Source organism: Lytechinus pictus, chromosome 8 (genome assembly GCF_037042905.1).
Source record: "Lytechinus pictus isolate F3 Inbred chromosome 8, Lp3.0, whole genome shotgun sequence".
Classification (NCBI taxonomy): domain Eukaryota; kingdom Metazoa; phylum Echinodermata; class Echinoidea; order Temnopleuroida; family Toxopneustidae; genus Lytechinus; species Lytechinus pictus.
In genome coordinates, this window is record NC_087252.1 from 24,108,824 (window position 1) to 24,180,912 (window position 72,089).

General features: G+C 36.5%; 2 protein-coding genes across 2 annotated transcripts; both read right to left on the bottom strand.

Annotated features, from left to right (window-relative positions):
- Positions 1 to 22,881: 22,881 nt before the first annotated feature.
- On the bottom strand, positions 22,882 to 40,315 carry LOC129266178 (dual specificity tyrosine-phosphorylation-regulated kinase 1A-like). Its single transcript, XM_054904024.2, has 7 exons — positions 38,462 to 40,315; positions 37,418 to 37,704; positions 36,502 to 36,648; positions 35,694 to 35,831; positions 33,761 to 33,891; positions 32,171 to 32,343; positions 22,882 to 30,666 (listed from the first exon to the last, which is right to left on the bottom strand). Exons 1-7 carry the CDS (start codon positions 38,643 to 38,645, stop codon positions 29,864 to 29,866), a joined length of 1,863 nt encoding a protein of 620 aa, XP_054759999.2. The 5' UTR covers positions 38,646 to 40,315; the 3' UTR covers positions 22,882 to 29,863.
- A 13,584-nt stretch (positions 40,316 to 53,899) lies between these two features.
- LOC135154898 (dual specificity tyrosine-phosphorylation-regulated kinase 1A-like) lies at positions 53,900 to 56,821 on the bottom strand. Its single transcript, XM_064103128.1, has 3 exons — positions 56,698 to 56,821; positions 55,384 to 55,554; positions 53,900 to 54,118 (listed from the first exon to the last, which is right to left on the bottom strand). The coding sequence occupies exons 1-3, from the start codon at positions 56,770 to 56,772 to the stop codon at positions 53,915 to 53,917; spliced, it is 450 nt and encodes a 149-aa protein (XP_063959198.1). The 5' UTR covers positions 56,773 to 56,821; the 3' UTR covers positions 53,900 to 53,914.
- Positions 56,822 to 72,089: the final 15,268 nt, after the last annotated feature.

Sequence of the window (72,089 nt, forward strand, 5' to 3'; positions counted from 1 at the left end):
TTCTTTGCAAACCTTTGTGTTACGGAGCCCAGGGGCCCGTTGCATAAAACTTTTTACCTGAGAAAACTCAGGTTGTTTTTACCGGAGTTTTTGCCCTGTATTAAAGTCAATGGCAGAAATCAGACTAACCTTAGTTTTCAGTTTTTACCAGAGTTTTCTCAGGTAAAAAGTTTTATGCAACAGGCCCCAGGTGTCCAAGTAATCCTTGAAAGAAATATAGTAATTGAATGAGTAATCTAGATAACAGTTCCCAAGGGGATTTTGCTCTGTTACAAATGACTCATTAAACATGTTTGAAAGTGATGAAAATATTGCACTATGCCAAAATGGCAAAACATAACGCACACCTGTTGATGCATACATGTATGAATAGCTGGTACTGTCAATCTCTCCTTATAATTTGAATCAGATAAGCATGCAAAAGACACAGACAAGTTATTTGGTTTCTGTAAACATAATTACAAGGAAATTTGGTTTACCCATTCAATTTACAAAATACTTCTAATAAACATTTGTAAGAATAAAATATCTATAATATTTATAACAATAAATATATCTTAAAGAAAAAGTGGTATTTCCAATTGCGACTTTCATAATAATTTCATTCAAAGTTATGTCACTATGTTTGCAAAGCCCTCCCCTGGAATTTTCTTTTTTTAATATGATAATAGCCAGTCGTCATCATTGACATCATTATCATTATTAAAGTCCACTTTCAAAAACCTCCACATGTTTAAAACAGCTCTATTTTAACCTCTATGTCTTTAGAGGTCTTCATGTTTATTTTCCCTCATACTAATCCTTATACTTGAAAAAGTATCAGGAATCTAGATTTGGCAGTAAATAAAAATCAGAAGATGGCCAAGTAGAAAAGTTTACTCCTCGGAAATTCCCTTCAGCTGGGGTTGTTTACGAATGAGAAAATAACAATCATGACATTTCTTTAGTTGCATTATTTACATTATTAAAACCAATTTAAGATTCATTTTTACATTATCATTTATGGTAGTATATGGGTTAACCTCTTCGGGTTCTGAAATACATATTTTCTCTCGGGAGGAAGTGGAGGTCTGCTTCGCTGACTATAACTTCCTTCATATCTTCAGTCATCCTGATATTAAGCGTATTTTCTGCTTTTATCTCACGTGAACTTAAAACAAATTTAGGCTATGTTGTATCTCTCTCTACCTTTATCTTTTAGTAATGATGTTTTGTTTTTGCTTCTATTACAATCCTTATTTTTCAGGGATTGCCTAACCATTTTGCTATCATGAACTGTATAATTTTTTTACTATTTATTAAGTTTGAACCAATTGAAATTGAATTGTTACTAACGTGGCATGGTCTTGTCGATAAATCATCAAGCTGGAAGGGTACATGGTTAAAAAAATCACAAGATAATTGGCATAAATTCAAGATATTTATTGTTTTGTAATGTTAGAGACTTCTAATAATGTCATTGTCATGCACGATATAAGCGAGTATGATTATTATTATTATTTAAGCCGAGCTCCAAGGTATGATTTTATAATTTCATAATTTGCCTTTAAAGGGGAAGTTCACCCTGACAAAAACTTTGTTGTAAAAATAGCAGAAGAAATAATAAAAAATATTTGTGAAGGTTTGAGGAAAATCCAATAAAGATCAAGAAAGTTATTAGAATTTCAAGTTTTTTATTTGTGACGTCAAAAAGGAGCAGCTGCCCCATGTGTTATGTCATACAAAATGCATTAATTTCATATTTTAATGGTTCGTGCTGACTTATTTTTTATTTCATTTTTAGGAGCGGGTGTGAAATAATTTGTGTATGAAGGTACAATAAAAACCATTGTCAATTTTCTGAGAAAACAACATTTCATTCAGTTTTTGCCATCCGATATGTAAGAAAGCTGCTCGCATATGACATCACAAATCAAATAATCAAAATTCTAATAACTTTTTTTTGATGGATTTTCTTCAAACCTTTGCCAATATTTTTCATTATTTTTTTTGCTATTTTTACAGTAAACTTATTATCAGGGTGAGCTTCCCCTTTAACTTGGGTCGTACATCATCAGTCATGGTTGAATGTTGACAGGGGGGGGTACCCCAGCCCCTTGCCAAGGGAGTCTAGGATGACATTCATACACCCCCCTGCCGTCACACAGGAAACACATGCCAGCATCTTATCAAGACTTTACCCCCATTTTCAAAGGGGATCGATCGTCTTCCATCCACAGTACGAACATGTACAAATACCACGCTGCTCTGGATGAGTTTGATCACATTAGGGCATATACTAACTTTAAGTAACTACGGCATTTTCGCAAATACTAACGCAAAGAATCTTTTGTCAAAAGCCCTTAATAACAAAGCAGACTTTGTCGAAAATCGGGTAAGTTGCTATGATAGCAACTCTGGTAGAAAAGCAACTTGTACTTGCTATGCTAGCAACTTTGCATTTCATAAAAGCACATTCACTGAGATGTCAGCTTGACTTTCCAGCGAATTATTTGACTTTCCAGCGAATCATTTGAATAGTCATGGACTCTGGACAAACAACATATTTGCAATTTTCCGTCTGGTCTGAATCTTAAGACAATGTGCTGTCCCAATCCACCAACTTTCGACAATGACCTCTAATCATTCCATTGTGATTTTAAGAGGAGCATTTTCAATAGGTTCTCAATGTTCCAGAAAGCATCTCCTATAAATGTCTAAAGCCATGACATGCATTGGACAATTCTGAAGTTATCAAATGAACTTATTTTAATGCACAAATGAGAGCCGCATGGTGTTTGTTACCTTATATAAGAAGGGATATCAGAAAGTGCAATGTCTAGTGGCACTGGCGGATCCAGGAGGGGGCACAGCTAGCCCGTGCCCCCCCCCCCCTTCCCCCCCCCCCCCTTGAGAAGCAAAATTAAAATTTGTAATGTTTAAAGACTTTTTTTTTGCTTGTCAAATTTTTCTTCGGAAAAATGTGCCCCCCTTTTGGAAAATCCTGGATCCGCCCCTGTCTGGTGGTGTTTGCTTTTAAAAAAGATATTTAAATTCAACTTTATCCAATGACAGGTACCTACCAGAATAATGGTATAATATCAAAATTCACTTTCTTTCTTCTTTTCTTTTTTGGATGGAGGTATAGTATGGCATTGATGGATGTATGTGGTATCTTTGGATAGAGTAGGTCCTACTGTACTTCATACATAACAAAACAATACTATTCTATGAACAGTAACATAATATTTTTCTTCAAGAATTGTACAAGGTTAGAGAAAGTTACAGAACACCTTCATGACTGCTCACTCCTGCATGCTCCACAAAATTTTGAAAAAAAAGTGTTGAGTTTGAAAAAAGGCTTGCGTAATCCCTATGTACATTCAACCTGCAATTCTGTACTACGGCATGGAAACATCAAAGTAAAGAATTTGGAGGAATATTCTGTGAACCTTTTTTTTTTCTTTGGAAGATGTCTAGAACAGGAAGCCGTAGGTCGTCAGATAGGAGCGTTCTAACCCCCTCCCTGTCACATCGCATCAGACTAGGGCCTCATTGATAGATACGCTATTTTATGTAAATGTAAACATGCCTTAAGGGGATACATCAAATAGGAATAATACAACAATTTCAATGAAATACATAGAGAAACCATCTAAAATATTGTTCTTTACATTGTGATCAATCATGTTTATGATTATAACATATTTACAATATGATATAATTACATAGATCTTCATTAAAAAATACATTACAAAAATTATGTTAAAGGTCATCTACAATAATTATGGTCTTGTTTAAAGTTCTAATAGGTTGTGTAAATTTTAAAAAGCTTTTCAATTGTCTAAGATAATCTAAACTCATGTCATATTACATCAATGGTTCTAAGATCATTATTATATTCAAATAAAAAGATATGTAGTAAAAACTGCCCCTCTCCATATAAACTTTTCCCAAAGTAAGTAATTTTTGTTTTCATTAAAATTCTCATGTTTCCCGCTACTTTTTCTATAATAAAGGCCTATTCATTATTTATTGTTCAATGAGTTTATGTTGGTTTTTTCATTGGGGTAAGGTGATGCTTACTTTTTTGCATTACAAGAAGTTGGAGGGTTAAAAAAAAAATCAAAATTTAGACCCCCCCCCCCCCTCAATCCACCCATCTTTCCAGTGTCTTCCCTTAAGCCCCCATCACATTTATTCCGAATCAAGCAGAATTGGCCTGAATGAAAGGACTATTGTTTGACCACCAGTTGGTCATTTAAATCTACTTCGAACACCGTTCGAAAATATCCCTCGAATGTTTTGAACATGACCAAAACCTTCGGGACGGCCAAAAGAAATGACAAAAATATTTTGAATGCACTCACAATGCAGTCAGGATATTTAGAATGCCCCTAGAATGTCAAAGAACGTAGCACGAATTATCAATCTGACTCCATTGCGGTTCATTTTGACTAGTGTATGATGATACACCTGGTCAATTTACTGAATTTCAACTCCAGTTTGGTGAATTCATAAGTTCCTCCCAAAAATTTCTAGATTTTTTGAATATTTTTTTCTTTCCAGCTTCTGCTTGATTCCTGCTGATTCCGAATAAGTGTGATGGGGGCTTTACAAACTTGTAAAAAAAAAGTATCCCAAACAGAAGCTTTAACACTTTTTTATTATTATGTCGCTGTCAAATAATTGTTTCCTAACTTGAATAATAGACAGGTATCGAAACAGGTGTACATTACATGACTCTTTGAGTAATCTTGACTCACATTCCCAGCCCCCATCAATTATCACATGCTGAACTCCAATGACACCTTCTGTCTGACATTCTACACTTCTGCTGCTTTCATTATGTAACATTCTATGCTCAAGAAATAAAAAGTACATGTTAATTAGACCTATTCATTCTCTCATTTCTTTCTCTCTCTCCCTTTTTATTGTTCTTTTCCCTTCTTCTCACTTTGCCTCTTCACTATTTTGACCTTCAAAGTCTTTCCACTATTTCTACCTCTGCAACTTGTAAGAACCACGTGTGGCAAAGTCAAGGTTAATATAATAACTTTCTTTCAGTCTTAATCATATTCAATTTCAATTCATTTGCTCATAAAAATCCATAAAATATACAACATAGGGACTATACAATGCATCATTATTCTAATAGCAATTAAGTACATATATTTGATGAGAGTGACAGCAAGAAAGAAACAAGCCTAATAATTCACTGAATCTGTATTGATAATAACCCCAAAAAATGAAATTACTAAACGACAATGTAAGGGGGTATGCCGATATAACACTCAAACAAACAAACTTGACATTTAATGGCTTGATTTTGACTTCAAAAGGTTTATTAAATGAAACAGGTTGTTTAAAATCTACAGTTAAGATGTTAGGTCCTTGGAATAAGAGTGTTTTAAATATATATTGTTATCTAGATGAATAACACCCAAAATATTATTTGAAAAAAATATATAATCAAGATGTTAAATATTCTGTTACTTTATAACCAGAAGTGAAAATCACAGTACATACTATAGGTCGTCTCTCGATGAGGACCACAGTGCTCGCCGAGGTCAAAGAGGGTTAAATGATGCTATAGAATTGATCAATTTATTTATTTGTATAAATGGACCACATAGAATTCTATGCCAAGAGGACGAGTGTTTTGAGGAAGCTGAAGTTTGAGATGTAGCCATGATTTTAGAAGCTTGCAACTTTGGAACTGCCTGAGCAAGCAGCATTTCTAACATTAATGATAAATTCTGCCAAATTGTGGGCCAGAGGTTTGATTTATAATAAATAGTGATTATAATATGTTGATTTATATAGTGCACTTACTGTATGCATATACTCAACTGCGCTTCAGTACTTGATATATTATATTATTACCCTGGCTGTAGCTGAGCCGCCATATGTGCTAAAGCATTCAAGGAATGATTCCTACCGGATAAATTCCTTGCCAAAGGAATTCACGCCATGGCTGGGATTCGAACCCACGACCCTCTGTTTGAAAGTCCAGAGACTAATCAACTGGGCCAATTATAGCAGTCCAATTTGCAACATTTCAAAATATTTAATCTGATGAAAATTACTAAAAGATGGTCCACAGGAATACCCTTCTCATGAAAATGTGGGAGATAACAGGAGCGCTACACCCCCCCCCTCCCCCATCACCAAATGATACGCCAGTAGAGCACCCCTGCAATATCATGAAGAAATTTGCTATAAAACGTGCAAACTGGCCCCGTTTTACAAAGAGTTACGATTGATCCAATCAATCGTAACTATGGAAATCCATCAGTGTCATAATTTTTCTACAGGAAATGTGCAAAATGTCCTTTGTAAACAAAGGAGAACACACCGAACTGTCAAGAAATCAATGAATTTATGGATATCCATGTACATTCATATCTAGAAAAGAAATTTGAGCAAACATGCATTGTATTGTACATGTTGACTTTGCTGGCTTTCCATAGTTGCGATTGATCGGATCAATCGCAACTCTTTGTAAGACGGGCCCATGTCTAAAATTGCTGAATATGAAAACCAGTGTAGTTCAAGTTTGATGCTGACCCACCAGGAAATGATCCGGCCAACCTACACTGCAAAAACTCCGGTGTTGATTTAACACCAGCCCGGAATCTATGTATGTCCACACCAGAGAAGTATTGAAACAACACCAGTTTGGAATCAAACCGATGCTGTTTTAATACTAATTGGTGTTGTATAAACATCTTTCTGGTGTTAGACCAAAACGAAACTGCTGTTGTTTAACACTTCTCTGGTGTGGACATATATAGATTCCGGGCTGGTGTTAAATCAACACCGGAGTTTTTGCAGTGTAAAGAGGAGACAGAATTTGGAGCTGAATACATACAGAGTCCTTGGACTGCGTTCAGAAGAATTCATAAGTATTTATAAGTGTGTACAATTGAACCAAGCTTCCAGAACAAGCCACTGAACAATTTCTTTATGAATTGAAAATTCTGTAGACTGAAAAGAAAGCAAACTCAATTTCAATCATTTTAACATCAAATACATTTTATATGCAGTGTCTGTCTGCCAAATGTGTGCCAATATCAAAATCTAACCAGTATGGACCTGGTTGTTCCAATATTGGTTCAGCTTTCTGTATTGGTTTCCATGATTTTAGCAAAGGGACATTGTTATGTTGTCACAAAAACAGCGATTGTTGTGAGAAAGACAGCTGGGTCGGATAGGAAAGGAAGTGACTTTCAGTGGCTTTTGAAGCACTTCAGCAAACACCTGAGTTGTTACTAAAGGGTATTAGCCAAGTGTACTTTAAAAAGTGATACATTTATGTATGAAGTTACGTTGTCAAAGGAGGTCTTTACAAGTCTTTAAAGAAATGAAGTATTCTACAACTGAAATTATATATTTTTCAAATTTTCAGTTGTGTGGGTTTTTTTTCCTGGGGAACCGGTTACCACGCTTTATATTATGCACATGTAGTAAAAATGCTGATTTTTATACAATATTGTTTACTAAATTAAATTCACAGTAGTTGTTTAAAAGTTACTTTTAAAAAGTGTTTAAAATCTTTTAAGTTTGATTCTAATATTCAATCATCAATAAATTAAGCATTGGTTGTTTAAATTTCCAAACACTTTTTCAAACTGTTGAATAACCACTGTAAGCAGTGTTATAATCAAGCTTTAAAAAGCATTTACTTTGTGTTGATACATTTCCATCGATCTGGCATTTTCGTCTGATAATGGATTCTATTTCATTAATGAGAATGAATTGATAATCTAGTATGCATATCTGTTGCTATGTCAAAAAAGCTTGAGCAATCATCACGTCATCTCAAACGGGTTTGAGTCACTGGTAATCATAAAATATTAATAGAATATAGAGCAATTAGATACTGTACGTTTGACATTACTGTTTTTTAAGTTTCTAATAACCTGAAAATTTGCCTGAGTCTTGTCTGACATAGCACCAAGAAAACTACTGTAAAGTTCAAGTAGTAAACAGTATTGCAAAAACAAGCATTATTAAACAGCACTATACTGTGTGTTGCATTGACCTGACATTTGGCTATTGGATTCCATTTCATTTTGAGAATGAACTGATATGTTGCTATGTCAAGCAAAGCTTGAGCAAGCAACAGGACAACCCAAAGAGGATTTAGTCAAAGTTAATGAAAAAAATGAATGAAATAACAGATAGAGCAATGTACTGTAAGTTAAACACATTAAAGTTGTAACTACAAGTATGATTGTTTTTTATAACCTGAGAGTTTGTCTGAGGATTGTCAGACATAGCATTAACAGTTTCATTCAACTAAGATCTACTTCCTCACTCCACATCCATGAAGAACAATCATTACAATTCAAATAGGCCTATATTCCTATAACTGCTAATTCTCAAGAAATTATACAGCCAATGCAGACAGAAATAAGAGTAACATATTTCATGCAGTTTACTGAGTTCCTGTGTAATCCCATTATGAAATGGATTAATTACATCAAGGAGCAGCTGCTTGCAATCCTAATCTCCTTGGATTAGCCATATTAAGCCATCAACCTAAAAGCCTAATTCCTTGACCTTAAGAGTGATTTCAAGACATTACTAGGCCGTGTTCAAGGAGTTATTTGCACGGACTGCCCTTGAGACAAACTTCACCTACTTGGAGGGCAGCTTCTGAACTCTCCCTTGACTTTACTTCATGTCAGTCAATATTAATATTTTGTATTTTTTGTTCCTGTTGCCATGGCAAACAAAGCTTTTCACATTGCCTCATATTGTATTATTTTCCTACACCTCTTTCCTTTCTGTTTTTCAGTCCACTATTTTTTTCTCGTTTCACATATTTAATGAAAATGTTACTAGTGCCATATTGTATAAACTCATAGGCCTGTATTCTAAAGTCAGGTTTAATTTAAACTCTGGTTTTAAGTTGTGGTTTAACTATGGAAGGCCAGTTGTTACATAAATCTCTAACAGTAGAGGTTCGATGTATCAGCTCATTTGACTCCCAAAACATTATTAACTGCCTGGGAAGGATAAGTATGACAACTGTCTTCACCATTAGATAATTAGTGAAGAGCACAGTTAACATTCATGAGAAGCATTCACTGTAAACAAAATATTGAAACGTTTGGCTTCCCATAATTCTAGCACAGATTTAGACCATGGTTTAAGTTAAACTCGACTTCAGAAAACAGGCCATGTTGTTTAGGTATTACACTCCTGACACATTATTTACCTAACTTTAGCCTAGCTGCCAATAAGGCACTAAAAGCATTTCAAGGAACAGTTCTTGCAAGATACCCATTTACCTCACCTGGGTCAAGTGTGGCAAATGTGGACTGACACACCATCATGGCTAAACCTATGTGACTTACAATCAATTTTGGTCCAATAACCATTTTGGTCCAATTATAACTGGTCTAATTGTCACTTAGTCTCATGGCTAGAGGGTCTGATTTCCATTGTGTCTACCCATTATTTACCACTTGGTCAAAAAAAATTGGAATTTTCATAAATTCCTTTCTTATCAATATCAATGGGTGTTAGACAAAATGAATACAGCCTAATAGGGAAAAAGAAATAAAAATGGAAATGGGCTAAATGGCAGGCCAAAATGGTGGTATAGGCCTATAAACTACAATCAGACCATTTTGGATCAGACTCAGACCACATGAAAATAACAGCTAGTAGCAATTTACCTAGAGCTCTTACTTGTCTGATGGTCATACAATCTACTCTTCTCCAACATCATTAATTCTAAAATTAAAGCCATGTGAACAACTCCAAAGTAACATGACCATTGGGATGAAAGCTATTAGAATGCCTGGGTAACGCTTAGACAGGAATAACCGTCGTTTCTGGGGATTTATTTAAGAATTTCTGACATTTTACTAAATTGTTGAGTGGAGCCAACGTAGTTCAGCAGAACAACCAAAATACAGAGACTGAAGCTTTTGGTCTAGGTAATGCTCAGTTATATGAGTCACTGCAAGCACGTCAATAGGCTGCTGTGAAAAGACAGGTAGACCAACCTCACACTGCAATATACTGGTGTTATTTAACACCAGCCAATTATATTTCAAAACAGAAGCGTAGAAACAGTATCAGTTTGGTTTGGGGCTAGCACCAGATATTTTATGTAAGTAACACCATTCAGAGTCAGTGTTGAAACATCATTTGATTCCAAACAAAACTGGTGTGGTGTCAATATGTCTTTGGTGTTATCTACACTGAAAGGGTTACGCTTTTAAAGCAACAATTAAATAAATTAATCATTTGAAGAAGTGGTTTACTCATTTACATGTGGCATATGAAAGTCAATCAAGATTTAAGTAGAAAAATAAAATAATACATCTAAAATGAAAGGATTTCAACAGAATAAATAAAAATTATGAAAACTACTCTAACATGCAGCTTATGTCATGTAAATACAATTCCACTGTTAAATTGACAGATAGAGTGTGATAGTCAGAATGTTAACCCAACAGAAAGATTGTCATAACAGCTAGAATAACTCTTGTCTAAGAGTGAGTGTTTAAAGGAAAGAGAGGAAGGAAGGACTCGTTTAAAGAAGGAAAGCTTAATCAGATAAGTATAGGTGAGAAGGTATGTTGGTTATGAAAGAAACGCAGGTGGTTGGGTGCTAACAAGAAAAGACAGTAGGTGATTAACACCATAGACACTCTGACCTGTATTCTTAACACATGTCTTCTTTTTTAATGCACACCGAGTTACCAAGAATGCATATAGCATTTCCATTTATTTGAATGCAGGATAAAAGAGCGATGTCTATTAAATGCCTTGCTCACGGGCATAGGTGCTGTGGCCGGGGATCGAACCCCAGACTTTCCACGTGCAGCCAGGCGCCCTTAGACCACTCGGCCACGGCACCTCCACACTCACTCTGCCACAGCACATCCACACTTAAAAACAGGCTTAACTAAAACTCTGATCTAAAGTTGTGGTTTACATATGGATAGCCAATTGTGGCGACAGTGTACTGGTTATCAAATTCCACTGACAAGTTAGCACAACTACTTGCTTCAGTAATGAGTCAAATGTTCATTTTGAAAAAAGACATAACAAGTGGAATGCCTCTGGCCGTCTCACCTGCATCACGCGATTCAATATAGCAGCAGTGCTGATTTTGAAAACTACTATAACTCGCACAAGATGTTCAGTGATACTTGGTTACTCTTATTTCCACGTTTTATGAACTAGACCAATACACTTATAGAGATATGATGGCAATTCAACTAATACCCCCAAAGTGGCCAAAGTTCTTTGACCTTACATGACCTTTGACCTTGATCATGTGACCTGAAACTCGCACAGGATGTTCAGTGATACTTGATTACTATTATGTCCAAGTTTTATGAACTAGACCAACACACTTTCAAATTTATGGCTGTAATTCAACAAATACCCCAATTTGGCCAAAGTTCATTGACCCTAAATGACCTTTGACCTTGATCATGTGACCTGAAACTAGCACAGGATGTTCAGTAATACTTGATAACTATTATGTCCAAGTTTCATGAATCAGATCCATAAACTTTCAAAGTTATGATGGTAATTCAACAGATACCCCCAATGCGGCCAAAGTTCATTGACCCTAAATGACCTTTGACCTTGGTCATGTGACGTGAAACTCATGCAGGATGTTCAGTGATACTTGATTAACCTTATGTATAAGTTTCATGAACTAGGTCCATATACTTTCTAAGTTATGATGACATTTCAAAAACTTAACCTTAGGTTAAGATTTTGATGTTGATTCCCCCAACATGGTCTAAGTTCATTGACCCTAAATGACCTTTGACCTTGGTCATGTGACATGAAACTCAGGCAGGATGTTCAGTAATACTTGATTAACCTTATGGCCAAGTTTCATGAACTAGGTCCATATACTTTCTAAGTTATGCTGTCATTTCAAAAACTTAACCTCAGGTTAAGATTTGGTGTTGACGCCGCCGCCGCCGTCGCCGCCGCCGTCGCCGTCGGAAAAGCGGCGCCTATAGTCTCACTCTGCTATGCAGGTGAGACAATAATAATAATAGTCAGTTATTGTATAGCGCGAATCACAATAAACAACATCTCTATGCACTTCCAAAGGACTTGGATAGTATTACCTCGGCTGTAGCTCAAGCAGCTAGCTTCCAGCGCTCAGCATTTCAAGAAATAAATTCCTGCCAGGTACCCATTCACCTCACCTGGGCTGAGTGCAGCACAATGTGGATGAATTTCTTGCTGAAGGAAACTACACTATGGCTGGGATTTGAACCCATGACCCTCTGTTTCAAAGTCCAGAGACTAATCTACTGGGCCACAATGCTCCACATACTGCATTTCTCTTTGGCAAATATTCTGAACAAGGGTTTCTATAAACTCTAGTCCAAAGTTGTGGTTTAACTATGGATACGGAAGTCAATTGTGGCACAATTAATCTTAACGGTGACTCCAGGTTCAATTTATCTGCTCCTTTGAAATTCAAAATAGGGGCTATTCATAAGTGTTAGGGACTTAATAATTAAAATAGCTTCCTTCAGCATCTAAGATTAAAGCAGATACGAACCAATAGTGCCATCTCGAGTCCTCAACTACTCATACCTGGCCAGTTTCGTGACCCATAATGCTAGTGTAGTCTAGTAATATAGACCCACTTGAATGATAGCATGCTTATTAACTACTCAATACATTTATACCGCAATAATTATGTTACCAAGTAGCAAAACAATTATTTTTCCTCTCAAAACATTTAAGTTCCTCTATACAAATACAATTATAGGTCAATTTATTCTCTGTAGTATTAGTAGATATCTGAAAACGTATATTTTAAGACTATGGCCCGTATTCTGAAGTCAGGTTTAACTCAGGTTTAAAGTTGTGGTTTAAGTATGGAAAGCCAATTGTTACATAAATCACTTACAGTAGAGGTATCATATTTCAGCTCATTTGGCTATCAAATCATTCATAATTGTCTAGGAAGTATAAAAAGATGATTGTCTTCACCATCGATGAATCAGGAAAGAGCACAGTAACATAAGAAACATACAACATAATACAAATTTTGATACTTTTGGCTTCCCATACTTAAACTACAACTTTAAACCTGAGTTTAAGTTAAACCCGACTTCAGAATACGGGCCTATGTATTTATAATGTCACACAATCAATGAGAGACAACATACAGTTCACTCCCTCTTTAAAGGTAAATGAAAATAATATCTTTGGTATCCCATGATATGATTTCATAACACAGACAGACCATGGCCTTTGGAAGTTAAACGGGGGCCTTGTGGTCTTGTGGTTATGACTTTTTGTCTTTCAATCCGAGGGTCATGGGTTCAATTCCTAGCCATGGCGTGTTTTCCTTCAGCAAGAAATTTACCCACATTGTGCTGCACTCAACCCAGGTGCTCAGGTAAATGGATACACCTGGGAGGAATTTATTCCCTCAACGCAGCTCGCGTAACACATGCTCTGCTAAAGCCAGGGCAATCATGCTGAATTACTGTAGAGCACTTTAATAGAGAGTTTAGAGACTTAGAACTGCTAAAAGTAAATGTTAATCATTGTATATAAGGGCAATTCCATATGTTGGTGGACATGAGCTCAATGTGTCTTTGTACTGTATAGCCCATCTGAACCGTAACCACTTTATCTGCACCCCTAGTAAAAACCATGTGTTCTTTATTTTCTTAATTATGTACAAATTTGTGTCCCTAATATACTTCTTTGAAATGGATATAATCAACTTTCATAAAAGCCTTGTATGAGGACACTTTTCACTTATGTCCACTTTTCATTTTATGCATGTCCAAATCATGTAACATGAGTAACGGACACATTTAAAAGATTTGCCAGGAGCATAATGAAATTTCCCAAGTTTTGTTTTTATACAAAGTATAGTCAGACTGCGTACCATGTTGTGATAAAGAGATGTTAAGTTCCTATCAATAATAATGGAGTTACAGCTCCAAGTATGAGTCAAGGTGTCTCCAAATGTAACGTGGGTAACCGTGCAATAGCCCATAAGTGTAATCATCATTAATATTAAACTGGAGATAATCTTATATCAATGATTGTAGCAGGAATCTAATTCCAACATGTTGTAAAAGTGATTTAAACTTTCAAACCAGTGAAATTGCATAAAAACACATGTGGTAGCCTATTTCTGTGGGTATTTAAAAACAGACTTGATTCTACGGCAAAACATAGGCTACTTCATGAGTGCACTTTCGTAGATCGATGTTCGGAATTTCCCATGCTTATCAGACTTTTCTTTAAATGAATTTAGCCATCATGAATCTGGGCCAATCTTAACCAAATGTCTTTCTATTTCCTTTCAATAACACAATAACCTTCCTCCTTCCTTTCTTCTGACCTTTCTCGAAACATTGCACTTGCAGAAATACACTCATATTTATTTCAGATCAAAGTATATGAAAATACCATCAGTTTCATAAAGAAGAGACAGATTGAGTGTCACATTCATGTTGTAAGTAAGTTTGTTTTTTGTTTTTTTCATTGGTGCTAGTTTCTTTCCGTAGGCATGGGACAATGGAGATAAAATAAAATTGGTAGCCAAGTTCCTCTAGACTCTGTTAAACAATATTACACAATATGTCACAAAATAATAATTGGCACATTCCTTGATTTGATCAGTTAATCGGTCGGTCGACTGATTGATTCATTCATTCATTCATTCATGTATTGATTTATTAAATGGTTGGGTGACTGATTGATTAGTAGGTAGGTTGGATGATCACTTGATTAATAATTAATTTACTTATCGACTGAATGACTGACTGATTGATTGATTGATTGATTGATTGATTGATTGATTGATTGATTGATTGATTGATTGATTGATTGATTGATTGATTGATTGATTGATTGATTGATTGATTGATTGATTGATTGATTGATTGATTGATTGATTGATTGATTGATTCATTCATTCATTCATTCATTCATTCATTCATTCATTCATATATTGATTTATTAAATGGTTGGGTGACTGATTGATTAGTAGGTAGGTTGGATGATCACTTGATTAATGATTAATTTACTTATCGACTGAATGACTGATTGATTGATTGATTGATTGATTGATTGATTGATTCATTCATTCATTCATTCATTCATTCATTCATTCATTCATTCATTCATATATTGATTTATTAAATGGTTGGGTGACTGATTGATTAGTAGGTAGGTTGGATGATCACTTGATTAATGATTAATTTACTTATCGACTGAATGACTGATTGATTGATTGATTGATTGATTGATTGATTGATTGATTGATTGATTGATTGATTGATTGATTGATTGATTGATTGATTGATTGATTGATTGATTCATTCATTCATTCATTCATTCATATATTGATTTATTAAATGGTTGGGTGACTGATTGATTAGTAGGTAGGTTGGATGATCACTTGATTAATGATTAATTTACTTATCGACTGAATGACTGATTGATTGATTGATTGATTGATTGATTGATTGATTGATTCATTCATTCATTCATTCATTCATTCATTCATTCATTCATTCATTCATATATTGATTTATTAAATGGTTGGGTGACTGATTGATTAGTAGGTAGGTTGGATGATCACTTGATTAATGATTAATTTACATATCGACTGACTGATTGATTGATTGATTGATTGATTGATTGATTGATTGATTGATTGATTGATTGATTGATTGATTGATTGATTGATTGATTGATTGATTGATTGATTGATTGATTGATTGATTATTTGATTCATTGATTGATTGATTGATTGATAAGTTGATTGATTGGTTGATTCATTAAATTATTGCCAATAATCTTTTTTGTAAACTCTTTGATGCCCGAGTGTTAGTTTTTCTAATTGATTTAAAAGTAGAATGATCCCCCTGTTCTTTCATCCAAGGGTCTCCCTCCCCCCCCCCCCCTCTCTTTCTCTCTCTCTACATCTTCATCTCCTTAAAATCCTTAGAGAACTTTTATTTCCTGATCATTTTCAGATTAGTTTTTCAGCAACAAAACATCCATTATGCTCTACTTGTTTGATCAATGACAAAGTGATTTTCTTAGACCTTATATACCAAACAATCTTAGTTCCAGTTCAGTTTCACCAAAACATAGGCAGTCTATTGTCAAACAAATTAATACAAATTTACAATATATTTTATCAAAGAGAGTACCAGAACTCTCGTCTTGAGAACTCTTGTCTTGATAACATTATATTTTCATTTTTTGTTGGTATTCTTTATAATAAACTTACCTCAAAGCAGTTGGGGAAACATATCTGCCATTCATAATTCCAGTCGTAGTTTGTCCATATAAGCGTTGGGCATTGGAAGTATAGAAGGGAATCGACACAAAAATACAGAAAATACCACCAAGAAAATAACTGAGGCACAGCATGCTGCTTCGAGCAGTCCTATCAAGGCCGCTGACCGCGGAACCCCGGGGTAGCAGCACCATCGTGGCACCGCTAAGGTGGTTTGATACTTTCAGAAAGTTTGGTCTCCGTTATAGATAAGAAGCAAAATTCGTTTTCCACTGATGTGGCTCAATATTTCACACTTTCGAATGATGTGAATCCTCTAATAATCATCCATAGAGTGGAAGGGGGTTTATCCCGATATTAAAATGTACTCCATTGTCGTCGCTCAATCCAAAAGCAAAGACTGATGGCAGGTTCCAGAAACTATGTCCAAACTTTCTCGACGTGCAGAATGCAACTGCAAAAGGAAAACAGCGGTGATCCGAGCACGAAAACTTGCACGGTATTTTATGCTTGCACACAGGTGCCGCTGCCTCAAGTGGTGGACAGTGGTGCGTGCATCCGCATCGTCGGGTATCAATCGTGAGGACTTTTCATCTCGGAACTCATTTTATTTTGGTAGGCCTATCCATGGATGGTAAAGGGATAGTATGAAATGGAGTTCAATTCCAAACCAAAACTTTTATACCATTTCTTAACTTGGCAACAGTGGGCCGGGCTACACCCAGAATCACCCCTGCCCAGTGTTTTTTTTTTCAGCTGGAGAAAAGGGGGAAGAAGGGGGGAGAAGAAAATGGAAATAGGGGGGGGAATAGATTTTAAAACAGGCGATTTGGAGCCTTATTTTGTGGAATAACTCATGTTTCCCCTACCATTGCTTCTGTCAATATAGCACGGAGCTGCACCTCCTAACTTTTAAAAATGAGGATTGCACCCTCCTGAACCTGTGGACCCTCGCCATAATTACTTCATAAAATAATGTTCACAACTCCCAAAGAAAGAGAGGTGTGAAGAATAGAGACCATATAGGGCAAAGTCGGATCCAAGGAACCGCAGCGGCCGCCCCCACCTCCCATGTATTGCCTGTGCAAAAAGGGGGAAAGAAGTTGTTTGTTTGTTTGTTTGTTTGTTTGTTTGTTTGTTTGCATTTCCATATAAAAATAAATAAAATATATACAAAAGTCATGATCAAATTTAACAAACAAAATACATTGAAGATGGATAAGAGGGAGAAAGAAGACGACAGAAAAGATAAAAAGGTGGGAAAAGGTGAATAAAAGAAGGAGGGGGGAATTTGAAAATAGAAAAACTTTTATTTCTCTACATAACAAAAATGATTCCGCATGCGTTTCGCGCTCCCATTGCCTGTTCACCGAGATACATAATTCTGTTCAACAGGATATAATGGCGCTTAAGAAATCCCGTTTTAAAATCCATGTAAAAAAAAATCTGCTCGCGCTTCGAGCATTCATTAATCATTGAGACTGTTATGATTACAAAACGTGAAATCTCTCTTTTTCATGTCTGAACATTAAAGGAGAATGAAACCCTTGAAACCAGCTGAATCCATATCAAAGAGAAACATCAAAGAAACATATTGTTGAAAGTTTGAGGAAGATTGAATGAATAATAAGAAAGTTATGAGCATTTGAATATTGAGATCACTAGTGCCATGTAAATCCTCCCATCGGCAATGCGACCAAGATCTGTGATATCACACACGTACAACTCCCTCATTACTTTAGTACTTATTTAACTTATATTCTCACTTTTATAGAGTCTATCACAAGGTGAGGTGTTCTCTTTATGAGATGACAAGTACAGAGGTTTCACAACATTATATCATTGATGAATCGTTTGTCATATGATGAGAATGAGCAAAAATTGATGTTTTGGGGTATATTTTCAGTGTCCAAATGGGAGAGTTGTACGTGTGTGACATTACAGATCTTGGTCGCATTGCCAATGGGAGGATCTCCATAGCATTAGTGATCTCGACATTCAAATGCTCATAACTCTTTTATTGCTAGTCCTATTTTACTAAAAGTTTCGTTGAACTTATTCTTTGATTTTTCTGCTTTCACAAAAGCTAACTTGCTCCAAGAGTTTCATTCTCCTTTAACAAATTTCAACTCGCGCTGCGAGCTCACATTATTTTATTAGTGAGATACGTATATCCTCTTGATTCCTGGTTCAAACTTTTTCCGTTTAATATAGGCCTATCATTAATTAAAACTCTCATTATTGCGCTCGCTAATTGGTTTGTCAAATACACATCCAGTTCAAGATTACCCAAACTGCTTAATACTCCGTTTTTAGATTTAAATGTAAAACAAAATCAGGTAAATTAATTGAGATACTAATCTTCGACTTGACAGATGTATCATAATTTATGTGAAACAGTGCTTAAAACGTTCCCTTTTCGGGTCAGTACATAGAAACATCAGCTCGCGCTTCGCGCTAAAATAAACAGGAGTTCCTGCGAAGACTCCTTAAAATAATTTTTCAGGTTAGTATATCAACTTGTGCTTCGTACTTGGATTGTTTGGTTAGTTACACATATGTATGAAGATTTCAAAACCTGCTTAGAATAATCGTTTTCAGGTCTGAATACATAAAAAAATTATAAAAATTTAACTCGCGCTTCTCATTTGCATTTATTGTCTAATGAAACACGCATTATTTCCTGTATAACAAATTTTAAAAAATAAAAAAAATGTTCCCCTCTTTAGGTCCTCTAAGACTTACAGATGTTGTTAATGATTTTAAAATTTTCTCAGATTGTTCGGTTTTTAGGTCTACTAGTAGATATAAAACAAAATAAAGCAAAATATTCAAGATACCTATGTCATCTTGTTTCTTCTCACTTCGGTATGATTTTATTTTATTTTCAGAATGTTCTATTTCCAGGTCTAGAAAGGTCCTATGTGAAATATCTAAAAATGTTATTATTTCTTTTAAAGTTTACACGATTGATATCAGAAAAAACCCAAACCATCAAGATATGACATGTTATTTCTTAACTAAACAAGTGGAACGCCTCTGGCAGTCTCGCCTGCATTACGCGATTTAATATAGCAGCAGTGCTAACTTTGAAAACTACTATTAAATAATCATTCACAAAAACACCATTCATATAATTATATAATACCACGTTCATTGACCATAAATGACATTTGAACGGTGACTTAAGACTTGTCAATTACACCCATGTCCACATTTCATTCACTCTATCCATAAACTTTCAAAGTTATGATGGCAATTCAACAATTACCCCAACATGGCCTAAGTTTATTGACCTTAACTGTCCTTTGACCATGGTTTTGTGACCTGAAACTCGTACAGGATGCTCAGTGATACTTGATTACTCTTATGTCCAAGTTTTATGAACTAGATCCATAAACTTTCAGAGCTAGGATGGTAATTTAACATATACCCCCAACACGGCCAAAGTTCATTGACCTTAAATGACCATTGACCATGGTCATGTGACCTGAAACTCGCACAGGATATTCAGTGGTACTTGATTAACCTAATGCCCAAGTTTCATGAACTAGATCCATAAATTTTCAAAGTTATGATGGTAATTCAACAAATACCCCCAACTTGGCCAAAGTTCATTGACCCTAAATGACCTTTGACCTCGGTCACGTGACCTGAAACTCAGGCAGGCTGTTCACTAATACTTGATTAACCTTATGCCCAAGTTTCATGAACTAGGTCTATATACTTTCTAAGTTATGATGTCATTTCAAAAACTTAACCTTCGGTTAAGATTTTGAAAATAATTCTCCCAACATGGTCTAAGTTCATTGACCCTAAATGACTTTTGACCTTGGTCATGTGACCTGAAACTCATGCACGATATTAAGTAATACTTGATTAAGCTTATGTCCAAGTTTCATCAACTAGGTCCATATACTTTCTAAGTTATGATGTAATTTCAAAAACTTAACCTTAGGGTAAGATTTGATGTTGACGCCGCCGCCGCCGTCGGAAAAGCGGCGCCTATAGTCTCGCTCTGCTATGCAGGCGATACAAAAAACCATTTGAAAATCGTTAAATGTTTATTAAAACATTATCACAAGGATTGACTTACATTTTTTAATCAATTCAGATATATTAAGAATATGAAAGAATTATCGAAGTTTGATATAAAATCAGAAAGTTACCGCATGTTTGAGTATGACAGTAATTTTGAAGCATGTAACTTTATGCAAATGTATATGACCGTGTCGATTTTGCCATAATTATTTAATTTTTGGTAAAAGACGAAATGCTTTTTTTTTCTTATTGAGATACTAGCTCAAGCTCAACTTTTAAACAACGAAATTCGACCATTAAACATGCGTTTGTTCCGAAGAGGCGCTGTATCAAATTGACTGTTGGATTGGATGTTTTATCGCATTTCGTTAATATCATCAGTGTTCACTAATATGAGTAATTTCTGGTAATTAGATTTAATAATAATAATAATTATAATCCGCATAAATGCGGATTAAATACGGGACATTTTAAGTACTTTTTGTAATCATGAATAGAAAAGTATATAACTTAACAATGCGAAAGCAAAAGCGCTGTCCTGGCGCTGGAAATATTTGATACAGGCCTACTGATCTGAATAGGGGTAATTTCCAAAACAGTAAATGGGAATTCAATGTTGAAGAGGATACGCATCTTGCTAGTAAAAAAATGCAAGAGCGAAGCGCGATCTAAAAAAAAATCACATTCACCAATGTTTCATCATAATGAAGAGGACGTCTATCTCGCTGAAACAAAATAATGATACTGGAATCTCAAGATGAATAATTTGTAAATGTTGACTTGAAAACGGAATATCTTAAGTCCCATGTTATCCTCTTGTGCAGATTATTATCTCACTCAAGGCGATGTTATTTTGTGAAATCTATTTATACATACAACTTATACATACAAGTTTAAACCCCTGGTAAAAATAATAATGAATGTACCTTAAAATTTTAAGGAAATGTTTTCTAAATTATTTACAACACACATTGTGAGAGAAAAAAAATTGTGTGTCACATGAGACAGTTAGGCTACCTTGATCGTAAATAAATGGACATCAAAATTTGCTGTAAAAATGAAATGGATAGATTGAGCCAAGCCCGGCTTCTTTTTTATTCAGTTTTATTATCATAAGTGCTCTTAAATTTCTGAAAACTTTACAAAGTAGGTAAATTGCGGCGTCACTCCAATAACTGCAGCTCTGGAGCAAATCTCCATATACTGCCCTCTTTTGTCAAATACATTATAGTTCCCCCCGGTACATTGGTTACATTCTGGTTTGGATCAGCTTTCTGGACGAAACTATTTTCCAGGTATTCGTGTTTACCTATATCAGCACCACCACTACCACCACCATCATCATCGTCATCATCATGCTCCTCATCCTCACCATCATCACTCATCATCACTATCTTCCTCCTCATCATCATCCTCATCACCACCAACATCATCACCAAAAACATTGCCATCTCCACCAATATACTCTCTTTTATCACCATCATTATAGCCATCATAATCACAATCATCCTCAACATTATCATCATCATCATCATCACCACCACCACCACCACCACTATCATCATCATCACCACCATAATCACCATCACAACTACCATCACCATTATCATCATCACCATCACTACCATCATCATCATCACCACCACCACCACCACCATCATCTTCAACACCACCACCACCATCATGATCTTCATCACCACCACCATCAACATCATCATCACCACCACTATCATCATCATCACCACCATAATCACCATCACAACTACCATCACCATTATCATCATCACTATCATCACCACCACCATCATCATCATCATCATCAAACATCATCACCGTCATCATCATCACCACCACCACCACCACCACCATCATCCTCCTCAGCATCATCATCACTATCATGAGACACCAATGAATGAAATAAATCCTGAAAATCGATTTTTTTTTTTTTTTTTTTGTTGATGGCAGAAATGGTTTAATTAATTGAGCACATTGATAATAGATGACTATTTACAAGACAAAAAGGTGTCCGTTATGGATGGAAAACTCCCAAAAATGCATTTTAAAACTTGTTGCCATTCCTATATCAATCCTCAAAGATTACATTCGCGATAATTTCATTAATTTCTAAAAAGAGACAAGGAAAATAAAAAGTAAAAGAACATATCTACAAGAGAGTCCATAAAAAAGGATAGTGAAAGGATTGCATCATATTCGTTTGCGGCACAAAAACTAGCTGCGTACAGTGTGGTGCACAACCCCACTTGCACTTATTATGAATGCACACAAATGTACACACCGGTGCAGTGGAAACAGGATGGGCTTACAAAGTTACATACAAAGAATCAAATTGTGTACACCTAAATTTTGTCAGTGGATACGATCTGCAGGAATCTAGGAAATGTGGGCCAATTCCTTGCTTTACAGAGTAACATTTCCAAATTATTTTCATAATCAAATAGGGATATTACAGATATCAAAAAGAAAAAAAATAGAAAAAAAATAGAACATTATATAACTGTGTATTATGAAGAGTGTGCAGTTTATATAATAACTGATTTTATAACTTACAGATAATTATTTTGACATTGCTGATGTTGAACAAGCCCTGTATAACATTATATGGGTCTCCATTCTAATAGGTCAAGTGTCTGGCAAAAGGCAGAAGGTGCCACTTTTCTTTTATAAATCAGACACATTTGGCATGTATCGGTCAGGGTCAAATCTGGGTCGTTGTCTGCAAACCTACTGATTTTTCACCTTACATATCACTTCTAGCATAATGCTCCTTGCTCGTTAAAAAATTCTCAAATATTTTATTTATACCGCACTAAAATTCATTGGAAATGTTCTACTGTAAGACCACAGGAAGTCAGTAATCCTTCTGAGATTGACACACATATAAAGCTGGCGGGGAGAGAAAAATATCACGATCGAGTAACTTTGTAAATTTTGTAGCTTGTCTTCTTAAAAAACATTTAAAAAGCTAATGCCCGGTCTGGTAAAAAGTCACAATGTTGATTGCAATCGGGGTACAGCTTTATACAATACTACTAGAGAGAAAAAGGTCACCGGTCCACCAGGCTAGCTTACAGACAGAGGCTACAAATACACTACTGTAGACGGTGTACTACAAGACAATTTATTGTGCAATGTGGGCTGAAATACACAAGTCCTCCTTTTCATTCACACCACAATCAATTCTTAAAACGACTAAATTACGTTTCAAATAACGTTTCATCAAGCAATGTCTGAACGCACCAACCTGGCTCTATGCTATATGATATGAAAAATGCAATTTGAAAAATGCAGCCCATGTTTTGGGGAAAAAAAATCTTGCACTTCCGAACATGACTTAATTGCAAAACAGATTGGTTTAAGATAATGTCTTTGAACTCACATTGACAAAGTGATACGTTCCTCTTAAAACGGTAGTGTGGTTTCGAAGTCTCCAGACAAGACTGACATTCAAAACTGGCTTCAATTATGGAACAATTATGACACAACAGTCATAACCACTGATTATCATACACAAATTTGACAATCCGGTACTGCTTTATAACAAATTGTATTAAAATGATTACCTGTTATACATATTACACAACCACATCCATGACATCCGTCAAAGAAACGTTATTCAAACCGTAAACTGGCTCACACCTGAACACATCAACGATACCCATTCATTATCGCATGGTTTCTTCAATGGTGTTCTTACATAAAAATGCAGAAAAGATAAAAACGTAAATAAATAATCCAGTGAGTTTACAATGCTATCGCTATGAAGTGGTGAACGTGTCGGTGTGTTTGTACATGCGTTGAAAACGGGCAGTGGTAAGTCGCAAAACAAAAGTTACCAGAAAAAATAAGCCATCTCAGAAAAGGATTTTAAGCATTTCTTGAAAAGTTTCAACAAACGATATGCTTCAGGATTTAATGTCTACAATCCAATCTCACTCATCATTTATCCAGAAAAATGACATTAAGTCATTGACATTTAACATTCTACATTTCCAATACGTTTTACAAAGAGAGCACCTAACATGTACATGCGACAGGTTAATGGGCAGTGTAAACCCCCGGCAATTTTTTCCCCATTTGACTAAACACAATTAGTTTTACTTCAGTTAGAAGCTTTTAAAAGTGGTGGAAAAATAATCTAAACTATCCTACTATCTACTCAGAAAGAGGAAGTCTCTCTCAAAATTGGAAGTCTTAAAAAGTAACTCTTTGTGCTCTATACTTAATTATTCAAATGTTTGAAGGTGTTGTATCTTACATTGCTTGGAATTCTATGAAATAATGATGATAAAGATATTCCCACAGTAATGATGACAATGAACATATCCCCCCCTCATAGATCTTAGTTTTTGGCATTTTATCATAGAGTGGAAGCATACACAGCAAAGTAGTTAAAATTATCTTGTATTTGATTTCTGTAAAAAAAAAAAGAATTATGCTCATTAAATTCTATGATTTGAACATTTTTGTATCACTATAAATCCTGAAGCATATGTGTAGGTTGGCGCCATTGAAAATGAAAAAAAAAAACAGATAAAAAGTGATCGCAAATTAAAACCCATGATGCATATCATCAGTTACAAATTATTTAAAAAAGAAAATAATCCATGCATAATTCTACAATATTAAAACCTCAAAAATCAAGAATAAAAAAACAAATTATCGTGCAAAATGGTCAATACAATGTGGGGGGGGGGGGGGGGACATATCTGACTAAAAAACAACAACTATTGACACAATAGCTGATAGATAATTTAAAACCAAGAGGAAATCTGAGCATAGAATAAAAGAGAAAATATTCAATATATCTGTTAAAAACCATGGAAACCATCTGCCATTCATAATATTCATAATAACATTTTCAACTTTTTTTTGTGTTTTGTCGTACCCGACCTCATAATTTACTATATACATGATTCAAAAAATAGGTACAACACGTATGCTGTTCTGTACAGTATCCTTTCCTTTCATCTACGTAAATCTCTCTTTTTAATCTTTACAGTTCTTTCATCTTTACAATGTACATAAGAGTTTGATACAAAGAAGGATAGATAGAACGATAAATAGATAGATAAGATAGAACAATAGATAGATAGAAGGATAGATAGATAGAACGATAAATAGATAGATAGAACAATAGATAGACAGAACGATAGATAGATAGATGGATGGATTAATAGGTGGAAAGAGAGATATGAGGTGAATTATACGAAGAGTGAAAGATAGAAAAATAGATAGATAGATAAAGGAAGGTAAGTATGTAGGATAGATTGAGGGGCGAGGACTGTGGAAAACAAACGGGAGAAAGAATAACAGGTGGAAATGCAGAAAGAACAAAGAGCTTGAAGCATGAAGAATAAAGGTAGAACAACAAGTATATGCACAAAGTCCACGAGTGTGTGAGAGAGATAGAAAAAGAGAATGAAAGAATAACAGATAGAAACGCAGAAAGAACAAAGAGCTTGAAGCATGAAGAATAAAGGTAGAACAACAAGTATATGCACAAAGTCCACGAGTGTGTGAGAGAGATAGAAAAAGAGAATGAAAGAATAACAGATAGAAACGCAGAAAGAACAAAGAGCTTAAAGCATGAAGAATAAAGACAAAACAAGTAATTGGAAATTAAAGTTCAAATAGACTTGGGAGAGAGATGAAACATGAAGAAAATTGGAAAAGAGGAAATAAATAGATACAAGATAACAAGGCAGGCAGCCAAATAAGAATGCAGTGACAAATGTATAAATAATGGTGGAGAACAGCGATTTGGAGAAGAGGAAAAGTGTACATCTCAAACTCGAGGTAATCTGATCAAAATCACATTAAAATTCACCTAAACCGTACAAACCTAACTATCTACATCTACTTTGAGATAGTGAGAGAGAGAGAGAGAGAGAGTATAGAGTTGCACCGGAACTGACTTGAGGAATTCCAACATATCATTAAAATTTACCATGTGTGACTCGTAAACAAAAAAATGGACACATCTTCCTTGGTTCCCGTGGGCAGGGGGGTAAAAAGTGATGGGGAAGGGGTAAGAGAACAATCCTGCCCCCCCCCCCTCATGCCACAAAATTAATAATCATGTTAAAGATGAAATATACACTGTACCACCGTTTAAAAAAACACAGAGACCTACCCATTTCTCGGTACAAACCCATGAAACGACTTTTGTGTCAGTATTTGCTGAAAATTGTTTATGCCCTTTCAGCATTAATAAAACATGGGACTAAGAAAGGGGTATTCGTCTCATTGTCTAAAATTTGTGGTGACATTAAGGTATAATTTATTAAAATGGAATCGTTCTGGTAATTACAATAAGAAACATTATAAGATAAAAAAGGAGCAGGATTGCGATAAACATCAGAGACGTAGACACTATTTCTGTGTATTATCATCAGAGAACACATACTTACGGAAAATTGAATATATGGGGCTATACGGAGGTAGATTATTTCATTTTCTCTTACTTTTATTTTACAACTCCAGTTTTGTTCACAGACACCATAAAAATAGAGCAAGTGATAAAAAAAAAATCATTCACTGGCAAGAATACCTATCTATCCTCCAGAACTGGAATAAACCATTAAAACCTGGATGTACAATTTCAAAAGTTTTTTAAATGCTGTATTTCAAAAACAAAGGGTGGAGTACAGTAACTCCTTGCTACGAGAACTCCCATATTTTCATTTTTCCATACTGTAGCTTTCGATTTCGCACCTGACAGTTCGTCTCTGGATTCACAACGTGATACACGTCGGGGGGCCCGTAACACAAAGCTTAGCAATGATCGTACCACATTCTTTTACGATTGATTGCATTGACTACAATGTACAATTAATCGTAAAAATGAATCATACGATTAATTGCTAACCTTTGTGTTGCGAGACCCATATTGTTAATCCATCAACAAATACGGGACCTTGCAATTTTTAAAAATTGTACAGCATCAGAACGGTTGTTCCGGGGAGAAGTAAATTTTTATCATTAAATCGCAACATGTTCCCCTTTACATGTAATTCCAATACAATTTTAGGACCTCAAACTCCCTGAATACTATAATATTAAAGCCCCAAATCCATAAGGTTAATACAATAGATTAAATTCAATTAAGGGGCAATTCAGAATATTCGATAATCCATTCAATACTGATTTTGAAGAAAATAGAGAAAAAGAGTGAAATAAAGAGAAATTCAGCTGCATTGCAATGGTTTTTATGATTAAAAGTTCAATCACATTGAAACAGACTTTCTTCATTCTTATCTTGTTCTGTTACTTTGAGGATTTAGAAGGAGCTTGATGTAACTTTCAAACTTCCAAGGTAAAAAAAAAAGAATACCAGGGGAGTGTTTCATAAAAAATCTTGTCCGTGATTTTCACTGATGAATTTGCTCTGAGCCAATCAGATGCAATGATTTAGGTAGCTTATAACAGTTTCATGAAATGCTCCCCTGGAGAGAGCATTTCATTTGTCCGACAACAAGTAAGATGTGACAACCTTCCTTGATTTTGATTGGCTGAGAAATTTAAGTAATAGACTGTTACTATGGTAACTGTCAGATAAAACAAGTCCTTGTCGGATAAATCATCATCCAAATCCTTTCATGAAAACCGTCCCTCATTAAACTTATTCTTGTCTACCTTTATTTTGAAAGCATGGTTAATATTTCTGAAATATTTTCCATTAAAAATCTTTAACGTTGGATGGAAGGCCGTGATCGTGTCATTATTTTGCTGAATACATTTAATTTCTTGAAATTTCCATACATCTGAGAAGCAGACGACGTTGAGTGGTTTCTCAATAAAAACTCATTTACTCATGAGTAGTAACAGAAACAGTCTCAAAGACTTTACATTTGTTAAAATCGAGGTAAGATGTTTTAAGAATATACAGAAAATAGTCCGTTTTGTAAATCCATTTTTTTTCTTCAAAACTACCGATTCAGCCAAACGATCTCCACATGTTTTCTTCTACATATGAGGTAAAAGTGAATCCTTGACGATGCAATATACATTTTCGATACGAGAAATAGTTGCAACTCCAATTAATCTGAACTCAAACCTCCAAGAACAATTAACAAAATATTCTCTGACCTTGTTCCGTGTGAGGTATATATCTGATGGTGCTATATAATTGAGTAGCAGGGTACGTGGGGTGTTCATACAAGCTGTGTAATACATCGTGATACAGGGGGGAATGTTCATACTTAAGCCTGGCAAGAGTTTCACAGAATGTCTTATCACTGACTTTCACTGACAATTTATGAATTAATTTGCCATTAGCCAATTAGATGCAAGATGCAAGGATTCGAGAAGCTTTTAAGTTTGTCTGTAAAAATTGATGATGAATCAAATTTGTGAAACATTCCCCCAGGAGATGGGTTTTACAGAATGTCTTGTCGGTGATTTATAATGGCAAATTTGATCTTAGCCAATCGGATGAAAGAACTTGAGTGGCTTTTAACAGTTTGTCTGTAGAAATTGACGTAAATCGATTTGTGAAACTCTCCCAAGGAAAGTTCACAGATTGTCTCGTCAGTCATTTTCACTGACAAATCTATTTTTGACCAATCAGATGTAGGGATTCGAGTAGCTTATAACAGCTTGACTGTGAAAATGACCGATGAATTGATCTGTGAAACACTCCCCAAGGTCTGGTAACAGACACGACCGTTCAGGGTTGGCACAATTAAAAATATTTTCTTACAAAAACACATTTTACATTGATTTAGAATATTTATAAAAAAGATGCCAAATGTATTAAAATGGCCACCACCCTGCTACTGACTGTGTAGGGTAATGGTAATGTAAGAGATCGGGTAGTGCTAAAAACCATGAACTTTAAGGATCTGATCTTGTGCAGCCTGGTGTTGCCAACTCAAAGAATTCAGACACTTTCAAAGATTAAATACATGGAACACCGACTTATAAATGTGCCTTTTGTGAGGCACAACATTCTGTGGATTATTAGAGTGGTAGAGTTCTTGGGAATTCCATGGTGCTCCATAGTTGATGATGTAGTGAGAACTGCGACAGGCTCCGGATCCGTTTCTAGGAAATATCCACAAGGATGAGGTTTTATGAGGTTTATGAAGAGGGGGGAAAGGTAGGAGACGGCTCCTGAGATGGGTTCCTCTCATCAATGGGGTACGTTGTAACCAGAGTTTGTAGCGATCACGACGACGATGCGAAATTCACTGTGATGATGCCTATTTGTATCATATTGCTACCTGAGCCCAGACTTTCCTACATGTACAGCCAAGACGTGATCCTATTGAGATTCTTCGCTATGTCTTTCAACTCTTTGGACGTTTCCTGTTGCTATGTTTCTACAGACACGGAGCTATGACTTCGTTGACTACATTTCCAAAAGCAATAGCAAGCTTGACGAGATATATAACCACCACCACTACAACAAGCCTGAGGGCGACATTTATTCGCGATACCGGTACAAGGGGGGATTCTCAGAAGTGTAAGCCGACTAACTACCAAAGGGTCCTAAAAAGTTGGTGAATGAGATCGAGTCCTCAGCAGATGTCAATGCGACGCTACCGGGCTCTGTTGAACACACACCCCTACCATCGGCGAATCGTCCGCTTGCCTCGTCGTTTGAGAGTTCACAAGCCCCGTACTCACGGCCGACTGCACCGGCAACGCGAACGCATACGGGACGCTGCTCGTCCCGCTCACATTACTCGTCAACGCGATACCCCCCGTCCCCGTCGTCGTCCCGTGTAAGTGGGGATTGTTTATAAGCGTCTGTTGCGTCGACGACGACGGGTGGTGGTGAGTCGGTATTGCATAAGCGCCCATAGGCATGTTTAACGAACCACTACTTAACGAGCTGCTCTGAGTATTCTCCAGCGAACTGTGCGAGGAATACACGTAACCCGGCGTCGTGACGATACCAGCCTGATGCACGTGCGGCATCCCCATTGTCACCGGTATCGTCGGGATACCCATCGTCACTATGGGAGCTTGAATCACAGTCTGAGATAAATTCACATTGCTGGCCGGAACAGCTGGCGACGGGAGGCTATGTCCATGCGACGAGTGATGATGATGGTGCTTGCGACTATGCGAGTGGGGATGGGGATACGTATGCGAGCTAGAGTGTCCACGAGCACTGCTCGACGATGACCCAAACACGACGTCCCCGCTCGACATCCCCGAGGTCAAGCTGGAGTGCGATGACATTGATTCATAGTCCATAGTTCCCGATGAGTTGCCAGCGTGCTGGTGTCCGAGGGCGTGGTTTGTAGTGCTATTCTGATGGGTGGGGTCAGACTGCGCCCTTCCACCGGACCCAGAGCCGTGGTTGGAGCCCCCTGTAGCCCCTCCTGAATGTGACAAAAATAAATTACACGTTTTCAGAATGCATTTAATTTCTATATACATCATATATTTTATTTATTTTCAAGATTTGTTTGTGTACCCAATGGCCCGTATTCTGAAGTCAGGTTTAACTTAGACCATGGTTTAACTCTGTGCTAAAATTATGGGAAGCCAAACATGTCAAAAATTTTATTAAGCTGTATGTTTCTTATGTTTACTGCGCTCTTTCCTGATTCATCGATGGTGACGACAATCATCTATTTATACTTCCTAGACTATTATGAATGATTTTAGAGCCAAATGAGCTGAAATGTGATTTCTCTTCCGTTAGTGATTTATGTAACAATTGGCTATCCATACTTAAACCACAACTTTAAACCTGAGTTTAAGTTAAACCCGACTTCAGAATACGGGCCAATGTGTTCAATTTGTGGTCTCCCAGTCTGATCAATGTTTGGACTAGTTGAGGTACTACTGGACCTATTCAATCAATAAATTCCTTGCTTTAATCAATCCAAACATATTGATATTCTTTCTCTTTTCAAGGTTCTGTTCTTCCATACCTGAGCTAGACCCCAACTGGTGCTCGGCATGACTCCCCAGCATGGTCTATAACAAAGGTACTATTGGACTGATCTGTCAATTTCTTGATCTTTGCAATCAATCCAAATCTAACAATATCCATTCATTTTTCAAAACTTTGTCTTGGCTATCTGGGGAGCGTTTCATGAAAGGACTTGTGGACATTTTATCCGACAAGTCCCATTTTATCCGACAGTTACCATAGTAACAGTGCTTTTCAGCCAATCAGAATCAAGGAAAGTTGTCAGATCTGACGACTTGTCAGACAAAAATGTTGATGAAACGCTCCCCTGAACTCAGTGGGCAGACTACCTGTACCGATCGCACAGAAACATTGTTAGCGCAAACAGAGGCTCTGTTACAAACGGTAATGTGTCAGCAATGCTCAATGTTACAAATAATAATAAATAATATAGGATTTGTATAGCGCACGTATCCATCTTGCTAGGTGCTCAAGGCGCTCCTATATTACCCCGGCTAAGCTAGTCTACCCATTCTGGTGCCCACAGCTTTTTGAGGAATTACTTCCTACCGGTACCCATTTACCTCACCTGGGTCGAGTGCAGCACAGTGTGGATAAATTTCTTGCTGAAGGAAAACACGCCTTGGCTAGGATTCGAACCCAAGACCCTCAGTTTGAAAGGTGAGAGTCAGAACCACTAGACCACAACGCGCCCACAACAGTGAATTACTTACATATTGAAATTTATTTTTGACTGCACAATCCGAAAATTGTGACTGGGTTTCCTGTTAGGCTAACAACGTTTCTGTGCGGCCGGCACAGGCGTATTGCTGAGCTAGCTGACATGCTAATGAATCGATCTATAAATCAATCAATCAATTTCTTAATCTATTTATTCAATCAATATCTATTATTTGAAAATATACATCCATTTATTTTTTCTTCAAGTTTCTATTCTTGCGTACCTGAGCTAGACCCAGACGAGTGCTCAGCGGGCGGACTACCAGCCTGGTCCATGGCTGGACTTGCCGACGTGCTATTGGACGTATTGGTGCTGCCGTCGGCCGTCCTCTTGAAGAAGGAGTGCTGGAGAGCATAGTAGGGCTTTATCCTGACGGCGGGATCATACTCCAACATCCTACATAAAAAAAGGAAGCATTAATTATTCGGGTTTTTTAATGAATTATAGGGTTTTATCCTGACGGCGGGATCGTACTCCAACATCCTACATAAAAAAAGGAAGCATTAATTATTCAGGTTTTTTAATTAATTAATTATAAGGTTTTATCCTGACAGCGGGATCATACTCCAACATCCTACATAAAAAAAAGGAAGCATAAAAGATCAAGTCCACCCCAGAAGAATGTTTATTTTAATAAATAGAGAAAAATCAAGCTAGCATAATGCTGAAAATTTCATCGAAATCGGATGTAAAATAAGAAAGTTATGACATTGTAAAGTTTCGCTTATTTTTCATAAAACAGTGATATGCACAACTCAGTGACATGCAAATGAGACAGTCGATGTCCATCACTCACTTTTTCTTTTGTTTTTTATTGTTTGAATTATACAATATTTCATTTTTTACAGATTTGACAATAAGGACCAACTTTACTAAACCACATAGTATTAAATAATGCTAATCCCACATGTACAGGGAGGAATTAATCATGGTTTTACTTGACAATAAGGAGAAAATTCGAATATTTCATATGATAAAATACAAAAGAAATGGTGAGTGGATGATGTTATCAGTCTCCTCATTTGCATACCGACCAGGATTTGCATGAAAATGTTTTGTAATATTAAGCGAAACTTTAAAATGTCATTACTTTCTTATTTTACATCCGATTTTAATGAAATTTTCAGTGTTATGCTTGTTGGATTTTCCTCTTTTTAATCAAATCAATTTTTTGTTGGGGTGGACTTGTCCTTTAATTATACTTGATTTTCATGGGGTCGTACTCCAACATCCTACATACAACATTTGAACGATGAAATGTATGTTAATTTCAAGGAATTGTACTATAACAGTCTACATAAGAAAATTGGATGGATGAAGTATAATAGAATTTAAAGGATTTGTACTTCAACATCCTACAAAAGAAAATTGGAAGGATAGAACATATTTTGATTTTCAAGGAATTGCACTCTTACATCCTGCATAAGTAAATTGAAAGGATAGAATACACATATGAATATTGACTCAAAATGACCTTTGAACTTGGTCTAGTGACCTACAATCACATTCATCTAATCGCGATCACTTATGTAATTTTTATGAATAGAGACATAGAGAGATAAGTTTTAGATTTTTTTTTAATAGAAAATATTTATTACAAAGAAAAACAAGCAGTAATTTGGTTGCAGCGCAATGGTTGGCAGCTGTGGTCCCCATTGCATAAGAGTTACTGTTGTTACTTTGTCTTCCGATGGTAATTACCATGGCAACAGCCAATCAAAATCAACGATTTCAGGGAAGTTACCATTGGATGGCAAAGTTACTAGAAGAGTAACTTAGGTGCATCAGGGTCATGAATATACTAAAATCCTACCTTAGAATGAGGTCCTTGAATTTGAGATAATCAGAGACAGTATGACCAGGTTCACCCGCTCTTCTACCGCCGGGACCTCCAAGCTCCACCCCTAAGATATCGTGGAGCTTCCGCGTTCCTGGACTCTTGTACTGGGCCACAAAAAAAGAAAAAGAAATTTTGATTACAAAACCGAGTTTCTGCCATAGTGGCCTTATGTTACAGAGATACAGTGGTACCGGTACTAAAAAGTGAGTGAACCCCACATATCTAAAAGTGTTCAAGTTCTGTCATGCTCAATATAGATATTTGATTGTGAAGTCAGGTGATGGCATGTTTGTTTCCTCAAGTTCACCCGACACTGTATTGTTGTCTACATTCAACACTCAGCAACTCTTTAGCACCACTGAAAGTTTGATGACAAAACTGAGTCCCTGCCATAATGGCCTTATGCTACAGAGAAATATCCAGTGTCCTGCATTAATTTCATATTCAAATGCATAATTGGTTAACTTATTGAATACTAAATACTGTAATTCCCATAGATTTTGTACAGGTGCCACCCGGTTCCAGCTGACAAAGGGCTGACATCCGTTTCCTGTTTTATCTGTGGTGTGGGGGATGTCAAATAGGAAGAGCTGAAAAGGCTGAAGTGTTGAAATTGGAAGAACTCCCATAATTTTAAACAGAGGAAAGCTAGAAATAAACTGAAATTTTGCTGAAAAATCAAAACCCCAAATCGCTGAAATCTGCTCAAATGCTGGAGTGTCACAGTTCCATGTTATTTTTAAGTCTTTTAATGGAAAATGGAAAATAATTGAATGAAAATGAGTGATACTAAGAAGAATTGTAGTTATTTGTGTATATGAATATAAAAATGACACAAGTCTATGATGTTTCAGTTCATTTTGTTTATATTTAATTGGGATTTTGTTTAGCATTTCATTCCTTACTGCCATTTCTGGGTGGACTTTCGGGACATGAACCACACACACGATGGACTCATGTATATGCAACAATTTCCAATGTGTATTTACTCAATTTCATGTAGCGAGATGGACTTGAGTTGTATTTATATTTGTGTACTTATTCACGGCAGGGGAAAAAAATTAAATGGAGGCTCGGGCGATCTTGCCCCCGAAATGTTCCAAAAGAGCCCCGGAAACTGGCAACCTTTTCTAGTTCAAGCTGTGTGTGGTTGAATACACTGAACTTTATATAAAGAGGGAAAAGAGGGGAACAAAGAAAAGGTTGTACAAAAAAAGCGAAAAGCTATTAACCGCACCTATTTCTGTTACAAAACGACGTGTAAGGTTTGACACATGAATTTTAAAAAGAGGTAGCGCTCACGTTTTGGATCCTCAAATTGGCAATAATGAAAAGCTTCATGCCTTCATTTCCATACAAATTGGCAATTAGCTTTTCGATAGCACCTGGCTGTAAGTAATCTGATCACGTGCATGGCTTACATGAAACAAAACATAGAACACATGCAGGAAATAACATCAGTGTTGCCAATTTGGATAGTACCAATTCGATTTGGAAACATGATTAATTTGTATCTTTCTTTTTCCATCCTGACTTTTTTTTTGTACCAAATTCTTCTCAATTCTGATAAAAATAGCAACACATGCCGAAATTAGAATCAGTGTTACCAATTAACCGAGCACCAAGTTGATGAAGAAACAATGATTCTCAACTTTGAAGTAATCAAACATAGCAATGGGTGCAGATATTACAATCAGTGCTGCCAATTTGCTGATGACCAATTTCCATAAAGAAACAATGATTGATTGCAAACTTATCTTCTTTCCGTTCCGACTCCTTTTGAGTACACAATTCTTCTCAATTTTTGAATAATCAAACATAGCAACGGGTGCAGAAATTAGTATCAGTGTTGCCAATTTGCCGAGCACCAATCAGATGAATAAACAATGACTGATTGTAAACTTACCTTCTTTCCATCCCGACTCCTTTTGAGTACCCAATTCTTTTCTGTCTTGATGAAGTATTTGTGAGCTTTCGGAGCCTGTTCGATGATATGGTTAGGCGGCATCCCTAACACTTCAATAATCTTGTTCATCTGGTCAACCTGAAAATTAAGTAAGTTAAAATAAAAGTTTAACCCCCAAAAGAAAGTCCTGGTTTTGAAATTGAATAATAGATGAGAGAGTGATTATGCCAGGTTGTTTGTAATGCACCAAGAGTGAGTGGTTGCAGAAAAGCAATGGCATCGCCAAAAGTACAATAAATCCATAGATCCATCATTAATCTATTCATTTAGTCATCTGTTTTGTATCATTATTTTCTATCCATTCTATCTATTTTCTATCTAATCCATCCATCAATCTATCTAATCTCTCTGTCTGTCTATCTATCTATCTATCTATCTATCTATCTATCTATCTATCTATCTATCTATCTATCTATCTATCTATCTATCAATCTATCAATCTATCAATCTATCAATCTATCAATCTATCAATCTATCAATCTATCAATCTATCAATCTATCAATCTATCAATCTATCAATCTATCAATCTATCAATCTATCGATCTATCTATCTATCTATCTATCCCATCCATCCATCATCCATCGTTAGTCTACTCATTTAGTCATCTTTTGTGTATCATTATCTATCTTCTATTCATTCTATCTATTTTCTATCTAATCCATCTATCTATATATTTTCTATCTAATCTAATCTATCTATCTATCCCCATCCATCCATCCACCCACCCATCCATCCACATTTCTTACCTCATTTGATCCACTGAAGAGTGGTTCACCCGTGTGCATTTCTACCAGTATACAGCCCAGACTCCACATATCAATAGCCATGTCGTATGATATACCTAATAACACCTCTGGCGACCGGTAGAACCGACTCTGGATATATTGGTATATCTGGATAAAAAGAAAATAAAAAATGAGTAAAGCAGATAAGTAACAAAATTTTGTGATATGTGAGCATTCCATCAACATTTTTTTCATGGGACAGGTTGTCAGATCTGATAACTTTCCTTCATTTTGATTGGCTGAGAAGCACTATTACTATGGTAACTGTCAGATAATATATTATACTAGTCCTATCATGAAACACTCCCCTGATATAAAAGAATGTGAAGTATATTCATTTTAGCTGCAATAGTGTAAAAAGATTACACTAAAGTATTGCCAATTTGACCGTATTCCTCCATAAGGATCCATGAAAAATATTAATTACTCTCTACAGGATATATCTCAATGTGAGGAAAATTTCAAATCTTCAAACAGGCCTTTAATTTTCAATATTTGCAGGGCAAAGCCACATTTTCAATTCGAAAAATTGGAAAGGGCACATGAACTATCAAAGTTTAATGAGAGGGGATTGAGGCACGTAGGTTGTCCAACGCAATGTGATGGCCTAAAAAGCTAACCTTGTTACATTTACAAGTTCTTTGAAAAAAAAATAAGAGTCAAACCAACCCCCCCCCCCCAAAAAAAAAAAAAAAAAAATCCCAAATCACAGTTGCCAATTGCAAGTTGTTCCTTTATAAGGATCATGCTGGAAATATATCAACTTGGGCCAACTTGAAAAATAGAGTCAAACCACCCAATCCCTCAAAAAAAATCCCACAGTATTGCCAATTTAGAGATTTGAGCCTTTATAAAGATCTTCTCTGTCAAATCTTACCCTCTGTCCGAGCTGACAGGAGCTACCAAAGTCAATGATCTTGATCGCGCTTCGCTTGGGATTGCACAGGAGGATATTCTCGGGCTTCAGGTCGCAGTGAATGATGTTAAGTTCGGGCGTGGCCAGAAACAGAAGCGCGGTGCACATCTGCTGGGCGAACTTGCGGGTGAGATTGAGAGACACGCCCCGGAAGTTGGTGTTCCGGAGGAGGTCGTAGAGGTTGTAGGAGAGAAGTTCGAAGACGAGACAGAGATGGTTTCGGAACATGAAGTGTCGCTTCAGTTTAACTGAAAAGGACGAGGGAATTGAATAGATGGTTAAGTGCATTACATACATGTATGCTGTCGAAAGATAGTGAATGAATTGAGGATTTGGTAGAACTGTAATAGACTGTAATTGACAAAATTGTAAAAAAAAAAAAGACTCTTGCATCAGAATATTTGATTAGAATGGTTTAAAAATGCTGCATGATCCAACTCAATACGTAAAAGATAATTGAGTTATGAAATAACAGTTTTAACAAATTTTTAGGATGTGTCCAAAAGTTTACAGCACCCTGTAAATGGTTTTACCATTGGAACTTGGAAGATGGAATTCATGATGCAACACATTGATTATTTATTCATGTATTCATTGGTTTGTACAATATTGAATGGAATTTAGTTTATTTGTGTCATGTTTATTCATAAACTATTCATACCTTTGTCACACAAAGTACTTGCTATCAGCATTATGTTTATTCATTAGCTCTGCTTATTCTTGGGAATGTTTATACAGAAAGCATGTTTATTCATGAGCATGTTAATACTTCATAAGCTCAACAGACCTACACAAAACTTGATGTCAGTATCATGTTTATTTATGAGCATGTTAAACAGGAAATATGTTTATACATGAGCTCAACATACATGTACCAATATACTTGCTGTCGGCATCATGTTTATTCATGAGCTCAACATACATGTACCAATATACTTGCAGTCAGCATCATATTTATTCATGAGCATGATCAGAAATCATGTTTATTCATGAGCTTTAACATACCTATATAATACTTGCTGTCAGCATCATGTTTATTCATGAGCTCTAGAAGTCGGACCTCAATCTGTGCTTGGTTGAGGAAAGGCTTCTTGTTCTTGATGATCTTTATTGCAACATATTCCTGCTCTTGGTGGTCGAATGCTTTCGCAACCTGAAATATAAAGCGAAAAGATAGAGAATGGGACATTAATCAACTGATTCTTGAAATCTTTAATATGCATAGGTTTAAATCAGAGGCCACAAGGCCTCCATGGCCTTAGACTTGAATTCACATTAAAGTTAAATTGATATGCGTAGTTTGAATCCTAAATAAAGGGAGAGCTAACCAAAATGGAAGAAAGAAAGAAATCAGTTGAGAAAAATAAAGAAAAGTCCGACAAGTGGTGGAGAGAGGTGAAAGTTTAATTATTAATATGGAGACTTCAAGAAGAATTTTACTTATGTGGAATGCCTACGTTGCGGTTTCAAATTTCGCACAAAACATGTCACCCCCCCGAGAGTGTTCCCATGGCAACAAGACCGCTTTACGTGAAGTGGGAAACCACTTTCGGGTGTTCAAACGATCTTCCAACTGGTTTCCAGTAAACCAGCTTTAGCACGTATAATGAGAACGGTGTCTAAGAGATCTGTAGCTTGAACACTGTCCCACATGTATTGACATTAGACCTACATTCCGCGTCATACCTAATTAGGCGGTTTCAAACCGCCTCGATCACAAGAATCCCCGTTAAATTACGAGAACATTTTTAGGCTAAAAAATACCCATTAATTATTCCTGCATTCACACCGCCCCGAAACATACCCTTCGGGATAAATTCCTGAAGTTAAGAGCATGCGCAGTATATGGTCTAATAAGCAGGCAAGGCGCGAGATTCAAAACCACTAGCCCAGCAGCCACCCACGGCGCCCGCGCCCAACGACACGCTGGGCTAAAAGTTCCCGTAAATTGCTTTCACATTGCCAAAATACCTGCGACCTTGGAAAAATCCCCGCGAAAGTTCTCGTAATTTCGCCAAGTACCTACTATTTAGCGGGTATTTTCTTTCGGGGAAATTACGCATCGTTTGCTTTCACATTACCAAAATACCTGGTATTTTCTGATTGGGGTAAATTTCCCGATCAGAGAATACCTGGAACTGACGAACTTCGAGGCGGTCTGAAACCACCTAGTGATAAGCCATGTTTAGATCATGGGCCATGATTAGGATTCATCGGTTCATGTCATGATGATCCTTGAATGGCTTTGCAGGGAATAATTTTCCTGGTATCATATCGCAATTTGCTTCACATATTTGAAAGACTGCTATGCATAAAGTCTTTTGTATAGCATATTTTTACATTGGACTGTACATTACTTAGTTGAGAGCTTTTCTCTTTTGACAAAAAATGCCATTCAAAATTTGTAAAGCAAAATTATTCCGCTTTGATGACCCAGCTCTATCATAAATAAGCTTAATCATAACCTCAATCAATAGATTAATTTTTCTTATAGTCTCAAAATATGTGGACCGGTCCGATACATAAGATATGAACAAACAATTCCCACTATCCATTGATAATTCAATGCTTAGTCATAACTGTACAAATGTTTAGTAGTCTGCAAGCTCAGACTCATATTTGACACTTTAACCGATAACAGGTCTAGAGTTAAGACTAGGTGTAAAAGGCTCTGCCTGTGTCAAAAACCCGCCATAGTACATAGTGAATCTAGTCTCACTACTTCAGACTCTACATTATGCACTTTGCGAATTGTGAAAACCAGGAGTCTGCGCCTGCAGACTAAATGTTTGTCACATACATATCTTCACATTTTCTCCACTCTATTAAACTCTTCCAATAAATTCACAAATTGTTATTTTTGCCATTCTCAAACAGTTTTGTGTCTAGCAATGGCATTCTACAGATTTTTACGAAATTTGGTTGTTGGCCATTACATGCACATGAAAATTAAACCACCAAAGAATTGTCAACTGGTACAGTAAATGACTTCTCTCAAAATACATTGAAGGAAATAAAACCAACATTTTTTTTTTCATTTTTGAGGGCAACTTTTCACAACGAATGGGGATTTTTAGGGGCTCATTTTTTTTTTTTTTTAAGTTTCTAGTGCTCTTTAGAACAATCAGGGGGCAAATTCGCCAAGCCCTCGTGTAGTTTTTCCCCGCTGGTATATAGATATGTATTTCATATTTTAAATGAATAACAAATACAGCCCCTACCTCCCCTCCCACTACCAATATAATTTTCATTCTACCAAAGGTTAGCTACTGGGCATTCCATAAAATATGTACCTCCGACCCCCTATATGTGGGACCTTCATGAAATTTTCTGTCTCTGATTTCTTGTTCTATTGAAGTTCTTATAAAGTGAAGTAAGACTTGAAAAAATGGGGGTCAGACATACAAAAGGGGTATTTTATGGAATTGCCCTTCTTTGGAGTTTTCCACACCAAGGTGTAACCCTGAGTGTACATGAAGGAAGCCAGGCAGATGGGTAGAATATCATTATGATCTAAATCCTACCATGCCATCTGTTATGATAGCAAATTAAATGATTTGATGGGTGTATGCTCCAATTGCACTTCCACCAATAAGGTCACAATATGATGTTCTCAATGAATGTCATTCATGAGTGCCATTCAAGCATACCATAGGCAAGAGATTATGGTAGCTTCCAATGGTATTATTGAAACAATTGATTCTCATTAATGCTGGTTTGTAAAAAAAAAAAAAGTATGAAGAAAAATAGACAGCGATATCGGCTTAATCAATAGGATCAACCACTCGGGACCCTTTCATAAAGACCACTGAAATATCAAGAAAGTTTCATGGTCTTTCAGCGATCTTGCTCTCCTTGGAATGGTGGTTTACCGTAGAAATTGCTTAGAGGTTAAGATTCAATGGTAGCTGTTGGATAATTGGCCTAAAATTTGGCATATTATATAAGGGACCGTAGTTTTATTATCGATGGCGTTCTCCTCCATCCGCCTGCAGGATCCTGCGTCGGAACGGGGAACGATTTTAGCCCCACCTCCATGGCAGAGTCGAAAAGTGGGAGGAGCCAAAAATCGGCGGAACGATGGAGAACTAATTTTGTCCGCTTCGTTCCGGCCGATCTGCACGCACTGCATGCACTGAGCAGGTATCAGCGGCAGGCCAGGCCTGCTGCACTAGCTAGCGCCGCAGTAGCGATGGATTCCACGCTAGCTAGTTCGTAGTACTGCACTGTTATGTAGCCGCTCCCCAATCCATACCAATTCAAAGGCGATGACAATCGCTTGGCTCGAATACCAATAATAAAGCAATTGTAAGAAACTTGCCTACCATTCCCTGACTTTGTTAGCTCAGGCCAAGATGCAATCGCTCCTCTATTAATTTCCGACTCTAAAATACCGGTATATCCTCGTTGGAATTTGGCATTTTATCTTTGAATTTTGAATATTACTCTTTTGCAGTCTACGTATCGTAATCACTAGCGTACCTACGGGGGTGGGGGGGGGGGAGGGGGCAGGGGGGCACTCTGACGAGCCACAAGTTTCGGCCTGGGACGAATGTCAATTTTACTATTCGATTTATAGTTCCTGAAAAAACAATCGAACCATTCGATTGTTCGTCGGAAATCACGTCTTCTAAGCCAATAGTTAGTTGACCTACTTGTGAAGACCTCCCGAATAGGTTTTTTCAATTATTGAACATCTGATGTAGGGTAGAGTACATCTGTTCCTTATAAATTAAAGTAAGCCAAGTATTCCCCCTTCTCTTTGATTTCTATTTTAAAAGAAACTATATGGAATTAGATTAAAACTTTCACTTTATTGTTCCAATGAAAATCTATCCCAAATCAATCCTTGTATTATGCATCCCTCCAAGTGCAACACCCCTGCATATGAATGAATCAGCCTATAGTCTTGGGTCCAATTTACATCTCTGTAAACAACTCATTCATGAAGTATTCTTTGAGACAGACACGCATGTGGTGCTTTTTGCTTATTGTAAAATTTCATTCATTGCCCATACCTCGCCCCAACCCTCACATGTGGTACTCTGCCCATGATGTTCAAAATATTTTGCAAAATATTTTTCAATTGAAATACCTCTCAGAATTACAATTTCTGATCATTTAAACCTATAAGTGGGTCTGTTTTGGGAAACTAGTCGACATCTAGAATTAGGTGATGGCGCGTGTTGGAATGTTATTTTGATTGTGTGAGGGAGAGGCTAAAAGAGATTGCATTGTTTTGAAACGTGAAAGAATTCCCACCGCTATCCTTTCTCTCTCTCACTCACACCATGCTCACCCATACACAGAGATGGGGAGGGGTCAATTTTTTCTGGAGTCACGACCTCGATCCCAGAAGTTTCATTGGCCATTGAATGTCCAATCACATATTGGCTCAAGTCAGCTCCTTGTGTGTGTGTACTTTCTGTTTTAAGCACATAGACATGCAACCATAGAGTTATTATACACCTATGCATACAACATACATTGTGTATCGAGGGCATGGAAGGCCAGGTGGGATTAAATTCGATTACATTCGATTCGTGTAAATTTTGCTAATCGATTAGCGATTGGCGGCAAGCCATTCGAACCATTCGATCAATCGATGTTTACTCCCAGGCCTATCACTAGTACCTCACATTTTTTTGCCATTATTACGATTAATATCTCGGTCACATTTTTTTGGAATAGCTACATATGTGGTATGAATAAAAATGCCGTTCTCGACGGCCGCCGTGGAGCAAATGTGACCGAGGTATAAGATAGAATAAACTAAATGCCACGCTTCCATCAATTTTGCAAATGACGTCCTCTATTTACAATTTAGGCCTTCGTGATTGAAGGGATGTTCCAGGCTGGACATATTTCACTAAAAAGAATAAAATTCAAATAGCAAAATGCTGAAAATTTGATCAAAATCAGATAACAATTAAAGATTTGCATTATTCTGGTGAAACAGCTCTAGGCTCGTCTTCATGAATATTCATTAGCCTTGGGCTGATGATGCCATATCCCCACTGTCTTGTTCTTTTGTATTTTATTATATGAAAATTAGGTGTACTATAAATTCAAAAGTTTCCTACCAAGGACTTAAACAATTGGACTGATAACTGATTACGTGCATTATGTATTTCTTACTGCAACGTATTTCATAATAATTGAGACACATCATTTACATAATGAAAAATGAAACAATTATGATTTCATGTAATGACATAAGAAAAAGGAAAGTATGTGACATAATCAGCCCACCGAATGAATATTCATGAAGACATGCCAAGAATTGTTTCACCAGAGTACCCGGGGGATGCAAATCGTTGAAGTTCAATAACTTATCCGATTCTAATGAACTTTTCAGCATTTGGCCCTGAATTTTATTCTATTCATCTAGATCTAAATATTTTCAGCCCGGGGCTGTTTTCTCGTTCTTTGTGTTTTGGCTGAATTCGTGCACCCGCCTAACAACGATAAACAGCTATAAGCCTTGTTCATGATTTTTTTTTTCTCGCGGATGTTGTCCACTATCCAATTCTATCCTATCTACTTGGCTTGAACTCAGGCCCTACGATGGATCATTAATTTACATGTAACCGGGGACATGAGACCAGGGACTAACAGACGTCCCTGGTTCGACGACGGGGAAGGAACAGATTCCACTGGACATTCTAAGGTAAGAAACAACATGAAACAACATGAAGGCTTGTCATTTTCCTGTTCGGAATCATCAGCTGACAGGAACACTTTTTATTATTTCAACATCTTTTTGCCCTAGATGACAAATTCCATTGCAGGCACGGATCAAAGGAGGGGGAGGGGGGGAGGCACACCCCGTAAATTTGAAGGAAAAAAATATACACCCATTCCCGGGCCCCCATTCGAGTGCAAAACTGCGATCACTTGGGACGGAAGACGTTGCCCCTCCCTTCTCTCTCTGATGAGCTTGACATTTTTAAAGGGAATTTTTCGGGAGACGAAATTAATAATGATCTTTATTCAAAGGAGAAGTCCACCACAACAAAAGTTGGTTTGAATAAAAAGAGAAAATTCAAACAAGCATAGCACTGAAAATTTCCTCGAAATCGGATGTAAAAAAAAAGTTGTGGCATTTTATAGTTACACTTAATTTTACGAAAAAAATATCCTGGTCGATATGCAAATGAGAAGACTGATGACGTCATCCACTCACTATTTTGTATTTCATTATATGAACTATTTTCCTCATTGTCAACTGAAACAGCAATCAATTCCTCTCTGAACATGTGGAGTTAGCATTGATTAATACTATATGGTTGGTCCTTATTGCCAAATCTGTTTAAAAAATAAATATTGTATAATTCAAACAATAAAAAAACAGTGATGGACACCATCGTCTGTCTCATTTGCATGTCACTTAATTGTGCATATCACTATATTTTGTGAAAATAAGCGAAACCTTAATATGTCATTACTTTCTTATTTAACATCTGATTTTGATGAAATTTCAGCGTTGTGCTCGTTCGATTTTTCTCTATTTATTCAAATCAACATTTTCTGGGGTGGACTTGACCTTTAATAATAATCAATGAAGAGGGTCACTGCTCATTATACTAAGAGGGGCGCTAAGTAGCTTTAGTCAAAAAAAATTTCATTAAGTCAAATACTAGTTCGTCAAATTACCAACTCGTATAATAGAAGTTTGTCTACCATCAGTTGTCAAAATATACGCATGGTATAATTGCCATTTCGTCTAATAACCAGTTGGTCCAAAAGTCATTTCTTTATACAATTGGTCTAAAATGTTTATTCGGCAAAACAAATGGAAATCAACGAGTATTAATCCAACTGGTTAGACGAAATGGTCATAGACTAACTGGTGATTAGACTAAATGTTGATAGCACATTATGGTCATTGACCTATAATGATTGTTAGACGTAATGTTGATGGACGTGAGAAGATGTGTTGGCAATGGACGAATCGGCAATTTACCTTTTTTTTTACCTCCTTTGAAAACTCGATTTCATGACCGGACATTCTAAACACTTAGTTTTGTAACCATGATCTAATATGAGCGGAAAGTGTGTGCTATTTTTTAAGGTTTAGACCCCCAAACAGGACATTCTATGTACTTTTTGTAATGAAAAGGATTGATATCTTGATGCAAGTGATGGGAAGCCTATAAGACGATTTTTATGTGATATGAAAATTTGAGATTTTAAGCGCCTTTACATAAGGAACACACTGAGTAACCCCCTCCCCCCCGAAATACTAGGCTCAAATAAATGAATAATGCGAGCGCGAAGCACGAGCAGTTTTTGCCCCTTTCATATGATTTATCAGTGGACCAATTTTTTTTTTACTCTGATGGCGAGTCAAGATTTTTTTTGCTCATTTAACAAGTTTTGTTTTTTAACTTCCAGCCCCCCTGGATATCTAATGGTGCATCCCTAATTATTCTTAATGCTCATATCAATGGCCAAGTTATTCTCTTCATAATGTCTTTAAGTCTATGAATAAGAATTTACGGCCAATTGCGTTGTTTCAAATTTTCAGGTCTGAATAAATGAAGTATCCAAAAAGAGCTCGCGCTTTGACCTTGCATTTGTAATTAACTTAGACCTTTTGAGATGTCTTATTGGGGAAAATATAGTTTAAGTCACCCCCATAAATATTGTGACTGGTGACCTCTGGCATTACTAATACTATTAATGACCTGCGATCCCCTTCTGCTTTAATGACTTGCGACCCTCTTCTGTTATGACTATATATTACGAGTCTATCGTGTCTATGTTTTACTACTGGCGACCCTTATGAATATTAAACCTAGCTAAGCTTTTCCATGTTATAACTGTATGCTAGCGATCCTCTTCTTTGATTATGAATAGCGACCCCCTTTAACATGATGATGACTATGTAACAGTCTTCTCGTACTTTATAGCGACACTCTTATGACCGGCGACCCTCTACTATTTGTTTAGCGACACTCCTTTCCTTATAATTGAAGGTGAAGTCCACCCCAGCAAAATGTTGATTTTAATAAATAGAGAAAAATCAAACTAGCCTAACACTGAAAATTTCATCAAAATTGGATGTAAAATAAGAAAGTTGTGGTATTTTAAAATTTCGCTTATTTTTCACAAAACGGTGATGTGCACAACTCGGTGACATGCAAATGGGTCAGTCCATGATGTCCATCACTCACTAAATGGTTTGAATAATTATACAATAATTTTTTTTTTTTTTACAGATTTGACCGACTTGACCGAACCATATTGTAATAAACAATGCAAATTCCACATGGGAGGAATTGATCACTGTTTCACTTGACAATGAGGAGAAATTTAGAATATTTCATATTTCGTATAATAAAATACAAAAGAAATAGTGAGTGGATGACGTCATCAGTCTCGTCGTTTGCATACCGACCAGGATGTGCATACAAGTGTTATGTGAAATTAAGCGAAACTTTGAAATTTCATAACTATTTTATATCCGATTTTGATGTCATTTTCAATGTTATGCTTTTAGATTTTTCTCTTTTTTCAAATATTTTTTTTAGTTGGGGTAGGCTTGTCCTTAAACGAACGATACGACCCTCTACTTTTACGACTAACGACCCTCCGATCTTATAGGGGCCGGGGAAAGGCCTGCGCTATCATACCCCCGCCCCCCCCCCCCCCGGCCCCCCAATTATAATTTACTGTCGATCGTGAATCTCCATTTTGATGATGTTCATGATCGCGCGCTCCCAAGCTTCCAGATCTTGCCCTTTATACGCCATCTTGCCCCCTAAAACGTACGTGAATTCTTATTACACAAATGTCACCCCCAGCCCCCCACCCTTTGGTACATGTACTTACTTTATCAATGGCAATCTGATCCTTCGTCAGGCCTTATAAAAGACCAATGATCCTTCGTCGGGCCTTTAGTTCATGATCCATCGACGGGCCTTAGTTAAGACCAATGATCCATCGTGTAATAATGGCAACAATGATAATGGTATGAAATGAGATCTCACAAGAATCGAAAATGAATTAAATCAATAAGAACAAGTATGCAAATAAAGATAGGGCCTAAGGCCCTGGGTTGTCCTTAATTTTAGTTTTACATCTTTTAAAATGACAACTGAACCATTTGACATATTTTCCAATTATACAGGAGTGACGATGAATGAAGGTTGAAATGTAGATGGACTGTTCGTGCAACATTCCTGATTAATGAAATATAAATTCTAAATCATTTTTATTCACATGCATTGAAAAACGGTAAACATGAATACGTTTGTGCATACAGTGCATTAATTAAAGAAAGTCTAAGAAAGTAAATTAATGATCAAGTGGGAAGCATATAAGGCTTTTTGTTATGTCTTATGAAAATTTGAGATTTTAACTGCCCTCCCAAAAAATATAGCCTCAAATAAATAATGCGAGAGCGAAGCAAGAGCAGAATGCATAAATTAATGATCATGTTACAGGAACATTATTTAGTGTCAGTTTGTAGGGGTAATAAAACTTGCATTAAGCTAATTAATTCAATGAATGAATAAAGGGAAAATATACAAAGGTCTTATTTAGTGAAATGGCACGTCTTGGTTATTGCAAAACTAGGAAATGTAGTGTATGAGGGTAACACAAAATATAATAGATGATTAAATTTAGGGCGAATACATGCAGGCCATGCCCATATATACATGGGCACTAAAATCAAACCCCTGGCCCTAGCTAGCTCCATATAGAATATCTACGTGTATGCATTTATGTATGCAATCATAGCATGCACGTATACGGTGTACGCGCATACGATTTCACCTAATTAGTATTCATATTTTCTATTTATAGATAGCTAGAGCGCGTATACACAGCTTTGCATGCTGTATGCACACACACACGATACGTGTAATGCATACTATTAGTAATGCATGTGGAGCACACTCGCAGGGGTTAATTTCTCGTTGATACTCGATCTCACGTACCCCCCCCCCCCCACCTCTTCACCTCTCATTGTGATCACTCGGGTTTTGTCGCGTTTTGAATATATTATCTCGAAGTTTTAGATTCATTTGACAGAATATGATCAATTCTATAACTGACTTTTCGACGAATTTCGGACACAGCAGAATGGGTACCCCCCCCCCCCGGCTGCTGCTGTCATAATAATTGAGTGACGCTTTGTCAATTTTTTTTTCATTTGCATGCATTTCTTGAATATGATTTAGTATTGTTAAATGTATGTTGCTATGCTTATCTATGGTCTGACCGATCGGCCGAATAATGTTTATTTTTGTTTTGTTCATTCGACACAAACCTGTATCATTGATTCTCTTTTTCATGACGGAGTGTGGAAGAGTTTTTGCGTCAATACACACCCCCAGCCGTACTCCAAGGGGCGAGCTGAAGATGTATTAAAGAGAGGGAGAGAGAGGGGGCCGGGGTGGAAATTCCCACTCGAGATGTCTTCATAAAACTACTTTTACTCCATGGTTATGCTGGAACTACTAGAAACGTTAAATTTGCTATCAAGGAATAAATAATTTTGTTTAATATCACGAAGGAATCTTTTCTTAAAGCTCCGTTCCCCTATTCTCGTTGGATTACATTCTGGCGATGTAAATTGATTTCTACATGTAAGACAAAATAAGCCTATGAACCCCAGCCCCCCCCCCCCCCCAGGTTGACAAAATTCTAGTCAACCTCCGATATCCCAGAGTAGTCTTTTGTGCAAATTCTAAGTCCCACTGGAGCGTAAGTTAGTAATGCAAAGGTGATTACAAGAGCCTCTCGATCTCCAAACCATGGAGGGATGGGAGAGAGAAAGAGAGTGGGGATGAGCAGATTATACTGGAAAATGGCTTGATATATGATATGCCGTCTTCATGCCTCGTTCATGGGTTGTGAGCGACATGTTCAACAGTTGAAAAAAATAAACACATTGTCATTTGATGGGATAATGTATGCTATCAGGAAATTAATAAATCTGTCAAATTGCCATTAAACCTTCTGTGAAATTACTTATTCTTTGGTGTTTTTTTTTCATTGTCGAGTTATACGTAGATAGCCTTTTTTTTGCCTGCAGTTGTGTTGGACTACGTTTTAACGAAAATAGTACAAGGGTCTAATACTCGTTGGTCAACCTCAGTCACCCCCCCCCCCCCAACACACACACACACAAAATATAATAAATCAGAAAAGTTCACTTTTTAATCAATAAATCACACCACTTCTAGTCGATTCCACCCGTCTCCCTCTTCTAATCTCTCTCCCTCCGTCAGGTCGCCCTGCATGACCTTGCCTCCTGCCGAACGGTTTGTTTGTTTGTTTTGGGTTTTTTTTTAATTAAAGGCTATTCTATTATGAGGTTGCTTAAAACATATAGGTGGACTTCAAAATAATTAACACCTTATGAAAATGACTTTATGACAGTTTACCAACTGGCACTCATTTGGAAGACGCGTGATGTGGCCCATTTCTAGGCATTGGAAGCCAGATATTCTTAGTACCGGTATGTTGGGTCAAATCTTTATGGAATTTCGCTATATTCCAATTCGTATAATTTTTCATCTTACGGTAATTAATTCAATTCATACCCGTTGGAGTACAGTAAATCTAGAATTCATGAATTCATGTCAAAATAATAATTGAAGAAAGGCATACAATGATTCATCAAATGCAGAAAATAATTGTAACAAAATCATTTCATATCACAATGCAGGCAATGGGAGAAAAAAAATTAATGACCCCCCCCCCCCCCCCCCCCCCCCTCTGCAAAAAATAATATCAATCAACCAACCAAAATCACGTCCGACGCGACACAACTACCGGTAGTTACTTTGAACCATGGAGGTTGGATGTTCGAACACACTTCGCCTCCATACTAGTACTCGAATCCAAAACAAAATACGGGCCTCAGTCAAGTGTCACACATATCACATGCACGAGAAAGGGAATAAGGGAAGAAAGGATATTGATAATGGTGGTAAAGCATCAACTGATAATTTACTTCTAGATTAAATTAAAGCAAGCGCACTTGTACTCATGCCGCTGTTTTCTTGAGAGCTAAGCTGAGCGAGCATTCTATACCGGCCGGCGCCGAGATCCTCGGCGCACCAGTTTTGCTCGTGCGCTGTGACTAGGTCCTATTCCGCTTCGTTCCGCGATTCTCACATCTCTGACGCCAGGATGTGACTGGGTACCATTCTCCTGCATTCCGCCGACCACCATTCCGCTTCGTTCCCGCCGATAAGTTCATTGCCACACCCACAAGTTCATTGCCACGCCCACAAATCGTCGGAACCCGTTCTTGAAACTGTCCAGCGTTCTCCTGCATGCGAACGGACCTCAATAATAAAAATACGGTCCCTAAATGAAAAAGTTGTATCATATCAAAATTCAAAAAATCAATGTGAGACGATATTTAACACCCTACTCCTTTAATCTGGTGACTTTTTTGAGGAGCAAAATAATTCAAATGCACATATCAGGAATCCGAAAGCTCTCCGCAAAGTCTGATGAGGTTAAGTGGGGGAGCTTCCCCCCATGGAATGCACACATGGATCGCACAAAAATTTGTATTTTCAGGGGTCAACGAAGTATACTTTGTACCTTTCCATGAGCGCCGCATCCGACCACAGAAATGATCTGGTATCTCCAAAGAATCCCTTCCTCATAGATGTTCTGGTAGGTCATTGGTTTCCGTATCAAATCATCGTCCCACAGCGAAAAGAACAACTCAAAGTCAAGCGAATCCCTCATGATTTGGTCTTGGTGATTACCAGGAATAATTTAAAAGGAGTTTGTGTTTAAAATAGTTTGACAGACGTGTATCGATCATATATGATTATTTAGGTCTGGGGCCAACAGTTAACATCATCATCCAAACGATATGACGTCTCGAACCTCGAACTTCTGCATCACTTCGTAAGTTTTCAAGAAATTTGGATTGAAGTGACATCCCACGATGCCAAGTTAGAGTCTTTATAGATGGCACTTAAGTACTGAATCGGTTCAAATTTTAGAACATCGAGGCTACCATGAATTTATTTCCATCTAGGAAGTTTGAAATTCTAATGTGGACTTTGTCCAACTTATTCCACAAAAAATGGAAGTACAAAGTCAGTCATCACCACATCATTAAACAATAGAGGGCACTATATGAATATGTCCATTAATTTTTCTGGTATCCAATATGCAAGTTACGTAGAATACAAGGGCATATATCCAACATGTATCCAACTTTCGTAGAACTTCACTGCACCTGTATCCAGCACATATACAAACGAGAATGGCATTTCTGACACATCCTATAGAACTTCATCGCGAAGTTCTTTCAAAGGCAAAACGAAATCACAAGAAAACTAAATATATGGAAACTTTTTTTCTGATGCAGAAATTATCACGAAGATCGAGAAATCAAGGCACCAAGGACTATCATTCCAATATAATTCCAAGGCACATCATTAAATGAAGTAGAATGTTCGAATATGCTTGCGGTTTGCCCTCAGCTTGAAAAATGAGGCATTTCAGTAACTTTCCAGAGTTTTCATGCATTCCACAAACATGTGCTCCGTGGGCAGCGATTCAAGTTGGAACTTGTCTGGACCTGTTACGACCCTCTGACACTGCAGCAGGGCAATGCACTACGGGAGCCTCCCCAACAAATAAACCTGGGGGTGGAGCTGCAGTCGCACTTTCTGGTGAATGATAGCATGAAGAATACACTGGATGTATCATGTCATTTGCAACTTGGTGCCACACAAAGAAAGAATGAATTATGGATTGGAGAAGAGACCATTCGAAAGGAATTAGTCAGTCACTGGTCAAAGTTTGACTGGTCAAACTGGTATTCATTGAGAGATTAACCCTTCTAATCCTGACCACTGGATACCCTAGGCTATTTGACAGGTATGTGAGTACATTGTAGCGGGTGAAGGATTAGGGTAGGAAAGACCATTGACAAGCTGTTTAAGTAGCATAGGTTTCCCAAGAAGCTTAGCGCTATTATCCAGTGGTAATACATGTACATGTAAGTATTACAATTCTATCTCACACAGGCAAATTTAATTCTTCAGATGTTTGAGACTCTGCAATATAACATCATGAAAAAACATGTAGAATTCACTTTCAAATGATCTTCACAGAGTTGGACTTGGAGTGACATATTAGTCTCGCAGCACTACTTCTCAAAATCTTTCGTCTGGAGATTCAGAAAGCCAGACAGACACACTATCTCATTGCAAATAGAATCATAATAGTGGAATAAAGGATTTCTTTATATCCATTGCATTAACCTATCTTGCCTTTATAAATTAGCAGAGTTAGTTCCAATGGTTTGGCAAGTGGGACTGCATAATCCTTATTCCTCATTCTTTAAAGTAACCTATTCTGTAGTCTCCACCTGACCAGCTTTCACAAAGCATTAATAAGAAACTTTTTCTTTTACTTCTTCCACCTATGAAGCAAACCTTGATATAAAGCCACCAAGTCAGTGGCTTTATATGATCATGGCATTTCTGGTGGAGGATATTTGCTCCAGTGTCCTGCGCTCTCATCAATTCTTGTGACAAAGGAAATTTTAATCCAATGGTTAATTTTAGATCCTGAATGCTAAGGATTATCACTAATCCTAAGGATTGAATGATTTTATAATCCTCTAACAGCGATTAGATAGCTTCAAACCAGAGGTCAAGTTTTGTCTTCATCTTATTTTCTGTTCTTAAGAAAACAACTTCACACTTTTTGAAAGATCATTACAGCAAAAAGATAATCCTCCTTTGCATTTCTTAAAAGGTTAATACTATCTTTGTCAGTATGTCCTTAAGAAGGTAACTTTTCCATCACTTTTTTCATACCTCTTGTAAGCTATTAAAGTATTGTCTAAATCTTACTTTACACTAGGAGGAAGATAATTTTCTCTGCACTGTGTGAAATGCGCTGGTTGATCACTGTCTTTGACTAACTTAATGCTCCTAAAACAGTAACTTTCTTCAAACTTCTTGAAAGAACATTATTATCTTTTACTCCTTTTATGGGTTCGAATCCTAGCCATGGCGTGTTTTCCTTCAGCAAGAAATGTATCCACATTGTGCTGCACTCGACCCAGTTGAGGTGAATGGGTACCCGGCAGGATTAATTCCTTGAATGCTTGAGCACCTAGGCAAAGCAAGTTTTTGGAACTGAAGTGGCTACCCTGGGTAAATATACCGCTATTATTATTATGATCAGGAAAAACTTTCTTTGCACTTGAAAGATCAATATTCTTCAACTTACTTGTGTTCTGAGAATGATGATTTTCTTTGAACATCTTGATCAGCACTGCCTTGGACTTACCTTTGTTTTATGGTATTGTCTTTGACCTCCTTAAGGCACTCAAGAAGATACCTTTCTTCAGACTCATCTAGTCTTTTATGTCACCTTTTGAAAGTTTTGTAAGCAAAATGATGCATTGTGCATGGATAACAGATTGCGACCATGAAGCGAACTAATTGATCAAGGTACACTCACCTGCCCAAAAGAGCCCTTGCCGATGAGTGAGTCGATCTCGTAGCGATCGTTCCACTTCTCGCCGTTCTTGATGATGTAGTCGTAATTGTCGTCGTCGTAACCGTCGTTGTAGAGGCGCTTTTCCTTCTTGTGGCTCGTGTCATCCCCCTGCGCCGGTAACGCTCTCCTTTTTTTCTTGGCATAGTATACCTGGAAGGTAACAAGACAAACACAAAATGAAAGGGATTTTCTTTTTCTTTCATGAGTATAAACTCGCCTTTGCCTCAGAATTGAAAAGTGAATCAGTGCAATTCTTGCTTGTGCATTTCTTGAGGCATTATATCTCTGATTTTTTTTCTGCTAACAAATTTTTTAATTTTCAATCAACCAAACAGGTCTGTGGATTTCAGAAGCTTAGGCCTATAGAGGTTGTTGGTAAAGATCGATGGTGAATTATTTTGTGACATGCCCCCACCCATTGCTACTCTTATTTTTATTATTTATAATTAAGTTTTCTTGTCTTTTCAATTTCATGGGGAAATTCTTTTCATACATGTAAATAAACAATTATTTTTTATATAATGCATGTACATGAACTTCAATGAATGATAAATGTTATATTTAAAAAAGAACTAGAAATACATATTGTCCCTGTATTTAACACTGAATCACTGTGTTTATTATTTGACATTGCCCCCTACCCCATGTGATGGCCAATTTGATATCAGGGGCCCGTTGCATAATTCCCATGCAATGGTAACTTGCATGGAATCCTTGATTCTGATTGGCTGTTGATCAGTATTGCCATGGTAATTTCATGTACCATTGGATGTCAAAGTTATCGTAACTTTTATGCAACAGTGCCCATATTCGTAATTGCTCATGTCTTTGTTTACCTTATTAGGCTAAGATGTAAACAAAGACACACACATCATTTGTGACAAACTATTTCAAGGCAATTTCCTCAATCACACAGTTTTTGTTAAAAGAACTGCAATTAAACAAACCACAGCAGGATAATGGACAAAAACATAAATTTACTTAAAATCAACTGCTAAAATACCAAATTGATTACAAAAAATGATTACTACAAGAGGAGGCCTCACAATACCTGATAATTCAATATTCTGTGCATTCACGAATGAATGAACCAGATAAATTACAAGCCAGCAAGACTGGCATTCTCATAGAAATGATACACATTCTTCGTAGCTCAGATCTAGGGTTCTTGTTCTTTGTTTTCACATTGCACAAAGTACACTCGCCACCTTGCATTGATTCCTATGAAAGTTCTCATTTTGAAAAGCAATTACTAGCTTGCAGACCTTCTTTCAGTATGACGGTATTAAATATACCTCCGGTTTCACATTTTTATAATATCTAGTATTTTTGTGAATGAGGAAATATGGAACCACCCAAAGACTTTTTCCTTAAAGCTGCAGTATATATTTTGTATCATAATCAAACTAACTTACTTCATTGATGTGTTTATAAGTCTTGATTAGGTCAATGCTCAGCTTCCTAAGGGGGGCATGGGTCGCGTCCCTGAACGTGTGAGGGATACGACTCTGCATCGCTGCCATCTCCTCCGCCTGCTGCTGCAGGATGGGCTCACGATGTGCCGCGTTGGGGCCAATAGGGGTCTCCTAAAAAACAGGCAAAGAACAACATGGAAATTAGTACGTGGGGCTGTACAAAATCATATGATGATGGCGGTAGTTATGGGAAGGCCATTAGGGGTCTCCTAAAAACAGGCAAAGAACAAACATGGAAACAAGTATGTGGGATTGTACAACATGATGATGGCGGTAGTTTTGGGAAGGCCAATAGGGGTCTCCTAAACACAGGCGAAGAGCAGACATGGAAATTAGTATGTGGGACAGTAAAAGATTGTAATATTGGTGATCATGTTTGGAAGATATTGATCAAATAGTGAAGATGAAACGGAATGTGATATCAATGATGATTAGGATTTTAGCAGTGATGATGGTTCAGTGGATGGTGATGATACTGAATTTGAGGAGGATGATGATGATGAAAATGTTGATGAGAATGATGACAGTGATGATGATGATGATGACGATGATAGTGATAATGATGATGATGACGTTGATAACGATAGTGATGAGGATGATGACAGTGATGATAATCACGATTATAGTGATAATGATATTGATAATGTTGATAATGATGGTGATGATAATGATATTGATGGTGTTGATACTGATGATGATGTTGATAATATTGATATTGTTGATGATAGTGATGATGATGATGATAATGATATTGATAATGTTGATAATGACAGTGATGACAACAATGATCATAGCAATGATAACTGAGAAAATCGTGGTAATACTAGTAGCAGTGGTGGTAATGATAGAGTTCCCAGCTTTTCAAGAAAACAAAATTCCCAGATTTTTCCCTGATGAAGTTTAAAACTTCCCAGATAATTATTAAAACCCATTCCCAAGTTTTGCATGTTTTCTAAGTTGTTGCAGTGAATTACATTTATTTTCGGCATAAAAACAATAATGCAAAACTAATTAGTACCACCAGAACCAGTCATTCAATGGATGTTGTTTTGATATGCAACAAAATATAACAGAGTCTGACTGACTACCATGCTTTCGACTGTTGGGCTGATCAAAATTCCCTGATTTTTCCCTCATTTGAGGTATTTTGTTTATCAAATTCCCTGATTTTTCGCTGACTGGCTGGCACCCTGAATAGTAGTAGTAGTTGTGATGGTGGGAGTGTATTATTATAGAATTGCTTGCCCTACATACCTGTGAGGCTGGATGATTAGCTGGCTGTCCGTTGAGTTGGTTGCTCGAGCAGTGCACCGACATTTCGCCGTTCATCTGCTCCGTCAAACAATATACATCATCACAACCATTCAGACTACGGCGCCCTGGAAAACACAAACAAAAAAAGAAAATAATGATTAATATTAAGTCTTACAAATATATGAACCCAATAAAATGTTTTTATGTGAAGGGGAATGAAACCTTTGGAACAAGTGGGCTTGGGTGGAAAGAGAAAATTTAAAGAATAAGATTTGAGAAAGTTTGAGAAAAATTTGACAAATAATGAGAAAGTTATTAGCATTTGAATATTGAGATCACTAATGGCAAGGAGATCCCTCCGTTGGCAATGCGACATACATTACAATAATGATCTGAAGTTCAAATTATCATTTCTAACTTTCTTATTATTCTTTCAATTTTTCTCAAACTTTTGTTGATCTGTTTCTTTGATTTTTCTGTTTTCACACCAGCTATCTTGTTCCAAAGGTTCCATTTTACTTTAAAGGTCAAGTCCACCACAGCAAAATGTTGATTTGAATAAATAGAGAAAAATTAAACAAGCATAACGCTGAAAATTTCATCAAAATCGGATGTAAAATAGGAAAGTTATGACATATTAAGATTTCGCTTATTTTAAAAAAAACAGTGATATGCACAAGTCAGTGACATGCAAATGACAGAGTCGATGATGTCCATCACTCACTATTTCTTTTGTGTTTTATTGTTTGAATTATACAATATTTAATTTTTAACAAATTTGACAATATGGACCCACTTGACTAAACCATGTAGTATTAAACAATGCTAATTCCATATGTTCAGGGAGGAATTATTGTTGTTTCACTTGACACTGAGGAGAAAAATGAAATATTTCATATTTCATATAATAAAATACAAAAGGAATAGTGAGTGGATGATGTCATCAGTCTTCTCATTTGCATACCGACCAGGATGTGCATATAACTGTTTTGTGAAATTAAGCGAAACTTTAAAATGTCATAACTTTTTTATTTTACATCCGATTTTGATGACATTTTCAGTGTTTTGTTTGTTGGATTTTTCTCTTTTTATTCAAATAAACTTTTTGTTGGGGTAGACTTATCCTTTAAGGATCCCGGTCAGTGCTTTAATAAAAAAACATTCTAAAATTAATTAAATCAATATAGGTTTAATGGTACAAATTAAATAATCAATTACATACATATGTTCAAAACATGAAAAAAAAATCATCAATATTTCTGTTTGAGGTACATACATTCTTTGTTTTCTCTTCTTTTTTTAAATTGATCCTTGGACCCTGTTTCACTCAACCTTTGTTATCAATTGTAAGTTTGAAGAACATTAGACATGGTTCACTTTGATTGGTTGAGAAGAGACTTTAGTATCATAGAACACCTGCATTTGTTATTAGGGGTTCAAGAAGCAAAAAAATTCAAATAAATTCAATTTGGGTCTACATGTAAATGGTAGTAAATTCCATTAATACCACACATACAATGCAAATGTAAATCGTCGAAGATTAATAAATAAAGTTAATAAGCCTATGGTTTACATTACTGAGATATTTAAAGGGGAATCCAACCCAAATGAAAACATGTTTTTAGAAGGAAAATAAAAATTAGACAAGTTGATAGGTGAAAGTTTGAACAATATTGGACAAACAACAAGAAAGTTATGAATTTTCAAAAGTAGTAAATATTGGTAATCACTATACCCATGGACACTTCAAATTGGTCGCATATGGGATGTCATAGTGATGTAAGGCAAGGACTACTCTTCCATGTACTCCAATACATATTATGGCTAAAATGTCATTTTTCCCAAAAGTTTTATTTCAAATTATAATTTTCTTTCATGAGGACATAAAATAATATACTACCTGGGTTATATTTATATTACTGCCCCAGGGGAATGGGTACTTAGGAGAAAACCACAAATCCCTGATAATAAAGTACATGGCCTATGGGGAAGTTGTCCTTGCCCCTTGTCATAATTTACTTACCCAGTTGCCAATTTGAAATCTACATAGTATTAGTGATCTCAATTTTAAAGCAGCTATAACTTTCTTATTGCTTGTCCGATTTCTTTCAAACTTTCACCATTCTGTATTTATTTTTCTCCTTCACAACACAAAATTTTATGGCCAAGGCTGGATTCCCCTTTAAATTTGAAAGAATACAGACTACTAGCATCTCGGCTATTGAAATCATGAATAACATTTTTTTTCCAATAAAAAAGTAGTCTCCTTTAATTGAATAACTGAAACAAAGATGCGTGTTATCAACATTTTGAAATGTAAGAAATCAGATACATAAAAAATAACATTTTGTGTATTAAAGTTTACCAATAGATTGCATCTATTAAAAATAGAACTCATTTTTAATGCTTTTTTTTTTTTATGTTAGAAAACAGGAAAAGAGATGACATTTATCGCTAAATATCATGGTGAAACGGAAAATAGTTCTGTCGATAATTCCTCCAGGATAAAAATAGATGTGCCATTTTGAAACCCGAGACATTCGCACTTTGATTTCTGACAATTCAAACATCGCTAGGGTATTCAGCATTCCAATTCTGAGTCATTTATTCAATAAGATCCTGACTTTCAGGTGCGCGTGTGTGCAGCCGATGCACCGCTGGCCGTGCGTGATCAATGGTCATTTGGCATGGCCACGCAGCTGACCCGCGTTGATGTGCCCTAGTTTTGACCGGACTTCAATCAATGCGTATTTACTTTCCGCAGGGATGAAATAGTTTGCGAGGAGGGAGGTGAAAGAGGAAAGAAAAGAAAACCCTGAATGGGGTGAAAGCAAAAAGGGATAGAATTACAATGAATGGCAGGTAGCCTAGTCTTTCAAAAAAGGCTCATTTTTCTTTATAAAACGACACATGTACAATTGTACCTGTACGTCAAAATGATTCTTGATTATTAATTTCTAATCCAAGTGATTTGTAGGCAAATACCTTTGTTTTTCATATTTTTATGCTGAAGTATATGTCTGTTTGTGTTTGGGCATCCATGTGTTCATAGTGTTGTGAGCTGCATAAGGTTTTTTTTTTTTTCTTTTTCTTTTTTTCAAATGCTACATGTACCCGACAGTACTACCTTGCCCCATGCATTCATATTTATGTCAGAGCACTAAACAAAAATACACAAACATACCACCCACATGTTTACGCATTTTAGCTGTTGTTTACGCACTTTTGAATCTCACGACCGGAAAGCATTCATTACACAGTGAAAAACAAAAGTGAATTTTAGATTGAAATATGCAATGGTGTACTGTCCGTCTAACTGTAAACAACATCAGGCCCCTGTCTTATAAAGAGTTGCGATTGATCGGATCAATCGTCACTCTATGGAAATCCATCAGTGTCATAATTTTTTCCTACAAAAAATTTGCACAATGTCCTTTGTATGCAAAGAGAAGCGCATTGAATTTTCAAGAAAACAATGAATGCATGAATATACATCATAGCTAGAAAATATTTTGAACAAATATGCATAATAGATGTTGACGTTGCTGGCCGTCCATAGTTGCGATTGATTGCATCAATCGTAACTCTTTGTAAGACGGGGCCCAGGGTTAACCGATTGAGGAACAAATAAATATGGCTTCATCATACGTATGGGGTAGAAAATAATACTATCCAAGCCTTAGGAAGCACCTAGGGACATTCAATCCTAATCCTTGGCACAAATATTCACTACTGAATGATATGCACCGTATAAGCTAAAACAACATAATGTGATATGCCCTATTAATACACAAACTGTTATTATTATAGGCCTTTACTTCTACCCACAAAGAGAACAAGGTTGGCATTCATTTTAATTTTGATTTTTGTAAAAGAAATCATAGCGAAAAGAGAGCATTATATCTGATATACATTGTACATAAAAAAGCAGATTTCCTTCAACTACTGTACAATGAGAAATCCCTTAAAATGCTCTATACATAAGGGGGGGGGGGGGGCTAGGAGGATGGGGAGGGAATACTCCGACTTTGCACAGTCTTGCCTCAACGGTTATTAGTATTTATTAGAGCACATTCGAGTGAACGCGAGCTTGACGTCACAGAATGTCGAGAGCATTGCGATTATGCACTAATGTAAACATGAAACGTCTGCAATACTTGATCAGGGCTGGGTTATGTGTAGACCTGTATTAATGCGAGTGAGCGTCGCATCGTTGTTTGGGTATTGAAAATCCATACAGCGCTGGTCCAGACATTTCTGTCTGCTCTCTCTCTCTCTTGTCTTTTCATCTTCCTCTGTATCTGTCTGTCTGTCTGTCTCTCTCCATATGTCTTGGTTTCTCTGTACATTTGTATCTATACCCCCCACCTCTCTCTCTCTGCATCTGTCTCTATATCTTCCTTTTTGTTACCTCCCTCTTTCTAATGTTTACCAATGGCTATTCATTGTCAATAGGCCCTATATCTTATTCTTTTTTACACTCCCGCCCCCCTCTCTCTCGCTCTTTCTACGCATGTCTGCCAATGACTCTTTATTGTAAATATAATTTATTCATTGTGTTTACATCTCTCTCTCTTTCCATATCTCACGATAACGCACAGCCTACTTGCAATATCAAGTTTTTAATGAGGAAAGCGACACTTTTATTTAATATCCATATATTTTGATGATCTTTTACGACTTGCTTGTTTCGTTTTTATTGTTCTTAATTTACCACTTCCTCATTATCTTATGTATATTTATTGTTCATTGCCCAAGTATTTTTGCCTAATTAACTACATACATACTTCTTATGTCAGTGTTAACAAAGGTTACTCTTTTCTAATGTTTGGAATATGAATATGTAATGAGTCTATTAATTGTTTGTACTTAAGTATACATATAATCAATTCAGCCATTTGGCTGTGACTCATGTTTTCAATAAACCTTGAATTGAATTGTCATCTATTCTCCACTACCTCCCACTTTAACCTGGGAAGCACTTCATAATAGTCAAGTGATTGTTATAAGCTACTGAAATCCTTGCATCTGATTGGCTCGGAACCAATCAGTAAGTGAAAATCACTGCACATTTGCTTCATGAAAAACACCCCTCTCAACTCTGTTGTCTTGATAATTATATTGACAGGTATATAATGCTTCATTTGAATGAATGACTTCTCAAACTGACAGCTTTCTTCCGATCTACAGTATCTATTAAGAAGCAAAATATCAAGGAAAAAAGGCAATGACTAGGAAATCAAAGCAAGCCATCTATCTCTCTGAATGCAAGGTTGTGTATGGGAGACATTACTAACACATACAGGTACATATATGTTCAGGTTGGTCGCCACAACGCAATGGTCCTGATTATTGCAACATACAGTACATGAAGTCGAGATGTCTACACACACAGAGTCAGAAGTGCAATATACACTGTATTCAACACACTGTCCAGCCGGCGCTACATTCACGGTATACGTCTGAAATACATCAGTCGGCCGTTTTGCGGGGGCGGCCTCGCAAAGTGAAGCGTCTGTCTTTATGGGGGAGAGAAATGCTGTCTTCGTTGGTAAAAAACATGTTGCTTAGCATCGTATAAAAGGGAAAACAGAAAATTGAGAAAGATATGAGTTATTATCTGCGTGGGCGAGGCAGAGCCAGTGCTATATTAATGATGATGTTCTTATAATGAATAATTAAGTGAAAAGGGGGGTCATAAATCAAGCTTTCACTATCAATTTAAGCCAGCAAAGTGATGAATAAAGTATACAGATACGCTGGTAATTCTCATCAACAGTGGCTCAATTTGTAAATGTGTGGGCTGGTACAAGAAAACGATTTAACGTAAATGGGAACGAATGTCTCAATTGGTTTAAAAAGTAATTGCTGCTATGGGAAGATGATAGAAAGCGATAGAGGTATTAGACAAAGAGAAAGGGGAAAAAATTGTGACAATTAATAGATAATGTACATGTAGATGCAGACTGATGTATTAATAAACACAGATAGAAAATGAAACATATGAAAAGGGTGTAAGCAAGATATAAGTACCTGTATACAGATTATAAAAAAAACAAATAGAATGACATACAAATGTGTGGGGGGAGATACATGTATTGAAAATGATAAAATCAAAATGGGGGAGAAAAGATGAGAAAGTGAGAGCCAACAAAAGAGAGGAAGAGAGAGAAAGAGAGCCATGTTGCACGAAAATATTTGCAAATTGCTGTTGTTCATTAACAATTGATATTTCAATCGCAACTATGGCAAATTTAATTTTGACTTCTGATTGCAAAAAGAAGGTCAGGAATCAATCGTTAGTTTGCAAATTATGACCAAAATTATGATTGATTTTGGGAATAAAAATAAACTTGCGATTGATTGCAATTTTTGTTGTAATAACCCATTAGATTGAGACAGAGACAGAAGGAGAGAGAGAAAGGAGAACAAGGTATAAAGTGAGAGGGTTTATTTCCAATTTGTCTGACGCCAATTCGTCTGATGACCAACTCGTCTACTATCATGTGGTCTACCATCGTCCACTATCCACAGGGTCTAATTGCCATTTCGTGTAATCACCATTTCATCTAATAACCAGTTGGTCCAATAGCCATTCAGTCCATACACCATTTGGTCTAATTGGACTCAGTGTTAATTGGGCGAAATGAACGAAGATAAAATAGATATTAGACCAAGTGGTTATTGGATGAAGTGGTCATAGACGAAGTGGGAATTAGACGAAGTGATGATTGGGCCACACAGTTGTTAGAGGAAGTGTTGATGGAGGGAATGGCATATTAAAGACTTTAAAGGAGAATGAAACTCTTGGAGCAAGTTAGCTTTTGTGAAAGCAGAAAAATCAAAGAATAAGATCAACAAAAGTTTGAGTAAAATAGGACTAGCAATAGAAGAGTTATGAGCATTTGAATGTCGAGATCACTAATGCTATGGAGATCCTCCCATTGGCAATGCGACCAAGATCTATGATGTCACAGATGAACAACTCTCCCCTTTTGGACACTGATAATATATCCCAAAACATCTCTTTTTGCTCATTCTAATCATATGACAAATGATTCATCAATGATAAAATGTTGTGAAACCTCTGTATTTGTCCTCTCATATAAAGAGAACACCTCACCTTATGATAGACTCTATAAAAGTGAAAATATAAGTGACATAAGTACTAAAGTAATGAGGGAGTTGTACGTGTGTGACATCACAGATCTTGGTCGCATTGCCAATGGGAGGATCTACATGGCATTAGTGATCTCAATATTCAAATGCTCATAACTTTCTTATTATTCATTCAATCTTCCTCAAACTTTCAACAATATGTTTCTTTGATTTTTCTCTTTGATATGGATTCAGCTGGTTTCAAGGGTTTCATTCTCCTTTAATAATGAAGGTAGACCATGTGATGAGTGGACGAGTTGGCAATAGATGAATTGGAAATTTACCAGTGAGTAAGGAAAATGGATGACTGACAGTAATAGAAATGGGAATATATATATTTCAAAAATAAGAGGGGGGGGGGGATGAGAATCTAAAGCAAATTAGAAGACAGATAAAGACAAGGAGAATATATACATCCTAATTCCATTTGGCGGACAACATCCAACTCAACATGAACCCCTATTGCGATGGCGTTGGGAGGGAGTGTGCGGCAGGGCTTGAGTGACAATGATCATTACACGTTGTTTATAATCAACGTCTGCAGGAGCGTTGGAAAGTATGCATGCGAACGAGCTGTGCACCAGGGTTCTTTTTCGTACAAGGGGAGAATAACGCCCACGCACATCCAGTCTGAGGGGCGAGAGCGAGCTTGAGGGGAAGAGAGAGAGAGAGGGATGGAGATGATGATGAAGAAGATGCGAGGTTCAGAAGTTCATCCATGTTATTTCTCCAACATCTCCCCCTCTCTATGGTAATGAGGAGAGGGAGCCGCACTTTTTCCTTCGCTGTGCATGCTTTACATGCTAAGAAGACACCATAGAACATCAGTCTCTGCATGTATATGTAAACTTGGGGCTTATCTTGTCCTTTTCTTGTATCAATTATCAAAGTGCTGTACAAAAAGTTGTTTCTGTCATATTTTGCTCATTTATTCCCAAGCAAAATTACATTTCAGGATCATATCACTTATTTTTAGAGATTTTTTCTGTTAAATGACATACTGCTTTTCTATTTTCACTTTTTAAATGTTTTCTTCTTCTTCTTTTATTGTTTTCTCATCTGTATCCTGTAATATTCACTTTAAATTCCCCCCAAAAAATCCTTTCTCTGGGGTACAATTGAGGTTTTAAAAACAAAACAGGGTTTCTATTTTCACCTTTTAAATGTTTTTTTTCTTCTTTTTAACGCTAGTTTCTTGCTTTTAGCAAAATATAAAGAAGTTTATTACTGTTATTGTTTTCTAATCTGTATTCTATACTATTCACTTTAAAATTTCCACTATATCCTTTCTCTGGGGTAAAATTGAGGTTTTAAAAACAATACAAGGTTACTTACTTTTCGTGGATGGTAAATGCAAAGATTGTGCGATTCACAAAGCCTTTTTGAATCCCACAAATTTGTGCAATCGGAATGGCATTTGAGCCAAGATATTGTTTGAAATATTAAATGCAAAGCTGTTTTGAAACGAATTTGTATTTTGTACCCATCGTAATCACTTTATAAAGCCTTCTAAAATTCAGTCTCTCCAGGAAAACTGGCATATTCCTTGTCATTTATTTAAATTACAAATACCATTTGAAAATATACATGTACTACTACTACATGTAGTATCTAACAAAAAATAAAGTAGCAATAAGGGTTATCCAATGAAGACTGAGAGTTATTCATTGTGAGAAATTTTCATCAAAATATGATTTGATCATGTTGTGGGCAATTCCATAGGTTGGTGGACATGAGCTCAATGTGTCTTTGTACATATAGCCCATCTAAACCGTAACGTGAGTAACCACTTTATCTGCACCCCTAGTAAAAACCATGTGTTCTTTATTTTTTTTAATTATATACAAATTTGTCTCCCTAATATACTTCTTTAAAATGGATATAATCAACTTTCATAAAAGCCTTGCATTAGGACACTTTCACTTATGTCCACTTTTCATTTTATGCATGTCCAAATCATGTAACATGAGTAACCGACACATTTCAACGATTTGCCAGGAGCATAATGAAATTTCCCAAGTTTTGTTTTTATACAAAGGATAGTCAGACTGCGTACTATGTTGTGATAAAGAGATGTTTAGTTCCTATCAATAATAATGGAATTACAGCTCCAAGTATGAGTCAAGGTGTCTCCAAATGTAACGTGAGTAACCGTGGAATAGCCCTTGTTATTGTTTTGTTATGACAGCAATTTTCGAGTTTTTCAAATCTAGATCACTGATCTCCCAAAATATATGATGTGAGTTTTCATGCTGGCCTTTGACTCGCCGACAAGCTTGCATGTAATTTGGAGTGAAACATTACTAGGGATATTGTAGGCCTACTCATTTCAATCTCAATCATTCTTGTTTACATGTATGTTGTAAAAGGAGAAATACTTCCATTTCTTTATTATCGCCCTCTTCTGCCCATGCCATCTCATTCATAACAAGCCTTTATCACAACAATATATATTCAGAAAGATTGATGTTTTTAGCGCCCTCTTGATTCGCAATTGTTAGTCTTAAAAAAAATATTGTATACTCTATGTGTATTTCTGGAACTCTACAAATCTATTTGTTTATATTAATGTAAAATTACCTCATGTGCAATTTGAATAAATTATTAATCTTTGGCCAAGTTGATTTTACCAGAGAAATCTAAGGATATTGTTTACCCGATTTAAGTTTTGTAGAGACAATTGCAGAATAGTGCTGACTCAGGGTTTTTTTTGTGGGGGGGGGGGGGGTCAAAATTTGTATGTAACCACAGGCCCATTTATGCGCATACATCTTCAAATGAATCTTGCTCCAGATATATTTTTTTTCTTATTGAAACAAACTTGCTTCTGTGAGAGTTACATTCATAGTTAAGTTCACTCTAAATTCCAAGGATTTAAAATGAATCCAGATCGGTTGTGAATAATGACTAGCCGAATATTGAATTATTTTTAAATTCTTAAGGATTATCTTTTTACCCTCAAAAGATTTACATCCCAATTTTTTGTTGTTGATTTATATTTAAGTCAACGAGGTTTAAATCTAAATCTAATTTTCGGCTGCTCACTATTCCTTGGAATTTAAAATGTACCTGTCCTAAAATTAACCTCTAAAAACATCTTATTTACTCTACTTTGCACTTAGTTGTTTAACATAACAGAGACACCGAGGCAGAATTAACACAATATCACCTTCATAACAAAGAACCAGTCAATATTATCTACCATAATCCAGTATTATAACGCATCAACCTCATCCGAACACACAATATGAAAAGGTGTAACACTACCTTGAACAAATCAATATGGTGTTCGGATGAACAAATAGATCGGTTTGTTCCCGATATATCCAGCTGTTGTGTGTTGTTATGGTCAATATTACATGTTTGACCTTTAAGTGACCTCCCAGCTGTTATGGACTTGACCTAGATAGCGGTACAGGTAGATATGTAATGTAGTCGAGCGAGGAAGATGTTTATTGTTTTCAATTCTAGTTTTCAGATATATATCTGAATTATGGTTGTCGCTTGAATTTCACTGAAAATTACAATGTGAATAAGTCAATAACAATTACATAGGGCCTGGGCCTATACAATTCATCACGTTTTATTTCATTATGTAGGCCCCAATTGTAAACACAAATGATACAAGAACTAACTGTAGAAAAATATCATATATAGGCCAAGGGATACTACATGTATATGTAATAGTCCTAAACCATGAAAATGTATACATGTACCGTATGTTCTTTTGTGTTAGTTTTTGTAATTACATTGTAAATATTCACCCTGTAAATGAATAACCTGCATATATATGTCCATGCATGAATTTTTATTTGTTTTTATCAAACCAATTTATGCCATGTATCCAATGAGATAGCTACAAAAATGTGGAATGAACGAATGCCAGTTCTGAATGTGAAAGAACAATTACATCATATTATGTAATACCGTCTCAGATTTGTTCTGTATGGATATTCATGGCCAAATTTCAATAACAAGCAAAGAGGACTAGTCTAGAATTGAAACACTTATCAACAAACGTACTAGAAACTTGTCACTTTGTAGTCATATGCTAATGCTGCACTTCGGTCACAGCTACTGATTGGGTAAAAATGTCTGGAAAATATGTGATGGTTAAAATAGACTGCCCGTTTTTTTTAAGAAATAAGTATAATGTTAGAAATGTTAACTGTGGTGTCTGAAATCGTAGACTAGAGTTCATTCAGGGGACAAGGAAAAGTTGCATGTACATGGACACAGGCAAACATATGAGAAATAAATCAAGAGTGCGCTAGTGTGTGTTTACCATTCACTTGCAGTGGCGCAATGCAGGATTTTAAATGGGTCCATACGTGTATACACACACACACAAATGTCTATGGCGGCACACAAAATATTGTACATGTGGGACTGCAGAAGCAGAATGGATCCCTTGCCCATGCAATTGATATTGTTAGTTTATCTTGTACACATGTATGTAAAAAATTGCTGCTACAACTAAGAACTGGAGGGATATTACATTAGGCTAATGACTGTGGGGTCTGGATTTTCTTGGAAACTCAGCAATGATGAACTGTAAAATGTATTCCCACATCCCAGGGTCTTCCAAGGATAAAGGGCCCATAAAATTAATGAAGGTCAATTAAGTCTTTCGTTCAAATTTAATGATCTAAAGTAGATGGTAAAGTGTCGATTTGATAGAATGGTGGATAATTTGGACACATTGTCATTTGTCAAATGAGAATGTATTTAAAATAAGTATTTCAAGGTTATGAAGTTTGGTAGTAAAATGGTGGCGATAATAATAATAGTTGGATGTAGTGGTGCGATGGTGGATTAATGGTGTTGATGGTGGTAGCACTTGGTAGAATTTATGGTGGTGGTGGTGGTCAGAACCAGGGGGGGGGGGGGAACATCTGGCCCATGGGCCCCCCTTGAGAGCCATAGTCAATATTTTTAATGTAAATATGCTGTTCTTACACAAGTGTGCCCCCCTCTTTGAAGTTACAGCATATGGGAATATACAGTTAATACACAAGTGAGGACCCCCCCCCCCCTTTTTTTTTTTGCTTGTCAAATTTTCCTTGGGAAAATGTGCACCCTCTCCCTTTGGAAAATCCTGGATCCGCCCTTGGTGGTGGTAATCATGGTGGTGGCACTGATGATGATGGCAGTGGTAGTGATGGTGGGGGTGGTGGTATTAGGCACTGTTGATAGTGGTGGTGATGATGATGATGGTGATGCTGCTGCTGACAAGTGGCGGTGATGACGATAACATGTGGTGGTAGGGGGACGTTGATGGTGCTGGGTATGACAACTGGTGGTGGTGTTGTTAGTCGTGGTGATGGAAGTGATGATGGTAATGAATGGTAACGATTTTTTATTTATTTATTTATTTACCACTCGTGGGATTGAACACCCTTTCAACAAATGCTGTTTTTTGTAGGGATGCCATTGAATTTGACTCAAATGTATCATTAATTACTATACCAAAAGCAGCAATATCTCTTTGATAACTATACCAAATGCAGCACTATCTTTTACAAATTTTCAACTCCCATCACAATTTCCCTCTCTCTAAAAGCAGTAATAACATTTAACATTATACGGATCCCAAAATGTACATGCAGCACAAACTCCTAAAAAATAAAATTAGCCCTTCAATTCTCCCAAAACTAAACCCTTTTCACATTCTCCTACCATCTTGTCTGATGTTACTTGTACCAAAATCTTGTTACCCTAAAACAAAATCGAACAAGGGGTATATTTTCAGAACCACTCTTCCAAAATAGTTGCTGAAACTAAAGCAAGTGAAAGGAATGAAATCAATACTGCCCTTGTGTGTTTATGTGTTGGGTTTGTGCGGTTAAACATGTTTTAACTTATGTTGATAGTATTACATGTCCATGTATTATCAAATGATTTCAATTATTAAATTGAATATTAAGTTAGCATTTTACTAAATTTGTAATTTCAAATCGGCTTATTTTATCTTTATATATATAAGGGTGGTTATCTCGACAAATCTTGATAGGTTTTTATGACCACCTAATTCCAATATTGTATCTTTTTATTGTCATTTGTATCTGTTTAATACTTGTTTTACATGTACCTTACATTTTCTGGCCTTATTATTGTACATTGTATTTGTTATAACTGTATTCTATACTCTGTATTGATTTTTATTGGAATTGAATAAAACATTGAATTTAATTGAATAATCAAGCTTCTCTAATAATTTATAGGGAACGATCCCAAGAGGTGTAGTGAATCTTGTCTGAAAACATGATGCTGCTCATTTTTCTAAACCCAAAATAAAATAAAAAGAAAAACAATTACATGAGCAAGGGAAAGGAGAATCAATCGAAATACAAAAATAACACCGGATATGGACACTTTGATTTTTAGACAAGATATCAATTCGGATACATCTCTTTTCTTCATTTCACCATCTGATTGCCTTGTGGGGAAGCCGAAGGCAGCGGACTATGAAATGATTGCAACCTCGGCAAGGTGGACTAAAAATAGCCACCATTAATAGTCACTTCCTATGGCTATGGTGGTTTCAAAGGACAAATAGCTGAATATCAAGTGCTTCATTGACAGGCAGAAAACGGCCAGCTCCGGAAGCAGAGAAAAGTTTGTTTCCGATCAGAGGAGAAACATTACGATACCAGCCATGATTAGGGAGCAATCTGCTTGTAATGTGATAAATATAAATAATGCAATAAAATATTGAATAGGTTTTGATATTTCTTAAAGTCAAATCTTGTAATTAATCAATAATGCATGCGTCTTTGGAGCACTTCATGCAAAAGTGAATTTCACTATGTTTAAAGCTGCTATTAAAACCATTGCAACTGACTGGCCAGAACAGATTTGTCAGAAAAAAATCACTGAGAGATCTTCATGAAATAATTCCCTAATTCATAGGAAAATAGACATGATAGTTATAACATAACTAAAGAAACAATGCTTGAACACTAGGACCAAATGATACAAAATAACACCAAGTGTCTATCACAATTGCAAGCATCGATCGACTGGATGCGATCGCGGGCTGTTGTTTTGCCACCGATGTCTGCTACCCCGTATAATTGGCGTAAGGATGGAATCGGTGCGGCGGAGCGTTCATGCCAAAAATAACATCAGAGGGAGTCTCAAGGCAATCTTGACCATTACATACTTCCGGCCGGTCAGTCATGTCCAGCGCAATGACAGGTCGATACCAGATTAATTATCTTCATTCCCAAAGTGGAAGGATAAAGCTAGATTGTTGAAGATCCTTCAAGTGCTTCTATTACACAACCTCCCTTAATCATATTACACAACCACCTTTGGGCCTAAATTTTGGTATTTTCGGGCAAGGCCAGTTTTCTATAGGACACAATTTAGATTACAGCACAAAATGGGGGCGGGGACTTAAAACTTTAAAAGGGCACAAAAAATATCCAAAGACAATGAGAGGTCATCTCAGGGGTTTGTTTTCAATTTGTCTAATGCAAATTCATCCAATTACCAACTCGTCTACTATCATTTATTCTACCATAATTTTGTCCACTATCCACATGGTCTAACTGTCATTTCGTCCACTCACCATTTCCACTGTTCTTTAGGTTAACTACCTTTATGGCCAAGCGATTGTGTAAAATGGTCAAGTGGCACGGATTCATGTACAAGTAATTTACTTAGCACATACCACACAAATGACTTTATTCACACATTCTATTCATATCTACTACTGATTGTGTTAAAAAAGTTGATCTTCATCTCTCCCTCTCGACCACCACTCCCCCCATCTTCGTCTCTCCACCCCTTCACTCTTTCCTAATATATTTCTCTCTCCATCCCTTCCTCTCTCCCTCCTCTTCAAATCTCTCCCTATCTCTCAGAGTATATTTGGTGGTGATTACTACCCCCCCCCCCAAAAAAAAAAGAGAAAAAAAAGTAAATAGACCAAATAACCTTTCTATCAACAGTGCAAAACAATATTGCCAGGACCCTGTATCATAAAGCTTTTAATAGTGATTGATTGTAAGACAATTTTTTATGATTGATCAAACAGAGTAATCAATGCAGTCAATCAATGGTACAGATTCATGATCAATCGCTAAGCTTAATGTTATGGGGGTCCAGCTGTATTTTAAAGATAAATACCAGTTTTAGTAATGATCTCAAAATGATTTCGGACAGAATCCGATGAAATTACCACCAAAGTGATTGTATAATTATAAAATATGTGCCAAATAGCTCTG

Bases quoted from the DNA above. Each gene is read 5' to 3' on its own strand.
- LOC129266178 (XM_054904024.2), bottom strand. From the start codon at position 38,645: ATGTCCCATTCTCTATCTTTTCGCTTTATATTTCAGGTTGCGAAAGCA. The intron at 37,705-38,461 runs GTATGTTAAAGC...CGTCCTTTTCAG, and splicing joins TGACAGCAAGTATTATATAG to TTAAACTGAAGCGACACTTC. The intron at 32,344-33,760 runs GTAGGATTTTAG...TTTTTTATGTAG, and splicing joins TTCAAGGACCTCATTCTAAG to GATGTTGGAGTATGATCCCG.
- LOC135154898 (XM_064103128.1), bottom strand. From the start codon at position 56,772: ATGAACGGCGAAATGTCGGTGCACTGCTCGAGCAACCAACTCAACGGA. The intron at 55,555-56,697 runs GTATGTAGGGCA...CCTGTTTTTTAG, and splicing joins CTAATCATCCAGCCTCACAG to GAGACCCCTATTGGCCCCAA. The intron at 54,119-55,383 runs GTAAGTTAGTTT...GTTACCTTCCAG, and splicing joins CTTATAAACACATCAATGAA to GTATACTATGCCAAGAAAAA.